Source organism: Triticum urartu, chromosome 6A (genome assembly GCF_056163025.1).
Source record: "Triticum urartu cultivar PI428250 chromosome 6A, HENAU_Tu73, whole genome shotgun sequence".
Taxonomy (NCBI): domain Eukaryota; kingdom Viridiplantae; phylum Streptophyta; class Magnoliopsida; order Poales; family Poaceae; genus Triticum; species Triticum urartu.
Genome location: NC_141878.1, coordinates 411,046,289 through 411,118,377, shown reverse-complemented (window position 1 = coordinate 411,118,377; position 72,089 = coordinate 411,046,289). Strand labels below are relative to the sequence as shown.

The following is a 72,089-nucleotide window of genomic DNA, read 5'->3' as shown; positions in this document are numbered from 1 at the left end:
CCGCATTTTATGATTATGAAATTTGGCAAATGGATGTCAAAACTGCATTCCTTAATGGATATCTTAAAGAAGAGTTGTATATGATGCAACCAGAAGGTTTTGTCGATCCAAAAGGTGCTAACAAAGTGTGCAAACTCCAGCGATGCATTTATGGACTGGTGCAAGCATCTCGGAGTTGGAATGCACACTTTGATAGTGTGATCAAAGCATATGGTTTGATACAGACTTTTGGAGAATCCTGTATTTACAAGAAAGTGAGTGGGAGCTCTATAGCATTTCTGACATTATATGTAGATGACATATTGTTGATTGGAAATGATACTGAATTTCTGAATAGCTTAAAAGGATACTCGAATAAGAATTTTTGACTGAAAGACCTCGGTGAAGCTGCTTATATATTGGGCATGAAGATCTATAGAGATAGATCAAGAAGCTTAATTGGACTTTCACAAAGCACATACCTTGATAAAGTTTTGAAGAAGTTCAAAATGGATCAAGCAAAGAAAGGGTTCTTGCCTATGTTACAAGGTGTGAAGTTGAGTCAGACTCAATGCCCGACCACTATAGAAGATAGAGAGAAAATGAAAGTCATTCCCCATGCTTCGGCCATAGGTTCTATCATGTATGCAATGTTGTGTACCAGACCTGATGTGTGCCTTGCTATTAGTTTAGCAGGGAGGTACCAAAGTAATCCAGGAGTGGATAACTAGACAGCGGTCAAGAACATCTGGAAATACCTGAAAAGGACTAAGGATATGTTTTCTTTTATGAAGGTTACGTCGATGCAAGTTTTGACACTGATCCGGATGACTCTAAGTCACAGATCGGATACGTATTTTTATTAAATGGAGGAGTTGAAAGTTGGTGCAGTTCCAAGCAGAGCGCCGTGCCGGGATCTACGTGCGAAGCGGAGTAGATAGCTGCTTCGGAAGCAGCAAATGAAGGAGTCTAGATGAATGCGATCATATCCGATCTAGGTGTCATACCTAGTGCATCGGGTCCAGTGAAAATCTTTTGTGACAATACTGGTGCAATTGCCTTGGCAAAGGAATCCAAATTTCACAAGAGAACCAAGCACATCAAGACACGCTTCAATTCCATCCGCGATCAAGTCAAGGAGGGAGACATAGAGATTTGCAAGATACATACGGATCTGAATGTTGCAGACCATTGACTAAGCCTCTCTCACGAGCAAAACATGATCAGCACCAAGACTCCATGGGTGTTAGAATCATTACAATATAATCTAGATTATTGACTCTAGTGCAAGTGGGAGACTGAAGGAAATATGCCCTAAAGGCAATAATAAAGTTGTTATTTATATTTCCTTATATCATGATAAATGTTTATTATTCATGCTAGAATTGTATTAACCGGAAACTTAGTACATGTGTGAATACATAGACAAATGGAGTGTCACTAGTATGCCTCTACTTGACTAGCTTGTTAATCAAAGATGGTTAAGTTTCCTAACCATAGACATGAGTTGTCATTTGATAAACGAGATCACATCATTGAAGAATGATGTGATTGAAATGACCCATCCGTTAGCATAGCACTTTGATCGTTTAGTTTATTGCTATTGCTTTCTTCATAACTTATACATGTTCATCTGACTATGAGATTATGTAACTCCCGAATACCGGAGGAACACTTTGTGTGCTATCAAACGTCACAACGTAACTGGGTGATTATAAAGATGCTCTACAGGTGTCTCCGATGGTGTTTGTTGAGTTGGCATAGATCGACATTGGGATTTGTCACTCCGATTGTCGGAGAGGTATCTCTAGGCCCTCTCGGTAATGCACTCTCTCTATTTGAGTTGAAGCCTTATGCTCCTTAGATTATGAGATTCCTCAGAACAAGGTCTTCACTCAACTACAAGGCTGATTTTCAGAATCACCTCTGCTACTTGCCCCCCGATTGAACTCCTCAACCAGACTTTTACTTCAACTGATGAAAAGGGAAAGACACCTCTTGTCATTGGTGAAGGCATTCGTCCATTGGATGGTCAGTTTTGGAAAGCTGCATCTTACTCCACGAATGATGACTCTGCCACTCATGATTCTGCTGCCAATGCACCCAAGTCTACTCCTCAAGCCACAGCTCCACGTGTGATGACTGACCATGAGCTGCTTCTTAGTCTTCACAAGAAGGTGGATCGAAATCATAAATGGGTTAAGATTCAGTTTGGTTCTATTCTTCACAACATGACTGCTACACATAATGAAGTGAAGAAAAACCATTACTACCTCCATGAAGTTTTCGGTCGCACCTGGTGTCGTGGTTCTAAGTCTGACAGTAATGTAGGGGGGTAAGTATGGAGAGGCGAGGTCTTAGCTATGGAGAGGTTGTAAGGACGCAAGGTTTACGAGTTCAGGCCCTTCTCGGAAGAAGTAAAAGCCCTACGTCTCGGAGCCCGGAGGTGGTCGACTGGATTATGTGTGTATGAGTTACAGAGGTGCGAACCCTTGTCTCGGAGGAGGGGGGTGGCTTATATAGAGTGCGCCAGGACCCCGGCCAGCCCACGTTACGAAGGGTTCAATGTACATTAAGGCAGGGCATTACTGATAACGCTAATAATAAAGTGCTATGATGACCATAAAAGCTACTTAATGACCGACCGTTAGCGTGCGGAGTGACTTTAGGTCTCCTGGCCGTCGAGTGGTTGGATCTTGGTCGAGTAATTGCTTCTTGGTCGAGTGTCTTTGAGTCTGTCGAGTGGAACACCTCCAAGTCGATTGAAAGGTGATTTATTCTAGAGGTGTCCTTGGGTAGGGCAGTTAGGACAGGTCTGTGACCCTACCCTAGGTACATAGCTTCATCATTAGCCCCCGAATGGATCGAGGTTCGAGTGGGGAAGGAGTTGAGGACTTCTCCGACTCGTTTTCTATTCCGTGAGCATATCTTGTTTCGGATCAACGGACCTGAGTGATGACAGCCACTTCCTTTTCAGTCGCCTTGATCCATTCTTAATTCTTCGTCGAATGAGTTTCTTTACTTGTAAGGCTCCGAGTGATGGTGCGGAGGAGATCTTTGGTCTGACAAGTCGTTTGCTGCCCGCGGATTTAGTGGGATCCGAATTTTGGGAAGCGCGCGGGACGGGGGAGGCCGCAGTAATCGGATGGGATAGAGCGGAGCCACCTCGATCCCCGCGCCACCTTTTTCGCCACGTATCGCTCGCGCGGTCGTTACGGGATTTGACAGAGCCATCTGGGCCTACCTGTCAGCCACTCAGAAGCGGCCTCATATAAGGCGTTGGACCGGAGTCCCCCGAACAGTGTGCCCCATTACCTCTTCTCCTCCTCATGCCTCTCTGCTGCACTTGCTCTCGCCCCAGCACCACTGCACCACATGCGTCTCGTCGGCGACAATGGTGAAGGAGAAGACAGCGGCTCTGGAGCGGGCGAAGAAGGCGACGGCGAGATCGAAGGGGAAGGCGACGAGCCGGGGCGGATCTTCCTTGCGGACTGGCCTGCCGAAGGGTTGGATCCAGGGCGACTGGATCCACTCGAGGATCTCCCAAGAAGACCTCAACGACCTGGCCGAGGGAGGGCTGATCCCCTACGACTCGGCGCGGCTTCCGGGGAAGGAATCCGAGCCGCAACCCCGGGAGGGTGAGCGCATTCTTCTCGCCACCCACGTCGACCGTGGGTTTTCCTTGCCTCCTCATCCTTTCTTCCGAGGGTTTTTGAATTTCTTTGGGGCTCAACTCCACCATTTTACCCCCAACTCAATCGTTTATCTTGCCGCGTTCATTTCCCTGTGTGAGAACTTCTTGGGTTGTCGACCTCACTGGGGTCTTTTCAAGCATATTTTCACTTGTCGCTCCCAGACAGTGAAAAAGGCTAATCCGAGTGACGAGAGGACCCAAGTGATCCAGATGTGTGGGGGTCTTGGCATCCAGACGAGGGGAAAAAGCTCCTTTCCGGCCATGATTCTTCCCGATTCAGTTCGCGGATGGCAGTCGACCTGGTTCTACTGCAAAGACCAGTCGACGCTAGGGCAATCGACTGGCCTCCCTCCCTTTACCATGGACCGAGTGGAAAAACCCTCCCCTTTGAAGGTGCTCCCGGAGGAGAAGGCGCACGTGAAGGTGTTGGTCAACCGAGTGGTCCAGCTCATTCGTGACGGGGTCACTGGTATGGATCTCTTGGAGGTCTTCCTTCAGCGGCGCATCCAGCCTCTCTAAGCCCGAGACCACCCGATGTGGATGTATTAGGGTCTAGAAGACTCCACTCGGATCCACCCGGAGGAGGTCGATGACAACACGCTGGAGAAGTGGCTGTCGAGCATTACCGGGAACAAGGACAATCCCAGAGGAGCCAGGAGAGTTCCCCCATTCGACCAGTCGCGTGCACCAGAGCAGGTCTGATTCTGAGTTTTTGCTTGTAATCTGAATTCACTCGCGCAGCTCTCTGTATTGCGTTGACTGACTTTGTTCTCCCTGCTTTCTTTCAGGCCATTATTGAAATGTATTCGATGCCTAACGGGGAGCAAGAGCAAGCTCTGGAAGGCAAGGCGAGTGGTGGCGAAAGTGGTGAGTGGACTTCCGATGGTGAAGGGGATGGTGGAAGTGACGACTCAAGTGATGGGGAAGAAGTCGAGTCGCCTCCTCGCATAGAGAGACGATCCAAGCTTGACCAAGAACGGTCGAGTGCCCGCGACAAGGCAACTGCTCAGGCTAGTCAGTCTTCGAAGCATCCTCGGGCCTCTTCACCAACCCCGACTGAGAAGGCGCCAAAGCACCCCAAAGTTGCAGAGCCGAAGACTCGGAAGGCGCTGCCGAAGATCAAGATCGATATCCCTGTCGCCTCCGCGTGAGTGTCTCTCCTTGTACTCACTCGACGCTTAGCGTTGTTTGTTTTTCTTGTTTTAACTGGACAAACTTTGGAATTGTTAGCGCTGCCACTTCCGGGATCTCAGCTTACAGGGATGATGATGAGGTGATGGAGGATGCAGTCACTTCTAATCCGGGTATGATTTCTGCCATACTATCTTTCTTTGGTCGATTCAACTGCATCGTGCATCACTGGGTGACGTGATTTTGGCAATTTGAACTTTGCGTAGCTCCCAACATTATTGACCTCCCTGATGATTATGAAGAGCCCGAGAGGTCTTTGACGAGGAAGAGTAGGCGAGCTCCTGTAAGCGAGGCGCTACAGTCGACGCCGAGGGCGGAACCAGTCGTTCAGGACACTGGTGACGTCAATCAGGGTTCTGTTACCTTCGCGGAGCCCCTGTCGAGTGCCTTGCCTTCTTCTTCGACTGCTCAGGCCCCTGTCGACCCGCCTTCAGTTTTTGCGACCCATCATGTCCCAGAGGACGAGGTGAATGCTGCTAGGGAAGCCATACGCCAGGCGGGCATTATGATGGAGAAGATGAAGATGGTGCGGGACGCCAGCCAAGCCGCCTATGATGCCAGCTCGGCTCTCCAGAGCAACGTTCAGGTTAGTCGGCTATCTGAAGATTCTTTCCGAAAACCTTTGCATCTGTACACCCACTGGGTGCGTCGATTGAAGTTTTGGACTAGTGGGGGCACGCTGAGTGCACCCACTGGGTGTAGTCCCCGAGACTACGGTGGACTGCTGGCAGTTGACTGTAGTCTTTGTATTTTGCCGAATGTATAAACCAAACTGGTAGTTTGTCTCTTCCACTCGACTTCGGCGGGCCGGTCGAGTGGGATCAGAACCGGTGGGGGCACGCTAAGTGCACCCACTGGGTGTAGTCCCCGAGACTACGGTGGACTGCTGGCAGTCGACTGTAGTCTGAGTTCTACTTACTTTCTCTCTTTTTTTTGCTGTAACGATAACTTCTCCCCTTTGATTTCAAAAATCTTGCGATCTTGGAGCTTGCTTTGCTGACTTGGAGAAGCAGCAGATTCAACTGAACCTTGATTTGGAGCTGTCCATGACAGAGCTGCAAAAGGTCAGAGACGGCGCCGCAGGTAAGACGATTTTGTCGACTGGTTAGTTTTAGGATTGAGTACCCTTCTGCTATTTCTGAATAAATCATCGTTTCTTTGCAGAAAAACTGAGAGAAGCTCTGGCGAAGAAGGATCAGGACTTGGCTGCTGCCCGTAGGGAGGCTGACGACAAGACCGCTCTGGTCGAACAGAAGCTGACTTCGGTCGGCCAGTTAGAAGAAGAGAATACCAGGCTGAAGACCGCTCTGAATGAAGCCAACAGGGAGTGTACACGCTGGAAGAAGGATAACCTCAACCTGAACGAAAAGATGGAAGGCATCGCTCGCAGGAGGGACGATCTGGATAGCTACTTGAGGAGCCTTGCCAAGAAGTTGTACATCAAGCTTGAAGGTGCACATTTAGTTCCGACTGGTGTTTTTTTCGTGTCGACCCAGTGTATGAAAATTGACTTATCCTTGGATCGTGAATGCAGAGTTTTGCCAGAACTTTGAAGAGGAGACCGGGCGGATCGAACCAAGTTTGGATCCAATCAACTCTCCCGTGAAAGATGAAACTGCCATGCATTTTCTCCGACTGGAATCTTGCATTGACGGTGCCATGGACTACTTGGCTCGACTGAAGGTCGCCATGTCACGGATCGACCCGGCACTTTGGCCAGAGGCTACGCTCCAAAACGATCTCGAGTGTCTGATGACTCGACTTAACGGAATCCCTGACCGAGTGCAGGAGTGGAAGAAGTCTTCTGCTTGGTGTGGCGCTGATGTGGCTCTGTCCTTGGTTCGTGTCCACTGCAAGGAGGTGCGACAAGACAAGCTGGCAGCAATCAAGGTCGCCAACACCCAGAAGCATGACTTCCGAACCTTTATGGAGACTTTCATCGCTGCTGCCACTTGGATAGCCGACGGTGTCGACCTGGATGAGTTCGTTGAGCCTGCCAGCCCTCCTCCCGCGGAGTGAACAAACTCTTATGTCCCACCTTAAATTTGCCTCGGAATGCTGAGTGGTTTTTGTAACCGTTAAACTTTTTCGGGATGCATGCCCGAGTACTTCGATCTGTGGTCTGGAACCTTTAGAATTTATCCGAACTTGGTTTACCGTTGAATATCTTTATGAATCTCCTGCTGAGTGGACCCATTCTTCATTCGAGACAACTTTTGCACTCGCAGCGCAGTTCCGAAGGAGAGAGAAGCAGTCGACCCATGTCTTATGTTTGTGGCGAAGCTCCCCAAGGGAAGGCGGCGATCGACCCACATCCTGTTACTGCAGAGTGGGACGGAGCGCACATTGTATTTGTGGCGAAGCTCTCCAGGAGAAGGTGGCAGTCGACCCACATCCTGTTACTACAGAGTGGGACGGAGCGCACATTGTATTTGTGGCGAAGCTCTCCAAGGGAAGGCGGCAGTCGACCCACATCCTGTTACTGCAGAGTGGGACGGAGCGCACATTGTATTTGTGGCGAAGCTCTCCAGGAGAAGGTGGCAGTCGACCCGTCCCTCGTCGTCCTTGAGGATTGAGATGTGTTTCGTACTTAGGTGAGTACTGGACTGCATCTAAGCCCCTGAGTGGGAGGATCGCTCTCCACTCGGTAGGATTTTTTCAAACTTAGGCGAGTGCCTGACTGCAGCCAAGTCTCTAAGTGGGAGAACTTAGGCGAGTACTGGACTGCAGCTAAGCCCCCGAGTGGGAGGATTGCTCTCCACTCGGTAGGATTTTTTCAAACTTAGGCGAGTGCCTGACTGCAGCTAAGTCTCCAAGTGAGAGAACTTAGGTGAGTACTAGACTGCAGCTAAGCCCCCGAGTGGGAGGATTGCTCTCCACTCGGTAGGATTTTTTTCAAACTTAGGCGAGTGCCTGACTGCAGCTAAGTCTCTAAGTGAGAGAACTTAGGCGAGTACTAGACTGCAGCTAAGCCCCCGAGTGGGAGGATTGCTCTCCACTTGGTAGGATTTTTTCAAACTTAGGCGAGTGCCTGGCTGCAGCTAAGTCTCCAAGTGAGAGAACTTAGGCGAGTACTGGACTGCAGCTAAGCCCCCGAGTGGGAGGATTGCTCTCCACTCGGTAGGATTTTTTCAAACTTAGGCGAGTGCCTGACTGCAGCTAAGTCTCCAAGTGAGAGAACTTAGGCGAGTACTGGACTGCAGCTAAGCCCCCGAGTGGGAGGATTGCTCTCCACTCGGTAGGATTTTTTCAAACTTAGGCGAGTGCGGACTGCAGCTAAGTCTCCAAGTGAGAGAACTTAGGCGAGTACTGGACTGCAGCTAAGCCCCTGAGTGGGAGGATTGCTCTCCACTCGGTAGGAATTTTTTTCAAACTTAGGCGAGTGCCTGACTGCAGCTAAGTCTTCTAGTGAGAGAACTTAGGCGAGTACTGGATTGCAGCTAAGCCCCCGAGTGGGAGGATTGCTCTCCACTCGGTAGGATTTTTTCAAACTTAGGCGAAACGGATTCGCAGCTAAGCCCCCGAGTGGGAGGCTGGCTCGCCACTCGGTAGGAAACTGTTTTTACAAACTTAGGCGAAGCGGATTCACGGCTAATCCACCCACTGGGGGATTTCTTACGCAAACAAAAACAATAATAATCACTGGGAAAATTATAACGCTCTTGTCTTTGATAAATAAACTACAGGAGTTTTTCTTATTACATCTCATCTGAGTGAGAATTCAAGTATAAAAGGGGCGGAGTAGCTCCGCATTCCAGGCTCGTGGCTCATCAATCTGGCGATCGACATTGTAGAGGTGGTATGCTCCATTGTGGAGGACTCTGGTGACTATGAAGGGGCCTTCCCAAGTAGGAGCGAGCTTATGTGGTTTCTGCTGATCCACTCGGAGGACTAAGTCTCCTTCTTGGAAGGCTCGGCTCTTCACGTTTCTGGCATGGAATCGACGCAAGTCTTGCTGATAGATGGTCGATCGAATCAAGGCCATTTCTCTTTCTTCTTCTAGGAGGTCCACTATGTCCTGCCGGGCTTGTTCTGCCTCATCTTCTGAGTAGAGCTCGACTCTGGGAGCGTTGTGAAGCAGGTCACTCGGCAAGACTACCTCGGCTCCGTAAACCAGAAAGAATGGGGTTCTTCCGGTCGATCGATTCGGGGTTGTCCTCAATCCCCAAAGGACGGATGGGAGCTCGTCGACCCATGCACCTGCTGCGTGCTTGAGATCGCGCATCAATCGGGGTTTCAGTCCTTTGAGAATTAGGCCATTTGCCCTTTCTGCTTGTCCATTCGACTGGGGGTGAGCGACCGAAGCATAGTCGACCTGAGTGCCCTGAGAGGCGCAAAAGGCCCTGAACTTGTCGGAATCGAAGTTTGACCCATTGTCCGTGATGATACTATGCGGAACTCCATATCTGAATATCAACTCTCTGATGAAACTGATAGCGGTGCAAGCATCGAGATTCTTGATAGGCTTGGCTTCAATCCATTTGGTGAACTTGTCGACTGCTACCAGCACATGAGTGAAGCCGCTCCTGCCTGTTCTCAGTGGCCCAACCATGTCCAGCCCCCAAACAGCAAAAGGCCAGACGAGTGGAATGGTTTTCAAGGCTGACGCAGGCTTGTGCGGCATATTGGAGTAATACTGACACCCTTCACATTTGTCGACTATCTCTTTAGCCATCTCATTGGCCCTTGGCCAGTAGAACCCCGCTCGGTATGCTTTGGCCACAATGGTCCGAGAGGACGCATGATGACCATAGGTCCCCGAGTGGATATCGTTAAGGATCATCTGACCTTCTTCTGGTGTGATACACTTCTGGCCGACCCCAGTTGCGCTTTCCCTATATAACTGTCCCTTTATGACTGTAAAGGCCTTGGATCGACGGGCGATCTGTCGAGCCTCTTCCTCGTCTTCTGGGAGTTCTTTCCTTAGGATGTACGCGATGTACGGTTCTGTCCAGATGGGAGTGATAACCAGCACTTCCATTATCAAATCGACCACAGCTGGAATTTCAACTTCAGTCAGATCCGTGGCACTTTTTGGCTGCGGGGCCTCTTCCGTGAAGGGATCCTCCTGGACTGATGGTGTGTGGATATGTTCCAGAAACACATTGCTGGGAATGGCTTCTCTTTTGGAACCTATTTTTGCCAGATCATCAGCTGCTTGATTTTTCAGTCAGGGTATGTGGTGAAGCTCTAACCCCTCGAATTTCTTCTCCAGCTTTCTCACTGCATTGCAATAACCAGTCATGGCTGGACTTCTGACGTCCCATTCCTTCATCACTTGATTGACCACCAAATCTGAGTCGCCATAGACCATGAGGCGACGGACGCCGAGTGAAATGGCCATGCGCAACCCATATAAAAGTGCTTCGTATTCTGCCTCATTGTTAGAGGAATCAAAGTGGATTTGAAGAACATATCTGCGTTTATCTCCTCTGGGGGAGATCAACACCACTCCGGCGTCGGAACCATTTAGCGTCTTGGAACCGTCAAAGAACATGGTCCAATGCTCCGAGTGAACCTGAGTCGGCAGTTGTTGTTCAATCCACTCGGCGACAAAATCCGTGATTGCCTGGGACTTGATAGCTTTCTTTGCCTCAAACTTGATATATAGGGGAAGGAGTTCAATCGCCCATTTTGCCACTCGACCGGTTGCACCCCTGTTATGCAGGATCTCTGACAATGGAGCGTCGCTGACGACTGTAATGGAATGATCAGAGAAGTAGTGAGCAACTTTCTTGGTGGTCATATAAATCCCATATACAAGCTTCTGATAGTGAGGATATCTTTGCTTTGATGGGGTCAAGACTTCAGAAATATAATATACTGGGCGCTGAACTTTGAAGGTTTTCCCTTCTTCTTCCCGCTCAACCGTAAGTACCGTACTGACGACTTGTCCTGTGGCTGCAATGTAAAGCAGCAAAGGCTCTTTGCTGATTGGGGCAGCAAGCACCGGCTGGGTGGAGAGCAGAGCTTTGAGCTCTGCAAACGCTGCATCAGCTTCAGGAGTCCACTCGAACTTGTTGGACTTCTTCATCAATCGGTAAAGAGGTAATGCCTTTTCACCGAGACGAGATATGAATCGACTTAGGGCGGCCAAACAACCAGTAAGCTTCTGGACGTCGTGCACTCGCACAGGGCTTTTCATTCGGAGTATAGTGCCGACTTTTTCTGGATTGGCGTCGATTCCCCGTTCGGAAATGAGAAAACCGAGTAACTTTCTGCCAGGGACTCCGAATGTACACTTTGACGGATTAAGCTTGATATCATACCTCCTGAGGTTGGCAAAGGTTTCAGCAAGGTCAGTCAGCAGGTCGGAACCCTTCCATGACTTGACCATAATATCATCCATGTATGCTTCCACGTTCCAACTGATTTGAGTGAGTAAACACTTCTAAATCATCCTCATGAATGTGGCTCTGGCATTCTTGAGGCCGAACGGCATGGTGACAAAACAGAAGCACCCGAATGGAGTGATGAAAGCTGTCTTGATCTCGTTAGGTCCATACAGACGGATCTGATGGTACCCGGAATAGGCGTCTAAGAAAGACAGTCGCTCACATCCCGCAGTCGAGTCAACTATCTGGTCGATGCGGGGGAGAGGAAAATGATCTTTCGGGCAGGCCCGATTGATATGTTTAAAGTCAATGCACATGCGAAGTGACTTGTCCTTCTTGGGGACCATGACAACGTTGGCGAGCCACTCGGAGTGGTAGATTTCTTGGATGAACTCCGCTGCTAAGAGCCGAGCCACCTCTTCGCCAATAACTTTTCTCTTTTGGACGGCGGACCGTCGAAGATGTTCCTTGACAGGTTTTACTTTTGAGTCGACTCTCAGGCGATGCTCAGCCAGCTCCCTGGGAACACCTGGCATGTCAGAAGGCTTCCATGCGAAGATGTCCCAGTTCTCACGGAGGAACTAGATGAGCCCTTCTTCCTATTTGGAGTCGAGTGTTGTCGAGATATGAGTCGGGGCGACGCTAGGGTCGGTCGGGTGGATGTGAGCTGTCTTCGTGTCGCCAGTCGACTGGAAAGCTGACTCTGTAGCGGGCTTCTTGGCTTGCAACAGATCACTCGGATCTGTAGTCTTCTGGTATTCCTGCAACTCCACCACCGCCATTTGTGCGTCGGCGATCTTCGAACCCTTGTGAAAACATTCTTCCGCTTTCTTCCGATTGCCTGTAATGGTGATCACACCTTTGGGGCCAGGCATCTTCAATTTGAGATACACGTAACAAGGTCGGGCCATGAAGCGCGCATAAGCCTGCCTGCCCAAAATAGCGTGATAGGCACTCTGGAAGTCTACAACTTCAAATGTCAACTTTTCTTTGCGGTAATTCTTGGAATCACCGAAAACCACATCAAGGGCGATCTGGCCGAGTGATTCAGCCTTCTTCCCAGGAATGACTCCATGGAAACTCATGTTGTTGGCACTGAGTCTGGACATCGGAATGCCCATCCCCTTCAACGTCTCAGTGTATAATATGTTCAAACCACTGCCACCGTCCATCAGGACTTTGGTCAGTCGAGTGCCTTCAACAACTGGGTCGACCACCAAAGCTTGCCTCCCAGGGGTGGAGATGTGCGTTGGGTGGTCGGACTGGTCGAATGTTATGGCAGTTTAAGACCATTTCAGGTAACTAGGTGTCGCCGGAGCGACCATATTCACCTCTAAGTTAATAACTTTCAGTCGACTTTTGCTCTCAACATCAGCAAAAATCATCAGTGTGGAATTGACTTGAGGGTATCCGTCATCACTGTCCTCTTTGTCCTCGACCTTGTATGACTCCTTTTCCTTACCCTTGGGCTGCTTGCCCTGGAACTGCTGGATCAAGAGTCGACACTGCCGAGTGGTATGTTTCGGGTAAATAAAATTACCATCTTCATCTTTCTTCATGTGGACGAGACACGGTAAGTCCAACACATCATTTCCCTCCTAGTCTTTAACCTTTTTGGGGTTCCAAGGCCCTTTAGGTTTCCCTTTAGACTTTCCTTGGGCCAAAGCTATGGCTTCCTCGGGAGCCGCTGGCTCGGCTTTCTGCTTCTGTTTCCGATTGGAATTGCCTCCGGTTTCTTGGGCGACTGACTTGAGCTTGCCACTCCTGAGTCAGTCCTCATCTTCACCATTAGCGTACTTGGTGGCAATCTCCATCATCCAATTCAGGGACATATCTCCGGTTCGACCGAATTTCAAATTCAGTTCTCTATACTTGACGCCTTCCTTAAAGGCACACACTGCTTGATGGTCAGGCACATTCTCCACCGAGTGATGTAACGTGATCCATCTCTGGATGTAATCCCTCAAAGTTTCATTCGGCTTTTGCACACAGGACCGCAGTTCCATCAGTCCTGCTGGTCGCTTGCATGTGCCTTCAAATGTGGTGACGAACACTCGGGAGAGATCTTCCCAAGTGTAAATGCTGCTAGGTGCTAACTGGTTTAGCCACGCTCTGGCCGAGCCCTCCAACATGAGAGGCAGGTGCTTCATGGCCACTTCGTCATTGCCACCGCCAATCTGGACGACCACTCGGTAGTCCTCAAGCCAAGTATCGGGCTTGGACTCGCCAATGAACTTACTGACTCCAGTTGCCAACCTGAAATTGGGAGGAATCACAGCAGCCCTGATGGCTCTACTAAAGCATTCTGGCCCTGAAACATGTACTCTACTGCTGGCAGGCGCATCTCTGTCGTGGCCTTCTCGGTGAGCCCTGTTCCTGTCGACCAGACCTTGGACGAGGATGGATCTCGCATCAAAGCCTGGCCCTCTGGGGTCGACTGGAATCCTTCGCCCACCACTATGAGGACGCCTGTCATCCTGCTGGCGAGGCACATACGACCCGCTCCTCGGGGGAGGCGTGGGCACTCGACATCGACCATCACGATCGACTCGGTGATCATACTGCTCATGGTTCCCATACTGGTCACGCCGGTCTCCACGTCCCTCATGCCTCAGGGGCGATCTCGGGCTGTGAGCCGACTGGACTGTGTCCGCGGCAACGGATCTGCTGTGAATTCTGTTCCGCGACTCAGAAACAGCGGAATTCTGATCTCCTGCTGCCTGGAGTAATGCTCTGATCTGCAGCAAGCCTCTGCCAGCCTCCGACTGGGAAGGCTGAATCGACTCCGCTATACGGGCCGCAGGTGCTAAATTCTGAATCAGAGTCCGATATACCTGCGGGGGCAGGAAGAGCTGACGTCGACAGGATTCGGGAACCCGTTGTCGCGCACGCTCGTCGAGTGCTCACTGGAGGTTCTCCAGTCGAGTGCGCTCGACCAAGTTTGCCAGGCGCGCGTCCTCCAAGGCGCGAGCCTCGGGGGTTTCTCCAATGATAGGAGTGTGCAGCGCATCCATGTTCCGGTGGCGAAGTTCTTCTCTTTGCAGTGACGTGAGAGGCTCGGGAAGATACTCCTCATGGGGACGCGACGGGTCGCCTCCTCCTGCGCCTCCGTCGGTGCGGGTAAAACCGGGGGGACTGGGCAGTCCGTCGACCATCAGAACCTCCACCGCCGGATCGCTGCTGTCGCACTCGGATGCAGTCTCTTCGGAGCCAGTCGAACAGGCCGTAGAGGGATTCATCGGGCTCGATCGCCGCGACTTGAGGGGTGGCCGACTGACGGGCCACCGCGTGTCTCACCCACCACTGAAGTCTCGACTGACCGGAGCGCTTGCGCCGGCGGGAAACGGGGAGGGAGGACAACACAGGAGCCGACTGGTAAGGGGTCGACGGTTGCCGTAGGATAACGCCGCGGACGCACGCGCTAAAGTGCGTTCCCCCGCGGACAGGGAGCGCGTCCACGTCAAGCGGAGCCTCCTGAAGCCAGGCGGAGTCGTCAGCGATGAACATGAGCGCGCCGAGACGGATCTCGCGGCCCTCCACCAAAACTTCGTCAAAAACCATGATGATTCGGGTCGGAAAAGATCGCAACTCCTCCAACAAAATGCTAAAACACCAGCCCCATGGTGGGCGCCAACTGTCGTGGTTCTAAGTCTGACAGTAATGTAGGGGGGTAAGTATGGAGAGGCGAGGTCTTAGCTATGGAGAGGTTGTAAGGACGCGAGGTTTACGAGTTCAGGCCCTTCTCGGAAGAAGTAAAAGCCCTACGTCTCGGAGCCCGGAGGTGGTCGACTGGATTATGTGTGTATGAGTTACAGAGGTGCGAACCCTTGTCTCGGAGGAGGGGGTGGGTTATATAGAGTGCGCTAGGACCCCGGCCAGCCCATGTTACGAAGGGTTTAATGTACATTAAGGCAGGGAGTTACTGATAATGCTAATAATAAAGTGCTATGATGACCATAAAAGCTACTTAATGACCGACCGTTAGCGTGCGGAGTGACTTTAGTTCTCCTGGCCGTCGAGTGGTTGGATCTTGGTCGAGTAATTGCTTCTTGGTCGAGTGTCTTCGAGTCTGTCGAGTGGAACACCTCCAAGTCGATTGAAAGGTGATTTATTCTAGAGGTGTCCTTGGGTAGGGCAGTTAGGACAGGTCCGTGACCCTACCCTAGGTACATAGCTTCATCACCTGGGCTGTCTTATCTCATCTGTATGGCGAAGAAGATCTCAAGAAAATGGTTCTCAAGGAAGATTTTGACTGGTCTGCACCTCCTTCGAAGAAATTCAAGAAGGTCAAAGTTCCTACCTTGGCGGCCAGTTCATATTCTTCATCTCGCGACACCGACGAGTATGAAGACTTGGACGACACTGCGGCAGGCCCTACAACGACAAATGACCCCAACAACGTTGGCGCTCCTCCATCAACTTGATATTCTTCAGGGGCGTTAGTCATCATTTTCAACCCTTTTGGTCATTCGATGACAAAGGGGGAGAAATTTGAGTTAGTCTTGAAGCGGGTCTACTTTTATGACCGTTTTTTCTAAGTTACAACTCTCGTTCTTTTGAAGACTTTGCTGGATCGAGTTGTAATCTTAAACTCTATGGTGGCCTGATACTTTTGTTGTGCTTTCCTGCACGCTTATTCCTTATTAATGTTAATGCACGCATGCTGGATTACATCAGTCACCATATTTCATCATACATTTCAAATTCTTCATATTATATGTCAATGGGTGTATGAATTACAAGATATAGGGGGAGATCTCCATGATTCTACTCTTCAAGTGTGCTTTGCTTCAAAAGCAAATTCCTCACTATGCACATCTTCAAGGGGAGTTCTTCTAGATCTTGCAATCAAATTCCTCAATTCCAGTATTTACACTTCATATGTTTATCCCCGTTGAAAACTTAACCTATATTGTCATCAATCACCAAAAAGGGGGAGATTGTAAGTGCATCTAGTGCCCCTTAGTGATTTTGGTGTATTGAAGACTTATAAGTTAAGGGACTAATGTGTTTATGAGTGTACACAGGTCTATAAGTGTATGAGGAGTTTGATATTTACAGAGAAAGTCGACTCCTAAAAATGAAGTTCTTTGACTGAAGACTTTGGCTTTCTGAAGACTTTGAAAGTGAAGGAACTGGTGCAATCTTGAAGACTTGGTATTCATTCGAGGAGCATGAAGCGTGAAGACTTTTGTTTTCGCAGTTTCATTTCCTCTTTCTTGAGTCATAGGAAACACGGTACTGTTAAAGGGGGTCGAGGAAATACTAAGGAAAAATTTCCGTGTGATGCTCAACTCAAATCCTACATACCAATCCTTTCGAGTGAAGCCATTGGAAATCTCATACAGTTCAGTCAAATTTCTTCAGTGACAGAGACGAAGTTCTTTTGGTCTCTGAGGAATTTGTTCTGACTGAGGAGTTAGGAATTCGCCAGTGCGGATTGCCTACACAGCGAGGAACATGATAGCCCTGAGGAATTTGTTAGTCAAATTTCCGACCGTTGCTGTGCTACGCGCGAGCTGTCCCAAAATATCCTTCCACCTAACGGTCATATCATTGAAGGGCATTTATGTCTTATCATGTCGAGCTGCTCCCTAGGCTATAAATAGCCGCCCCCTACAACCACTAGCTGGTTGGCTGCTCCAAGAGAAACTGACACTTGTCATTTGAGAGCATCCCATCCTCCGAGGACTTTGAGTGAAAATCATCAAGTGAGGAAAACCCAAACCCAAACACCTACAAACCCAAAGTGATTGAGCATCACTGAAGAGATTGATCCTGCGTGGATCCGACGCTTGTTACCTTTGAAGACTGTGCATCTTCCAGACGGTTAGGCGTCATGGTCTAGAGCATCCAAGAGGAAATTGTGGATCGCTGAGTGACCAAGTCTATGAAGGTTTGGAAGTCACCTGAAGACTTACCACGAGTGATTGGGCGAGGTCTATGTGACCTTAGCTCAAGGGGAATATGGTGAGGACTGAGTGTTTTGAACTGCCTGTTCAGAACTGGGTGTTCGGGACTGTGTGTCCTCAGGTTTAAATACCTAGCCGCCCTAACCAGACGTACAACTGTCACAGCAGTTGGAACCAGTCTACCAAATCATTGTCTTCACCAAGTTACCTGGTTCCATTTCCTCAACCCTTTCATTTCCTCTTTTATGTGTTGAGTGCTTGTTCATATCTGTTTGAAGACTTTGACTGAAGACTTCCTCTATTCCCTCAGTTCAATTTCTTCAGTCTGTTTGTCTTATCATGTGTTATCTTGTGTTTACGCTTTCTGTACTATGTACTTGTTTTCATTTCATCATGGAGACCATGCTCATGCACTGCTACGTTTACTTCTGAGTACTTATTCCGCTGCAAGTAGTTCTTCACTCAGGAATTTCCTCACCTGCAAATTCCTCAGTGAAGAATTCATAAAAATCGCATATTCAACCCTCCTCTAGTCGATATAACGCACTTTTAATTGGTATCAGAGCAAGGTACTCCCTTGTTATGTGTGATTTTGGTTTAACCGCCTGGAGTTTTAGTTATGTCGACCACAGGAATGAAGACTGTGACTTGCCCCATCTTTGACGGTCATGATTATCCCAAGTGGAAGGCCATGATGAAGAAGCGCCTCATGGCGATGAACAGCGAACTCTGGACCGTCACCGAGATCGGTCTTACTGACCTATGCAAGATGGCGGAGGCTGATGATATTCGCAAATACACACTTCTCAACCTCACGACGAAGGACATCATCTCCTCCAGCTTGTCACAAAATCAGTTCAGGAACGTTATGCATCTCAGCCATGTGAAACTCATCTGGGACCGACTCTCTGAGGTCTATGAAGGTCATCGATCTCACCATGAACCCTGGTTCGAAAAATTCATGGAATCGCGCAAGGCTATGACCTTCGATCCAGAATCATCATCCTCTGCACCATGTCTTATGGCAAAAGGTGCCAAGGTAACTGAATGCTACTTATCTGAGTCCAGTGATGATGAATATGGTGATGAATTTGGACCCAGTTATGTCAAACTTGCTTCCCTTTCCACTAAACAACAAAGAGCTTTGGAAAAAGTTCAATACATGCTGGATAAAAGCGATGATATGTTGGGTGAAGAAATGGATCAGTCGAAAGCTTTGGCTGGTAGTCTTCAGAGACTTCAGTCTAAATTTGACACCCTTCAAAGTCATCATAACACTCTCTTATCTGATCATGAGAAGCTTTCTTATGAATTCCTTCAAAGAAAGCAAGATCTTGAGAAGCTAAGAGTGAGTTATGAAGATCTTCAGAAGGAGCGTGATTCATTACTTGCTCAACAAATCAGCGCTACTCAAGATGAATTTGTTTCTCCATGTTTGAAGTGCATTGAACGTGAAACTGCTAATTCTTCACCTGAATGCTCAAATACTTCCATTGCTGCAAATTCTTCAACTGCCTCTGCTATCACTAATTCCTCATCTGAGGACATTGCTAGTATCACTGATGATGCAGGGCTGAAGGAATTGTATATGACAGGCATGTACGGAAGCCTCAAAGGGCATCAATCTCTTTGTGACGTGCTTAAAAAGCAGATCCTCAATAGGAACCCTAGGAAAGAGGGTATTGCCTTTGAGAGGAAAATCAATGCTGATGGGACCTACTGGAAACCTGAGCAGTATCCTAAAACCTCATGGGTTGCTGCAAAGGGACCTTAAGTGGATCCATCTACTTTATCTGGATTTACATGTGAATCTTCATATTCTTCTGATGAGTCCATTGACTCTAACTATAAACTGTTCAAAAATCAGAATGGTGAAGTATTTGCTAGATATGTTGGCACTAACTGCGGGAACGGTCCTGCTATGAAGAAAATCTGGGTTCCCAAAAGTTGCCTTGAAAATCTTCAGGTGAATGTCATCATGACACCACCTATGAAGAATAGGAACCCCAGATCAAATTCTTCATATCGATCCAAGTCCTCATACGGACCAAACTCCTCTCATGGATCAAATTCCTCAAAAGGATCAAAGTCCTCATATGAACATCATTGTGCTAACTCGTCTATTTCACATGGAAGATCTAAGGACAATGGATATGTGCATTATTCATCAAATCATTATGTCCATAAGTCCTCGAAGAATTTCTCTGCCTACTCTTATGCTTATCCTAACCCCTCTTACATGAAACGAAGTGGATTGGGGTCTATGCCACCTTTCTCTTATGGAGCTCGCAAAATGATGAACTCTTTGCCACCCCTTCAGATGTGGGTGGTGAAGAAAAATAACTAACCTCTTATGTCGGGTCAGGTCTCCAGACGAACTTAATCGTCTGAAGGATTTGCTGGAGACCCGAATGTGCTTGAAAGGACGCAAGCTAATCATGAAGAAATGAATTTTCATTTCTCACGTCCTCATACTGCTTTACCTATTTTATTGCTTGATGAACTTGATCTGATGAAATTCATACCATATTCTTCACTGATGAAGTATATGAGTTCATAAGCTGCACTAATTCATCTGCAGGATGATCAACCCAAAGCCACTGAGTGGGTCCTCAATAGTGGGTGTACAAATCACATGACTGGTGACATGAGCTTATTGATGGACTCTGCTTTATCTCCATCACATCTGAAGCAGATCACCTATGCTGACAAAGGCAAAAGAAGGTATTGGGTCTAGGTAAGGTTGCAATCTCAAAGGATTGACACATGGACAAAGTCATGCTTGTCGAGTCCTTAGGGTTCAACCTCATGTCTGTCTCAATGCTTTGTGATCTTGATATGGTGGTTGTCTTTGGCAAGTATCGTTGTGTTGTGATCATGGAAACTGACCATTCCAAAGTCTTCGGAGGCTTTAGGAGAGGAGATTTGTATATTTTTGATTTCTCTACAGGACCACAACCTGCTACATGTCTTCTTGCAAAAGTTTCAGAAGGCTGGCTATGGCATCGACGACTTGGTCATGCTGGCATGAGGAATCTACACATGCTCGCGAAGAAGAAGCATGTCATTGGCATTGAAAATGTCAAATTCCTCAAGGATCACTTATGCAGAGCCTGTGAAGCTGGAAAGATGACCGAGGACAAGCATCCAGCAAAGACTATCATGACTACTACTCGACCATTTGAATTGCTTCACATGGATCTCTTTGGCCCTACTCACTGTGCCACATTTACCAATGCTGCATCTTTATATGGCTTTGTCATTGTTGATGATTACTCTCGATATACATGGGTCCATATTATCACTTACAAAACTGAAGTGCAGGAAGTCTTCAAACGATTTTCTAGGGCTTCAACTAACTTTGGTGTGAAGATCAAGCACATCAGGAGTGATAATGGAACTGAGTTCAAGAACGCTGGCCTTGATGACTATCTTGATGAACTTGGTATTACTCATGAGTTATCTGTTCCTTATACTCCTCAGCAAAATGGCGTCGTGGAGTGCAAGAACATGACTCTTGTTGAGATGGCCCGCACTATGCTTGATGAATACAAGACGCCTCCTCGCTTCTGGCCTGAGGCAATTGATACTGCATGCCACATCATCAACAGGGTATATCTTCACAAATTCTTCAAGAAGACAGCATATGAACTTCTCACTGACAAGAAACCCAATGTGAGTTATTTAAAAGTCTTCGGTGCTAAATGTTGGATTAGAGATCCTCATCACAATTCTAAATTTGCACCAAAAGCACATGAAGGTTTTATGCTCGGTTATGGTAAGGACTCGCACACCTACAGAGTCTTCAACACCTGTCATGACAAGGTTGTTGAAACTGTAGATGTGCGGTTCGATGAGACTAATGGCTCGCAAAGAGAGCATCTACCTCCTATGACAGATGAAATACCTCCTGAGGAATCTATTAAGCTCAAGGCTACAGAGGATGTCATTCCTACTGAAGAATCAGCTGAAGAAATTATTCCAGAGCATGAAGAACGTCATGCTAATGCACCTGAGGAAAACGGTGCTGAAGAAAATGCTGATCAAATTCCTCAACGTCAACCCGCTCATCCCCGCGTCGCAAATGAAGTGCAAATTGAGAAAATCATCAGCGACATCAACATTCCAGGTGCTCTCACACGCTCAAGAGCTTCACATTTATCTAACTTTTGTGGGCACTTTGCTTTCGTCTCTATCACAGAGTCCACTAAGGTAGATGAAGCATTTCTGGAGCCTGAGTGGATTCAAGCTATGAAAGAGGAATTACATCAATTCGAGCTCAACAACGTCTGGGAATTGGTCAAACATCCAGATCCTCGCAAGCACAATATCATCGGCACAAAGTGGATCTACCGCAACAAGCAAGATGATAATGGCCTTGTGGTGAGGAATAAGGCACGGCTTGTAGCTCAAGGCTACACACAGGTTGAAGGAATTGATTTCGATGAAACTTTTGCACCTGTTGCTAGACTTGAAGCTATTCGCATATTACTTGCTTATGCTAACCATCATGATATCACTTTATATCAAATGGATGTGAAAAGTGCATTCCTCAATGGTAAGCTTGAGGAAGAAGTGTATGTTGCTCAACCCCCAGGTTTTGAAGATCCAAAGCATCCTGACAAAGTCTTCAAACTCAATAAGGCCCTCTATGGCCTCAAGCAGTCCCCACGGGCGTGGTATGATACTTTGAAGGAATTCCTCATGAAGAAAGGCTTCAAACCCGGTTCACTTGATCCAACTCTTTTCACTAAATCTTATGATGGTGAATTGTTTGTGTGCCAAATATATGTTGATGATATTATCTTTGGCTGTACTGACCAACGTTATACTGATGAATTTGCCTACATGATGAGTGAAGAATATCAAATGTCTATGATGGGAGAATTGAAATTCTTCTTAGGTCTTCAAGTTCGTCAACAATGCAATGGCATATTCATATCTTAGGAGAAATATCTCAAGGATGTACCGAGGAAATTCGGCATGCAAGATTGCAAAGGAGTCAAAATCCCTATGCCCACAAATGGCCATCTATGCACTGATGAAAATGGTATTGACTTTGATCAAAAGGTATACCGCTCCATGATTGGTTCTTTATTGTACCTATGTGCATCTAGGCCAGATATTATGCTTAGTGTTTGCATGTGTGCCTGATTTCAAGCTACACCGAAGGAATCACACCATAAGGCTGTGAAGCATATTCTTCGATATCTAGCTCACACACCAACACTTGAATTATGGTACCCCAAGGGCTCAGCTTTTGATCTCATTGGATTTTCGGACTCTGACTATGCTGGTGATTGTGTGGATCGCAAGTCAACATCTGGCACATGTCATTTCCTCGGATGATCTTTGGTCTGTTGGTCCTCGAAGAAACAAAACTGTGTATCACTGTCTACTGCTGAAGCTGAGTACATTGCTGCTGGTTCTTGCTGTACTCAACTGCTATGGATGAAGCAAACTCTCAAGGACTACGGCGTCAACGTGAAGAATGTGCCACTCTACTGTGACAATGAGAGTGCCATCAAGATTGCTCATAACCCAGTTCAGCACTCGAAGACAAAGCACATTCAGATTCGTCATCATTTTCTTCGTGATCGTGTGTTGAAGGGCGACATCTCTATTGAGCATGTGAAGACTGAAGAACAGCTAGTCGATATCTTCACTAAGCCCTTGGATGAGAAGAGATTTAGCAAGTTGCGGTGTGAGCTAAATATCCTAGAATCTTCGAATGTTCTTTGAAAAGGACACCCATCCTAATACTTATGCAAAATTGATGACTTAGATGTGCAACACATGAAGAAACATTTTTTCTTCAATCAATGAAGACTAACACTCTTAAGTGTGAAGAAATTAACGAAGAATTTGATTCTCAGAACCCTACAACAATTGTACGCGGTGTCTGAAATCATCATTCTTATATGGTGGGTCACGCCTCCACAAAATGTTGAAAATCTTCAATTGAGATTTTCCTCAGTTCTTTGAAATTCCTCAGTTGTTTTTTAATTTGCATTGTCTTCTCCATTTCCGTTGTTTTTCTTCATTGGCTATATATATATATGTATGTATGTATATATATATGTATGTATATATATATATGTGTGAGTTTATGTCCTCTACAGCATTCACTTATTGCTATTTCTTCAAGTTGCTTGTTCCGCTAAGTGAATGTGATCGGACCCTTCCCCCTCTATGCTAAACTCAACCCAGTCTATTCACAAATTCTTCATGTGCGTTCTATTTGAAACTCGTTCAAAATCTTCACTGTGTCCTTGTCAGCTGAAGAAATTGCGAACGGAACTTTAAAACCTATCTTATCTAAATTTTCGACTTTGCCGCTCAAACCGTTCCACATCCCACGACAACACTTATCCATTCACCCATGATCTCACACGATCTCCACTTCTCAGTACGTGGGTGACACATGTCAAGCGAATGAGAAGGGTCAGGGGCACGTTCGTCCAATTTCTTCGGGCGAACAGTTTTTTCATCGTGGCTATAAATACCCCTTCCCTTCCTCACTTCACTTTTACTCCGCTCGTTCTCACTCCAGCTTGAGCTTCTCAAACCCTAGCGCCACCGCTACTTCATCGTCGTCGGTGAGGAAGAGCTTCACTGCCTCAACCTCGCCGCCGTCGTACTCGCGTCGGCTGCGGATTTCTTCACTCCGCCGCCGCCGTAGCTGTCTTCCTCTGCCAAGTTAGGGTGTGGAAGATCAGAACTGACGAACTTCACATCTACACCTCTCAGTTCGTCGTGTTCTTCGTCCAGGGTAATGAAAAGTTACTTTTACTGCCCTCCTTTGATTCAAATGATAACTACAAAATCTTCAAAGGTGTTTATACTTCAAATTCATCACACACTGAACACCTCACATGTCATCTGTTCTTGATTCATTTCTCTAAAGCTATATTTTTCTTCAAGATTCCTCAAATGTGTGGATTTTCGATCTATACATCTCTGGAACCTAAGACAAAGAATGCTTAGTGAAATTCTTCAAGACTCATCTGGTCAAATTCCTCAAACTTGCTCCTTTTTGAAAAACCTCTGAGAACGCATATGACCTCTCCATATTCCTCACAACTATACTCTGTTCATAGGTACTCATGTCAGCTGCTGAATCACCAGGTTCTCATCAACTTAACTCATTTGCAGCGTTCCTCGAAGAAAAGTTGCATACATCTTCAGATAATTCCATTGTTCAAATTCCTCATCTGAAGAAAATGGCTGATGGAAAGAAGCCACAGAAGGGAGGAAAGAGGCCTGAGGTCAATACAACTTTTGAGATCCCCGATGACATATACAAGGACTATTGCACTCCTAATGAGGCCACTCATGGAAAGGAAACCATGAATGAGCGTAAAGTGCGCATTCAAAGAATAGAGAGGAGATGGGCAAGAGAGTGGAGGGAGTATAGGTATGTTACTCCCAAGTACATGAAGAAATTCACTCCCAATCCTCCATGCCCAAGACCTCCGTTGGCACCTGGCCAAGAAGCAGATCCCACCAGCCTCAAGCGCGGTGAGGATTATCCTAATGAATGGGCCAAGCGCCAGGCCAAGTTGGCCAGACAAGCAAGAGAAGCAGTGAGGAAATTCAATGAAGACTCTGCTGCTGCCACTGCTGAGGCCTCTGCAAGCAAGCCAAAGAAGGCCATGACAAAGAAGCCTGCTCACAAGCCAAGTGCTTCACCAGCAATGCCCTCACGGCCAAGTTCCTCAGCAATGCCCTCACGGCCAGATTCTTCAAAGCCCTCACGGCCAACTCCTCAAGCTGCTCCCACTTCAAAATCCTCAGCTCCTCCACCAAAGTCCTCAGTTGCTCCGACCAAATCCTCAGCACCTGCGCATCTCGCCACGTGCCAAAGGACGACGGACATCTCTATTGCCTCAGGAGCATCTGCTAGTTTCTCAGATCCACTGCATTCTTCAACTGGTCCCACTCTATTGAAGACCAAGGCAACTGCTGGACGATGCTCTCGACCAAGTCCTCAAAAGAAGCAGGTCGCTTTTCAAGTGCCGTCAGATGAAGACGAAGCTGATGATGATGAACTTGCAGAAATCATCAGAGACAGGCAGGTCAACGCCGCTAGAGCCAAGGACACAAGTGTGCCTCTGTGATGACCCGCAAGTATAGGGGATCTATCGTAGTCCTTTCGATAAGTAAGAGTGTCGAACCCAACGAGGAGCAGAAGGAAATGATAAGCGGTTTTCAGCAAGGTATTTTCTGCAAGCACTGAAATAATAGGTAACAGATAGTTTTGTGTTAGGATAATTTGTAATGAGCAACAAGTAACAAAAGTAAATAAAGTGCAGCAAGGTGGCCCAATCCTTTGTGTAGCAAAGGACAAGCCTGGACAAACTCTTATATAGAGAAAAGCGCTCCCGAGGACACATGGGAATTATCGTCAAGCTAGTTTTCATCACGTTCATATGATTCGCGTTCGGTACTTTGATAATTTGATATGTGGGTGGACCGGTGCTTGGGTGCTGTCCTTACTTGGACAAGCATCCCACTTATGATTAACCTCTATTGCAAGCAACCGCAACTACAACAAAAGTATTAAGGTAAACCTAACCATAACATGAAACATATGGATCCAAATCAGCCCCTTACGAAGCAACGCATAAACTAGGGTTTAAGCTTCTGTCACTCTAGCAACCCATCATCTACTTATTACTTCCCAATGCCTTCCTCTAGGCCCAAATAATGGTGAAGTGTTGATGTAGTCGACGTTCACATAACACCACTAGAGGAGAGACAACATACATCTCATCAAAATATCGAACGAATACCAAATTCACATGACTACTAATAGCAAGACTTCTCCCATGTCCTCAGGAACAAACATAACTACTCACAAAGCATATTCATGTTCATAATCAGAGGGGTATTAATATGCATATAGGATCCGAACATATGATCTTCCACCAAATAAACCTACTAGCATGAACTACAAGGAGTAATTAACACTACTAGCAACCCACAAGTACCAATCCCGGGCTTGGAGACAAGAATTGGTTACAAGAGATGAACTAGGGTTTTGAGAGGAGATGGTGCTGGTGAAGATGTTGATGGAGATTGCCCTCTCCCGATGAGAGGAGCGTTGGTGATGACGATGGCGATGATTTCCCCCTCCAGGAGGGAAGTTTCCCCGGCAGAACAGCTCCGCCAGAGCCCTAGATTGGTTCCGCCAAGGTTCCGCCTTGTGGCGGCGGAGTCTCGTCCGGGAAGATGGCTTATGATTTTTTTCTCATCGAAAGACTCCATATAGCAGAAGATGGCCATCGGAGGGCCACCAGGGGGCCCACGAGGTAGGGGGCGCGCCCAGGGGGGTAGGGCACACCCCCCACCCTCGTGGGCAGGGTGTGGCCCCCTGGTGAACTTCTTGTGCTCAATATTTATTATATATTTTGAAAATGACTTCCGTGAAGTTTTAAGACTTTTGGAGCTGTGCAGAATAGGTCTCTAATATTTGCTCCTTTTCCAGCCCAAAATCCCAGCTGCCGGCATTCTCCCTCTTCATGTAAACCTTGTAAAATAAGAGAGAATAGACATAAGTATTGTGACATAATGTGTAATAATAGTTCATAATGCAATAAATATCGATATAAAAGCATGATGCAAATGGACGTATCAACTCCCCCAAGCTTAGACCTCGCTTGTCCTCAAGCGAAAGCCGAAATCGAAAAATATGTCCACATGTTTCGAGATAGAGGTGTCGATAAAAATAAAATACGGACATGAGGGCATCATGATCATTCTTAGAACAACAACTTATATAATTTATCTCCTATGATCTCTTATGCTAGAGTAACAATTCAATCACAATTTCAAGTATGAATCATAAACTTCATTGAAAACTAACAAACTATAATCTCAGTCATTGGAGCAATTGCAATTTATCATAACATAGGAAAGAGTCAGTATAAGAGCTTTTCAGCAAGTCCACATACTCAATCATATAGTCTTTCACCATTGCTAACACTCATGCAATACTTATGGGTATGGAGTTTTAATCAGACACAGATAAAGATAGGGGCTTATAGTTTTGCCTCCCAATGTTTTACCTCAAGGGCAATGTCAACAATAATAGTTCATGAAAACTCACATCCAATTAGCCATATATGCCAGGATCTTTCCATCATGTTGTGCTTACCAAAAGATAAAATGTAAAAAGGAAGGGTGAAGATCACCATGACTCTTATGTAAGGTAGGAGATAAAGGTAAATGATATGCCGTTCGCAGAGGGAAGCAGAGGTTGTCATGCGCTTTTATGGTTGGATGCACAAAATCTTAATGCAAAAGAACGTCACTTTATATTTCCACTTGTGATATGGACCTTTATTATGCAGTCTGTCGCTTTTATTTCTTCCATATCACACGATCGTATAAAGCTTATTTCCTCCACACCAACAATCACACATATTTAGAGAGCAATTTTTATTGCTTGCACCTATGACAACTTACTTGAAGGATCTTACTCAATCCATAGGTAGATATGGTGGACTCTCATGGCAAAACTGGTTTAAGGGTGTTTGGAAGCACAAGTAGTATCTCTACTTGGTGCAAAGAATTTGGCTAGCATGAGGGGGAAAGGCAAGCTCAACCATGTTGGATGATCCATGACAATATAATTTATCTCAGATGTAAGAAAACATAACCCATTATGTTGTCTTCCTTGTCCAATGTCAGCTCTTTAGCATGTCATATTTTAATGAGTGCTCACAATCATAAAAGATGTCGAAGATAGTATATTTATATGTGAAGACCTCTCTTTCTTTATTACTTCCTATTAATTGCAATGATGACCAAAACTATGTTTGTCAACTCTCAACAGCTTTTATTCATCATACTTTTTCTATGTGAGCTCATTACTCTCCATAAGATCCATATGATCTCTTTTATTTCTTTTTATTTTTCTCCTTTTCTTTTATTCACCCAAGATCATGGCAAAATAATCAAGCCCTTGACTCAACACTAATCTTTATTATATAAAGCTCACGGACTCGATTACATAGAAGGATCATAAAGCAAAACTCACAACTAGATCATACTAAAAACTTTTATTCTACTAGATCAACATATTACCAAAAGGGTCGAACTAAGAAAAAAGGTAAAGATAGAAGTGATGGTGATACGATACCGAGGCACTCCCCCAAGCTTGGCAGTTGCCAAGGGGAGTGCCCATACCAGATACTCAGTTCTTCTTTGTTGGTGAAGAAGGTGATGGTCTTGTTGATGGCGTAGGCTTCTTCCTTAATTTGCGCTTGAGGACAGAATTCTGGTCCCTTAGGTCCTCGATCTCCTGCTCCAGGCTCAGTATCTTTTTGCATAGTTCCTGCTTGTTTTCCTGCAAGAGGCGAAAAGGGATAAACTCGATCTTAGGTTTCTTTACTCTATCAGGGAGGCTTGACTTTTTGAACTCCACATACATGTCCCCAGGTTGAGGTAGTGGGACTTCATCTTCATCTGAGCTCGTCTCCTCCTTTTCCTTAGATTCATAGTCCTCTTCTTCTTCCGTAGTCTAACCACAATGCTCCACATCCCCATAGACTTTAGGATCTGCAAGGTAATCAGCCACATAGCTCTCTCCTTCCGAATCCTGGGACGACATGTTGCTCAAATCTGCAGCAGGACAGCTCGAAACAAAGACAGGAGATATTTGCGTGATACGGGAGTCAAAACCTCCGGGAGATTATATAATGAATTTTTACCGACCAAAATACGTGTCGTGTAAGAAAACGGAGTCCGGAGAGCGCACAAGGTGCCCACGAGGTAGGGGGCGCGCCCAGGGGGTAGGGCGCGCCCTCCACCCTCGTGGAGCCCTCGTGTACTTCCCGGACTGCTTCTTATTTTTCTATTTTTTAAATATTCCAAAACGGAAGAAAATTGCCATTAGAACTGTTTTGGAGTCAGTTTACTTGCCGTACCACATACCTATTCCTTTTCGGAGTCTGAAACGTTCCAGAAAGTGTCCCTTATGTATTCCTCCGGGGTAATGGTTTCAATAGCATTGGTTTCAACATTTATAGGATTACCTGAGATATAATGTTCAATTCTTTGACCGTTCACCACCTTCGGATTTGTGCCTTCGGAGTTGTTGATTTTTATGGCACCGGAATGATAGACCTCCTCGATAACGTAAGGACCTTCCCATTTAGAGAGAAGTTTTCCTACAAAAAATCTTAAACGGGAGTTGTATAGCAATACATAATCACCTACATTAAACTCACGCTTTTGTATCCTTTTGTCATGCCATCTTTTAACCTTTTCTTTAAATAATTTGGCATTCTCATAGGCTTGGGTTCTCCATTCATCAAGTGAGCTAATGTCAAATAACCTCTTCTCACTGGCAAGTTTGAAATCATAGTTAAGCTCTTTAATTGCCCAAGAAGCCTTATGTTCTAGTTCAAGAGGTAAGTGACATGCTTTTCCATAGACCATTTTATACGGAGACATACCCATAGGATTTTTATATGCAGTTCTATAGGCCCATAATGCATCATCAATTTTCTTGGACCAATTCTTTCTAGATCTATTAACAGTCTTTTGCAAAATTAATTTGAGTTCTCTATTGCTCAATTCTACTTGACCACTAGACTGTGGGTGATAAGGAGATGCAATTCTATGATTAACATCATACTTAGCAAGCATTTTACGGAAAGCACCATGAATAAAATGTGAACCACCATCAGTCATTAAATATCTAGGGACTCCAAACCTTGGAAAAATAACTTCTTTAAGCATATTAATAGAGGTGTTATGATCAGCACTACTAGTTGGAATAGCTTCTACCCACTTAGTAACGTAATCAACAGCAACTAAAATATGTGTATATCCATTAGAGGCAGGAAAAGGTCCCATATAATCAAAGCCCCAAACATCAAATGGTTCAATGACAAGTGAATAATTCAATGGCATTTCTTGACGTCTACTAATATTACCAATTCTTTGACATTCATCACAAGATAAGACAAACTTACGGGCATCCTTGAAGAGAGTAGGCCAATAAAAACCGGATTGCAATACCTTATGTGCAGTTCTATCTCTAGCGTGGTGTCCTCCATAAGCCTCGGAGTGACACTTGCATAGGATCTGTTCCTGTTCATGCTCAGGTACAGAACGTCTAATAACACCATCTACCCCTTCTTTATAAAGATGTGGGTCATCCCAAAAGTAATGTCTCAAATCATAGAAGAACTTTTTCTTTTGCTGGTATGTGAAACTAGGTGGTATAAATTTAGCAAAAATGTAATTAGCATAATTAGCATACCATGGAGCAGTATGAGAAGCATTTATGACATTTAATTGTTCATCAGGAAAGCTATCATCAATAGGTAGTGGGCCATCAAGAACATTTTCTAACCTAGACAAGCTGTCTGCAACGGGGTTTTTCAGCTCCCTTTCTATCAATAATATGCAAATCAAATTCTTGTAGTAAGAGAACCCATCTAATAAGTCTAGGTTTAGCATCTTTCTTTTCCATAAGATATTTAATAGCAGCATGATCCATGTGAATAGTTACTTTAGAATCAACAATATAAGGTCTGAACTTATCACAAGCAAATACAACTGCTAAGAATTCTTTTTCAGTAGTAGCATAATTTCTCTGAGCATCGTCTAGAGTTTTACTAGCATATTGAATAACATTTAGTTTCTTATCAACTCTTTGCCCTAGAACAACACCTACAGCATAATCACTAGCATCACACATAATTTCAAAGGGTAAATTCCAATCAGGTGGCTGAACAATCGGTGCAGAGATCAATGTTTTCTTAAGTATTTCAAATGCTTCTACACAATCATCATCAAAAACAAATGGCATATCTTTTTGTAATAAATTAGTCAGAGGCCGAGAAATTTTTGAGAAGTCCTTAATGAACCTCCTATAAAAACTAGCATGACCAAGGAAACTTCTTATACCTTTGATGTCCTTGGGACATGGCATCTTTTCAATAGCATCAACCTTGGCTTTATCAACCTCAATGCCTCTTTCAGAAACTTTATGCCCCAAGACGATACCTTCATTAACCATAAAGTGGCACTTTTCTCAATTCAAGACAAGATTAATTTCTTCACATCTCTGCAAAACTCGGTCAAGGTTGCTTAAGCAATCATCAAAAGAGGATCCATAGACGAAAAAATTGTCCATGAAAACCTCACAAATCTTTTCACAAAAGTCGGAGAATATAGCCATCATGCATCTTTGAAAGGTAGCAGGTGCATTACATAAACCAAAAGGCATACGTCTATAAGCAAAAGTACCAAAAGGGCAAGTAAAAGTAGTCTTTGATTGATCATTGGCTGACACAGGTATTTGAGAGAAACTAGAATAACCATCTAGAAAGCAAAAATGTGTATATTTGGATAATCTTTCTAGCATTTGATCGATAAAAGGTAAGGGGTAATGATCTTTTTAGTAGCTTTATTTAATTTGCGGAAATCAATTACCATCCTATAACCTGTAATAATTCTTTGCGGGGTCAACTCATCTTTATCATTAGGAACGACAGTAATACCTTCCTTCTTAGGGACACAATGGACATAACTTACCCACTGACTATCAGCAACGGGATAAATTATACCTGCCTCAAGAAGCTTTAGTATTTCCTTTCTTACCACTTCCTTCATCTTAGGATTTAGCCGTCATTGATGATCACGAACTGGTTTGGCATCATCCTCCAGATTTATTTTGTGTTGACACAGAGCGGGACTAATGCCCTTAAGATCATCAAGAGTATATCCAATAGCAGCTTGGTGCTTTTTCAGAGTTTTCAATAATCTCTCTTCTTCATGCTCTGAAAAGTTAGCACTAATAATAATAGGATATATCTTTTTCTCATCAAGATAAGCATATCTAAGAGTGTCAGGTAACGGTTTGAGCTCAAACACGGGATCACCCTTGGGTGGAGGAGGATCCCCTAGGATTTCAATAGGCAAATTGTGTTTCAGGATGGGTTCCCGTTTAAAGAATACTTCATCTATTTCCCTTCTTTCATTCATAAACATATCATTTTCATGGTCTAGCAAATATTGTTCTAAAGGATCACTAGGAGGTACGGCAATAGAAGCAAGACCAATAATTTCATCTTTACTAGGAAATTCCTCTTCATGGTGTTGTCTACGAAATTTAGAGAAATTAAATTCATGAGACATATCACCTAAACCAATAGTAAAAACATCCTTTTTGCAATCTATCTTAGCATTAACAGTGTTCAAGAAGGGTCTACCAAATATAATGGGACAAAAGCTATCTTGTGGGGAACCAAGAACAAGAAAATTAGCAGGATATTTAGTTTTCCCATACAACACTTCAGCATCTCTAACAATTCCAATTGGTGAAATAGTATCTCTATTGGCAAGTTTAATTGTGACATCAATATCTTCTATCTCAGCAGGTGCAATATCATGCATAATTTCTTTGTATAAGTCATGAGGTATAGCACTAGCACTGGCACCCATATCACATAAGCCATGATAACAATGATCTCCTATTTTAACAGAAATAACAGGCATGCCTACCAAAGATCTAGGTTTATCTTTAGCACAAGGTTTAGCAATTCTAGCAGTCTCATTACGGAAATGAATAACATGCCCATCAATATTACCAGACAAGAGATCTTTAACAATAGCAATGTTAGGTTCAACTTTAATTTGCTCAGCAGGTGTATAAGTTCTAATATTGCTTTTACGAACCACGGTTGAAGCTTTAGCATGATCCTTTATCCTAACAGGAAAAGGTGGTTTCTAAACATAAGCAATAGGAATAATAGGATCATTATAAGTGACAGTCTTTTCTTCAACTTTAATAGGTGCAGCTACTTTTACTTCTATGGGAGGATGATATTTAAACCACTTCTCCCTAGGGAGATCAACATGAGTAGCAAAAGATTCACAGAGAGAAGCTACTATCTCAGAGTCAAGTCCATATTTAGTGCTAAATTTATGGAAAACATCGGTATCCATAAAAGATTTAACACAATCAAACTTAGGTGTCATACCTGACTCCTTACCTTTGTCGAGGTCCCAATCTTCAGAGTTGCGTTTAATTCTTTCCAATAAATCCCATTTGAATTCAATAGTCTTCGCCATAAAAGAGCCAGCACAAGAAGTATCGAGCATGGTGCGATTGTTATCAGAAAGCCGAGCATATAAATTTTGAATAATCATTTCTCTTGAGAGCTCATGATTGGGGCATGAATATAACATTGATTTAAGCCTCCCCCAAGCTTGAGCGATGCTTTCTCCTCCGCGAGGCCAAAAATTATATATATAATTGCGATCACGATGAACAAGATGCATAGGATAGAACTTCTGATGAAATTCCAATTTCAATCGTTTGTAGTTCCATGACCCCGTATCATCACATAGCCTATACCATGTCAATGCATCTTAATTCAAAGATGAAGGGAAGACCTTCTTCTTAATAACATCTCCGGGTACACCTGTAAGCTTAAATAATCCACAAATTTCATCCACGTATATTAGGTGCTCAACAGGATGAATTGTTCCGTCTCCTGCAAAAGGATTAGCTAGCAGTTTATCTATCATACCCGAAGGAATTTCAAAGAAGACATTTTCATTTTTAGTAGGTTCAGTAGGTTGAGGAGCAACTCTTTGCTCTACTAGTCGGGGTGAAGATACCCCGAACAAGCCCCTCAGAGGATTACTTTCCATAGTAACAAGTGACAGTAAATTTCAGCACACTATATAAATTTTTCCTTACCAAATTCCACCTATCAAAGGCGCTTCACTCTCCGACAACGGCGCCAGAAAAGAGTCTTGATGACCCACAAGTATAGGGGATCTATCGTAGTCCTTTCGATAAGTAAGAGTGTCGAACCCAACGAGGAGCAGAAGGAAATGATAAGCGGTTTTCAGCAAGGTATTCTCTGCAAGCACTGAAATAATAGGCAATAGATAATTTTGTGATAGGATAATTTGTAACGAGCAACAAGTAACAAAAGTAAATAAAGTGCAGTAAGGTGGCCCAATCCTTTTTGTAGCAAAGGACAAGCCTGGACAAACTCTTATATAGAGAAAAGCGCTCCCGAGGACACATGGGAATTATCGTCAAGCTAGTTTTCATCACATTCATATGATTCGTGTTCGGTACTTTGATAATTTGATATGTGGGTGGACCGGTGCTTGGGTGCTGTCCTTACTTGGACAAGCATCCCACTTATGATTAACCTCTATTGCAAGCAACCGCAACTACAACAAAAGTATTAAGGTAAACCTAACCATAACATGAAACATATGGATCCAAATCAGCCCCTTACGAAGCAACGCATAAACTAGGGTTTAAGCTTCTGTCACTCTAGCAACCCATCATCTACTTATTACTTACCAATGCCTTCCTCTAGGCCCAAATAATGGTGAAGTGTTGATGTAGTCGACGTTCACATAACACCACTAGAGGAGAGACAACATACATCTCATCAAAATATCGAACGAATACCAAATTCACATGACTACTAATAGCAAGACTTCTCCCATGTCCTCAGGAACAAACATAACTACTCACAAAGCATATTCATGTTCATAATCAGAGGGGTATTAATATGCATATAGGATCCGAACATATGATCTTCCACCAAATAAACCTACTAGCATGAACTACAAGGAGTAATTAACACTACTAGCAACCCACAAGTACCAATCCCGGGCTTGGAGACAAGAATTGGTTACAAGAGATGAACTAGGGTTTTGAGAGGAGATGGTGCTGGTGAAGATGTTGATGGAGATTGCCCTCTCCTGATGAGAGGAGCGTTGGTGATGACGATGGCGATGATTTCCCCCTCCAGGAGGGAAGTTTCCCCGGCAGAACAGCTCCGCCAGAGCCCTAGATTGGTTCCGCCAAGGTTCCGCCTCGTGGCGGCGGAGTCTCGTCCGGGAAGATGGCTTATGATTTTTTCTCATCGAAAGATCCATATAGCAGAGATGGCCATCGGAGGGCCACCAGGGGGGCCACGAGGTAGGGGCGCGTACCCATGGGGGTAGGGCGCGCCCCCCACCCTCCTGGGCAGGGTGTGGCCCCCTGGTGAACTTCTTGCGCTCAATATTAATTATATATTCTGAAAATGACTTCCATGAAGTTTCAGGACTTTTGGAGCTGTGCAGAATAGGTCTCTAATATTTGCTCCTTTTCCAACCCAGAATCCTAGCTGCTGGCATTCTCCCTCTTTATGTAAACCTTGTAAAATAAGAGAGAATAGGCATAAGTATTGTGACATAATGTGTAATAACAGCCCGTAATGCAATAAATATCGATATAAAAGCATGATGCAAAATGGACGTATCACTCTGCTTTTGGATCCAAAGTTGATCCTTGAGTACATTGACCTATGGCACAAGGACCCAAATACTCCTATGTCTGATTTCAAGCTGACTCCTGGCCAAAGTCATATGTTGACTCACTTCATACAAGAAGAAAAATGGAAGTTTGAGAAGGCCAACCAGATCAAGGAAGCGCAGTACAAAAAGGAGCGCTACCTGAAGAAAAACGTTGTCTCTATGACAACTGAAGAACTCGTCAATATACAGTCTGAGATCAAGAAACTCAGTGATGAATTTGACGCATACCATGCTGATTGGCTGGGAGTCAAGGTTCGTTTTGTGAGGCTCGCTGACAACTTCACTTCAAATGTTGCAGCCCCAATGCAACATGAAATTCCTCAGGCTGAAGCATCTGCTCAGCCTACCGAAGAAAATGCCAGCACCGCTGATGACAATCAGGCTGCTAAAGAAAATGCTAATTCCAGGGTTGATGACTGCATTCCAGCCACTAAAGAAACTACCAGGGCAACCACTACAGTTGTGCCTGAAGAAAGTGAAGACGTCAGGGCAACTGCATCAGTTGTGCTTGAACAAAGTGAAGACGTCAAGGTAACTGCATCAGTTGCGCATGAAGAAATTCAACCAAATTCCTCTGCTCCTCCTGCGCCTACACCAACTTCGATCCTTCCATCTGCATCAGATGTGAAGAAGACCAAGGCTGCAGAGCGTGCATCAGTGAAGAAAAGGAAGGCATCAACTTCATTAGATTCTTCAGCCCCGAAGAAGATGAAGCCATTGACCAGCTCATTTGCCAACCCAATTGATATTGTTCCTATCTCAACCATGCCATCAAAGGACCTTGTTCCTTTTGATGAAGAATATGTGATTCCAAGTGAATCCGATGAAGAGAATTCCTTTGCTGCTTCGTTAGAGCAGTTGGATGAAGAAATTGAAGTGGATGAAATCCCTTCAACCCCTATTATCTCATCGCTCATGCCTCAGTTCACTGCTGAAAAGGCCGGTGTTGAAGAAATGGATGAAGAAGTCGATGTGGACATTGGATGCACCACGCCAGTGCTGAATGATGACTTTTGGGAAAGTCAGCACCCCAACTCTCCTCTGTTCACACCTCTTCAACAAATTCCTCAGTCCCCAGTAACTACTGAAGTCCAAATGGGATCTGAAGAACCCCGTGCAACTACGTCCATCCATGAAGAAATTCCAGCCACTAGTGCTGATGAACATGTAAATGCAAAATTGAAGTCCCAGGCTGCCACTGAAGAAGTACCTGAAATTCCTCAGTCTGTGGAACCTGAGATTGAGATCCCTGAGGTTGTGATGCAATTGACTGACACTCCTCACCCCAAGTCAAAGGATCCCTTCTCAAAGAAACAAAAAATTCAAGGCTGATGACTTCTTTGGCGAGCATGTATTCTTCACTGACTACAATCCTTATGACTCTGCTCGTCTTAGGAGGAAGCGCTTCTGGACTACCAGCCAGGCCAATTTCTATTCTTTGCTGCTTTTCAACAAGGACAAAATCTTCTACCATGAGCATATTCCTCATGTGGACATGGAATGATTGACTTGTTTCACTCCTGTGCTTAGTGTGCTTCATGACGCAGGCCTCCTCAACTTTTGCTCTAACATTGTTGATTGGAATGAAGAGCTTATTCTTCAGTTCTATGCTACACTGCATATCACAGGTGATCCTGAAGACATCAACACCTGGGTCTTGGACTGGATGACCGATAATACTCATTATAAGGCACCGACCTCTGAATTGCTTCACGCCCCGCCCATCAGTCCACCCAGTGAAGGAGCTCGCTGCCTGTACCAAGAACCTGAACTCACTGCTCATTACATGCAAGTGTTAATGAAGCCTCTAAAGCCCGGTCAAGCCCCAAGGACCAAATTCCTCGTAAAGGACTTGCTCTATGTGCCCAGAATAGTCGATCGTATTCTGACGAGGACAATGAGTCCCATCAAAGGCCACGACTCATCTGATGAGAAAATAGTTGGCATCATGAAGAATCTACTATTAAACATCATTCATAGCATTCCAACCAATTATTATGATTTCTTCATGAGGACTCTGGCAAATGTTGCACTCTCTCCGTTTGAGTTGAAGCCTTATGCTCCTTGGATTATGAGATTCCTCAGAACAAGGTCTTCACTCAACTACAAGGCTGATTTTCAGAACCACCTCAGCTACTTGCCCCCAATTGAAGTCCTCAAGCAGACTTTTACTTCAACTGATGACAAGGGCAAGACACCTCTTGTCATTGATGAAGCCATTCGTCCATTGGATGGTCAGTTTCGCAAAGCTGCAGCTTACTCCACCAATGATGACTCTGCCACCATGATTTTGCTGCCAATGCACCCAAGTCTACTCCTCAAGCCACAACTCCACGTGTGATGACTGACCGTGAGCTGCTTCTTAGTCTTCACCAGAAGGTGGATTGAAATCATAAATGGGTTAAGCGTTAGTTTGGTTCTATTCTTCACAACATGACTGCTACACATAATGCAGTGAAGAAAAACCATTACTACCTCCATGAAGTTTCCGGTCGCACCTAGGCTGTCTTATCTCATCTGTATGGTGAAGAAGATCTGAAGAAAATGGGTCTCAAGGAAGATTTTGACTGGTCTGCACCTCCTCCGAAGAAATTCAAGAAGGTCAAAGTTCCTACCTTGGTGGCCAGTTCATATTCTTCATCTCGTGACACCGACGAGTATGAAGACTTGGACGACACTGCGGCAGGCCCTACAACGACAAACGACCCCAACAACGTTGGTGCTCCTCCATCAATTTGATATTCTTCAGGGGCGTTAGTCCTCATTTTCAACCCTTTTGGTCATTCGATGACAAAGGGGGAGAAATTTGAGTTAGTCTTCAAGCGGGTCTACTTTTATGGGCGTTTTTTTCTAAGCTACAACTCTCGTTCTTTTGAAGACTTTGCTGGATCGAGTTGTAATCTTAAACTCTATGGTGGCCTGATACTTTTGTTGTGCTTTCCTGCATGCTTATTCCTTATTAATGTTAATGCACGCACGCTGGATTACATCAGTCACCATATTTCATCATACATTTCAAATTCTTCATATTATATGTCAATGCGTGTATGAATTACAAGATATAGGGGGAGATCTCCATGATTCTACTCTTCAAGTGTGCTTTGCTTCAAAAGAACATTCCTCACTATGCACATATTCAGGGGGAGTTCTTCTATATCTTCCAATCAAATTCCCCAATTCTAGTATTTACACTTCATATGTTTATCCCCGTTGAAAACTTAACCTATATTGTCATCAATCACCAAAAAGGGGGAGATTGTAAGTGCATCTAGTGCCCCTTAGTGATTTTGGTGTATTGAAGACTTATAGGTTAAGGGACTAATGTGTTTATGAGTGTACACAGGTCTATAAGTCTATGAGGAGTTTGATATTTAGAGAGAAAGTCGACCCCTAAAATTGAAGTTCTTCGACTCAAGACTTTGGCTTTCTGAAGACTTTGAAAGTGAAGAAATTGGTGCAATCCTGAAGACTTGGTATTCATTCGAGGAGCATGAAGCATGAAGACTTTTGTTTTCGCTGTTTCATTTTCTCTTTCTTGAGTCATAGGAAACACCGTACTGTTAAAGGGGGTCAAGGAAATACTAAGGAAAAAATTTCCATGTGATGCTCAACTCAAATCCTACATACCAATCCTTTCGAGTGAAGCCATTGGAAATCTCATACAGTTCAGTCAAATTTCTTCAGTGACAGAGACGAAGTTCTTCTGGTCTCTGAGGAATTTGTTCTGACTGAGGAGTTAGGAATTCGCGAGTGCGGATTGCCTACACAGTGAGGAACATGATAGCCCTGAGGAATTTGTTAGTCAAATTTCCAACCGTTGCTGTGCTATGCGCCAGCTGTCCCAAAATATCCTTCCACCTAACGGTCATATCATTGAAGGTAATTTATGTCTTATCATGTCGGGCTGCTCCCTAGGCTATAAATAGCCGCCCCCTACAACCACTAGCTGGTTGGTTGCTCCGAGAGAAACTGACACTTGTCATCTGAGAGCATCCCATCCTCCGAGGACTTTGAGTGAAAATCATCAAGTGAGGAAAACCCAAACCCAAACACCTACAAACCCAAAGTGATTGAGCATCACTGAAGAGATTGATCCTGCGTGGATCCAACGCTTGTTACCTTTGAAGACTGTGCATCTTCCAGACGGTTAGGCGTCATGGTCTAGAGCATCCAAGAGGAAATTGTGGATCGTCGAGTGACCAAGTCTGTGAAGGTTTGGAAGTCACCTGAAGACTTACCACGAGTGATTGGGCGAGGTCTGTGTGACCTTAGCTGAAGGGGAATACGGTGAGGACTGAGTGTTCTGAACTGCCTGTTCAGAACTAGGTGTCCGGGACTGTGTGTCCTCAGGTTTAAATACCTAGCCGCCCTAACCAGACGTACAACTGTCACAGCAGTTGGAACTGGTCTACCAAATCATTGTCTTCACCAAGTTACCTGGTTCCATTTCCTCAACCCTTTCATTTCCTCTTTTATGTGTTGAGTGCTTGTTCATATCTGTTTGAAGACTTTGACTGAAGACTTCCTCTATCTCCTCAGTTCAATTTCTTCAGTCTGTTTGTCTTATCATGTGTTATCCTGTGTTTACGCTTTCTGTACTATGTACTTGTTTTCATTTCATCATGGAGACCATGCTCATGCACTGCTATGTTTACTTCTGAGTACTTATTCTGCTGCAAGTAGTTCTTCACTCAGGAATTTCCTCACCCGCAAATTCCTCAGTGAAGAATTCATAAAAATCGCCTATTCACCCCCCTCTAGTCGATATAACACACTTTCAGTTATTGACCGGAGATGAGTCCGGTCATGTCTACATAGTTCTCGAACCCGTAGGGTCCGCACGCTTAACGTTCGATGACGATATGTATTGTGAATTATGTGATTTGATGTACCGAAGGTTGTTCGGAGTCCCGGATGTGATCACAGACATGACGAGGAGTCTCGAAATGGTCGAGACATAAAGATTGATACATTGGAAGGTTATGTTTGGACACCGGAAAGGTTTCAGATAGGTTTGGGCATTTTCCGGAGTACCGGGGGTTACCGGAACCCCCCGGGGGGTTAATGGGCCTTCATGGGTTTTAGTGGAAGAGAGGAGGAGGCGACCAAGAGGAGGGGCGCGCCCCCCAAGCCCAATCCGAATTGGGGAGGGGGGCCAGCCCCCCTTTCCTTCTTCCCCTCTTCCCTTTCCTTCCCCTCCTAGTTGGACTAGGAAAGGGGGGAACCTACTCCTAGTAGGAGTAGGATTCCCCCCTTGGGGCGCGCCCTAGGAGGCCGATCGGCCCCCTCCTCCACTCCTTTATATACGGGGGGAGGGGGGCACCCCATAGACACACAAGTTGATCTCTTAGCTGTGTGCAGTGCCCCCTCCATAGATTTCCACCTCGGTCATATTGTCGTAGTGCTTAGGCGAAGCCCTGCATCGGTAACTTCATCATCACCGTCACCACGCCGTCGTGCTGATGAAACTCTCGCTCGGCCTCAGTTGGATCTAGAGTTCGAGGGATGTCACCGAGCTGAACATGTGCAGATCGCGAAGGTGCCGTGCGTTTGGTACTTGATCGGTTGGATCGTAAAGACGCTCGACTACATCAACCGCGTTACTTAATGCTTCCGCTTTCGGTCTACGGGGGTATGTGGACTCACTCTTCCCGCTCATTGCTATGTTTCTCCTAGATAGATCTTGCGTGATCGTAGGCAAAATTTTGAATTACTACGTTCCCCAACACGTAGCATGTTGCCCCATTGCCGCGACAAAGCAGATCGACCACGAGCTTGGGGCTCGATGGCGCGGCGTTGCCGATTTTCGTCTGCATAACGGCCTTCCCCCACATTGTTGGAGGACCCCCCCCCCCTCCCGTGGCCGTTTTTATCTCCTCCCGGCATCCAGTAGCCTCTGACGACCCATCGGCCGGATATCTCCTCCTCGCCCACAAGGTGTTCGACGAAATTTGTCCAAAGGGAAAAATTGTTTGTGTTTTTCTTATGCATTTGTAGAATTGTAGCTTTATAGATAGTTTCGTATTGTAGATGAGTTCACATGACTCCAGTTATTGTGACGAATCCTTATCGGATGAGGAATTTGACTTGATTGAGGAGGAAGATATTGCTATGCGTTTGATATTTTTATGTGTGCAATGTGTATGAATAAAGATGAAAGATATAAATGAGGTTCCCATGCGGCTGCCCTATTATAGGGTAGCTGTTGGTGACGGTGCTTGCTCGTGCCCCCAAAAAGTTGTTTTCATGCCCATTTTTTACAACACCCTGTTTTCGTGCTCCAAAAGTGGGTAGTTATTGGAAATGCTCTAATGCTGCTATATTGGTGTCATAAAAAGAAGTCCAAATATTGCAGTAGTCTCCTACTTTGTGGACGCAAAAGACGCGTGTACAGCTCGATCAGGATGCCACATATTCAATATCGTGGTCTTGGGAGGCAAATGGAGAGTTCTCGGCTTGGTTAGCATATGCGGCAAAGTTCTCGGGCAGAGAGGTAATCCCCACTATTGAATTTACGTGGAAATCTAAGCCCTGTTACAATGCAAATTCTTTGTCTAGCTCTACAAAACAGGTGTTGCAATTCAGACAGACTTGCAAGCCATGGACTGGAGCACCAGGAGGCTTGTCCATTTTGTGCGTAGGAGAAGGAGACCACTAATCACATCTTACTAGACGGGAGAGGTTTGGACTCTCGTTTCCTAGCTCTCAACAAACCGGACTGGGTGCCCCTGAGGGGGTCAAGATTGGAGGAATGGTGCATTAATAAGCTGGGGCGGACCTATACAAAAAAGACATGTGTGCAATCTTCGTTCTTATAGTGTGGGAGTTAAGAGAAGCACCACAATGTCATTGTGTTCGATGAAGCTTCACCATCCCTGCCACTACTAGCCCAAAGAATAGAAGTTGAAAATAGAACGAGGAAGCAAGAGGGAATCTTAAAAGGAGACATGGAAGACTTGTTCGAGGCTACTAGTAGAACCAACTGAAGAAGCGCGCACTGCCTATTAGTAATAGCTGCCCTGCTAGTAGTACTACTCTAGCGGTTGGTGTACTTTATTATGGGAGCTAGCCAGAAAATTCCGGATAGCAATTGAAGAATCGCGTGGTTGGTGTATTCTATCACAGGAGCTAGCCAGAAATTTCCGAATAACAACTAGAGAATCACGTCCAGCCAACAAACTTCGCTTGACAATGGCTAGCTGGCAGCACAGTGAGATCACCCAGAGCGAATCCCTACAATAGGGACCGTTTGATATATATACTAGGCCACGCAGTTCTCGGACATAAACCAACAAATATGAGCCATCTGATTAAAAAGATCCAACAATCTACATTACTTGATGCTGGTATACTGTATAGGACTATAGAGGTACAGATAACTCTCATGCGTATTCGAGATCAACCCCCCCACCAATGTCTCCGTTGAGCACATCACACAATTCTTCGCTTTGTGGATGATACTAAATGAGGTCTGTCTTGACGAGCCCACCGAGGATGGCATCCTTTAGAAACACACGACCTGTGGACAATACTTGACGACCTTCGCGTACAGGGCATAGTTCCTAGGGACGATCCTTTCTCCCTTGGACAAAATGGTTTGGAAGGTTTGGGCATCTCCAAAGTCAATTTTTTTTGCTTGCTTAGCCCTTCAAGACATAATTTGAACGACCGATAGATTGGCAAAATGTGGGTGGCCAAATTGCGATCGCTGCCCTCTTTGCATGACGATACAAGAGTGCGGGCCTCACCTCTTCCATAAATGCTGCTACACACGACGTCTTTGGTCTTTGGCCATTGAGAAATTCATCATGCACGGGCTTGACAGTTCTGCTTGGCCCTTGTTCGACTCGGTGGAGGAGTGGTGGGCAAGCACCTCTGCCGAGGGCACGCCGAACCGTCAAGCCAAGGCCTCCCTCATCATGCTTGTCTCATGGATAATTTGAAACGAGCGTAATGCAAGAGTGTTTAAGCATAAGAGTGCTCCACCGCCAATCTTGCTCTCCTCCATCTCTACCGAGGCTAACTTTTAGGTCGTCGCCGGTGAAAAGAAGCTAGGGTCTTTTATTTCACGTGAGTAATCCGCATGCCGTGTTTTTGGGTGTCTTGTAACAAACTTTTTTCTATCTTAATTAATGAATGAGACAAAACTTTTACCTTGGTTTTAAAAGAAAGAGAAGGAAAGAAAAGGAAGTCCAGCGTCGGACTCAAAGGAAGAGCTGTTGCGGAAATGGAAAGAGCCGGAAGGGTGAGCCGTGGTCGTTCTAGTCGAGTCGGGCCGCCCGCCGCCACGCCATCTTCTCCTTCCCGTTAATTAAAACCATCAAGCATAAAACCCTCGCTCGCCTAGCGCGGCCACCTGTCCCCCCTCTCCCCTTCCCCTCTTCTCCCCTCTGCCGCGCCTGCGCGCGAAGCGAAGCCTCTCGCTTCGATCCTTTGCTTCCCCGCGACTCTTGCCATGGCGGCCGATGGCTCCGAGCGCCACACGGCGCAGGTGGTGGGCGCTGAGGGGGAGATGGACGGCCCCGCGCTGGAGCGGTTCGCGGCGGCGGCGGGGCTCGTGCAGCGCGGCCTCTCCTACGCCGTCGTCTCCATCTTTGGGCCCCAGGGCAGCGGTGAGCCCACATCCTCTGCCGTGCGGAAATATTCAGCTCCTTGTGTTGGGATTTGTGAGGGGAGGATGCAACTGTCTCTTTGGGGTTCACGGCGATGAGAAAATGGAGAGCGATAAATTAAACAGGTTTCCGTTTACGCAGTTATTAATCCGTATGCTCGTTTCCGTAGTGCGCATCCTATCCTCTAGCGGTGCGGTCGGTTGAGTTCCCTCTAGCGTGATGTGAACTTGTCGTGCGGTGGCGATTTTGTTTAGGTGCTAGTTCATTTCGGAAGCCGTTCCTGATGCCTACTTTGTTCACCGGGCAGGGAAAAGCACCCTACTCAACCATCTCTTCGGGACAAGCTTCACCGAGATGGATGCCTTGAAAGGAAGGTAAACGCCATCCACGCCGAGTTTCCTTTTTCTTCAAAAATTGTTCGATTTGGTGATTGTGATGTTAAATGCTGCTTTTATGTCTTTTCATTGCTGCTGTTGCTGCCAGGAATCAGACCACCAAGGGGATTTGGGTTGCCGAAGCTGTTGGCATCGAGCCGTTCACTCTTGTGATGGATTTGGAGGGGACGGATGGGAGGGAAAGAGGGGAGGTGACTTGTTTTCTACTGTACTTGCAAGCCTGTTCGATGTTTAGATTGTTATGCATGCAATTGGGCTTTCATGCTATACTTTCATTTTATAGTTTGGATGGCTTGTATATTCCTCAACCTTTAGCATTCATCCAGTCCTCTGCCTCTTAACTGTTTGTTGACTAATGTCCACAAAAGTAGTACGCGTCACTTATTTCCTTTGTACCACCTGAGTGCTTAACATGCCGAGAAGAAAATTGCTGTGATTCACATGCTGCATTAGTCCCCTTATTAACTTTCTACAAGGATCTATAACATTTATGCTCTTGTTTCCAGTACGAAATGGAGGTTCTTAGCACTCAGTGGTGTGCTATAAATGCTATTTTGCCACTATAGTACGTCTAGTTGCCATTTTGCAGCCTAAATCCAGGCAACTGATTTGAGCACATACTTAGAAATGCAACCAACTAATACACTCTCGCAAGTTCTCTGTCCCTTCACCTATGACAGTTTGAGCTAGAATTTCAGGCATCCACTTTTTTTCTCCGTAAAAGAGGGAGCGGCTCCGGCCTCTGCATTGTGCAATGCAAGTCAGCCATCTTTTTTTTTTCTCGAGCACCCAGACGTCTTTATTAAAAGTGTTTATTACGAAGTATCAAGTTCGACAAAATGAAACCGTCAACTTAAAGGATACATATCGTCACTTCTGACCATACATTTGATATTTCTTTTGTTGAAATGAGGAGCTTCACCTTTTATTTCCGTTTTTTCACTGGTTGGTATTGTTAATTCTTAGTATTAAGTTACATTCCAGCGACGATTATTAACTGGTGCCTTGTGTTACTCGTGCAGGATGATACAGCCTTTGAGAAGCAGAGTGCCCTTTTCGCTCTTGCAGTTTCTGATATTGTAATGATAAATTTGTGAGTTGCTGATGTCATTGAGTAATCTTTAGTTGGTGAATTATAACTGAATTACTGCAATGAGTAGAGAGCAATTTTGCTCAACCTTTTCATGTGGATTGCTAATTGTAAATGTGCACTCTGCAGGTGGTGTCATGACATAGGCCGAGAACATGCGGCTAACAGGCCTCTTTTGAAAACTATATTTGAGGTAACTCGGTTGCAATCAGACATGAAGTACTTATTTTGACTACATATGTGTGTTAGTTTCTTATGAGTTATTTTTCTCTATTTGAGGTTTTGATGCGTTTATTCAGCCCTCGGAAAACGACGCTACTGCTTGTGATCCGTGATAAAACAAAGGTTAGTACAGTTCTAGAGACCGAGACACACAATTTTGTTCCTCTACTACCGAGTCAGAGATGCATAACTTCTAGTATTTTAGACAACGGAAGAAAATCTCTCTCCCGGCCTCTACATGCACATAGCCATGCTTATATAGAAATAAAACTCGACCAAGAGGAACTAGCACCTGTGGCATTTTTATTTAGGAAAACAACTGTGAGGCACCGCATGGAGGCCAAGTCTTGAACCCACGTGTGCGTAGCAAGCGCATAAGCTGCTAGCCAACTGAGTGGCACTCAATTCTCGTGCATAATTTGTATGATTTCATTATTATTATTTTCTTCTTATTTGCAGACTCCGGTAGAGTATCTTGCCCAGGCTCTAAAGGAGGATATCCACAAGGTTTTCTTATCTTACATTCTGCTCACCTTCCTTTTCTGCTTTGTCATATTGGAATATTCACAATTTTTTTTTCTGTTTGTAATAGATATGGGATTCTGTTCCCAAACCAGAAGTCTTCAAGAAAGCTGTGCTAAGCGAATTCTTCAATGTAAGTGCATGACTTTCACTGAAAATGGGACTTGCATATATCAACTGACATATATTTTGTTCAATATAAAGGTGGAGGTCACCGCTTTGTCAAGTTATGAAGAGAACGAAGAACTATTTAAGGAGCAGGTATGTTAGAAGCTAACATGCTTATTCTGTCACATGCTGGTTGCAACTATATTTTAGTTTAGACGTCTTGTGTAGAATCAATAACTCAAGCTAGTCTCTCTCTCTTTTTTTTATGGGGAAGACCTTGTACTCTACCGTTTCCTACCTTTTTTACTTACTTGCAGGTTGGGAAACTCAGGCACAAGTTTATTCATTCAATCGATCCCGGTGGTTTAGCAGCTGATAGAAGAGGTGTCATACCTGCTTCAGGTTTCTGTATTAGCGCAATGCATATCTGGAAAGTAATACGAGAAAATAAGGACCTTAACCTTCCCGCTCACAAGGTTAGGTCATTGTATTTTTATTGACAGTGGTCTGAGAAAACTAACACTTCATTGGGTACCTAAGCATGCTTCTAAATCCCTTTTATATCATATGTAAATTATATATTTCACTGTTTTTTCTTCCTGTATTTTCTAGATCATGGTTGCTACTGTTCGTTGTGAAGACATTGCGGATGAAAAGCTTAGATGTTTTATGTTGGATGAGGTTACCTTTGCTCTTATGTTATAGTTCTTAATCTTCTCTTTAGCTAGCACCATGGGAATTAATTATTTCGCTCTGCAGGGTTGGTTGGAGCTGGAGGCAGCTGTAACATCCGGTCCAGTACGAAGCTTTGGCATGAAGCTTAGCGACATTATTGATTTTTATCTATTAGAGTGAGTGATTGACTAGTTTTCCCGGCAAGGGTCTTCCTAGAAAGTTATGATAATCACATTGATTACCATGATTCATTATGTTTGTCTTCTCAATTAGCATACCCCTGAACCTGTTAGTTTAATTACGTGCTGTTCATTTGCTTCAGCGGTGTAATGCACATTTTCCTTGCACGCATGTTCGATCTTTGTTTGTTTGTCCCCATAAGTCTGAGGTTCTATATTGTTTTGATGCACATCATGTACTGCCTATATGGATATTAAACTGTTACCCAACATATTGATCAATTAATGCACGCGGTTCCTTATAATGCCAGTTGCGTCGTGTTACCATGCTGCTATGTCTTATGGTAATCAAGCTTTTTGAACCAGTTTTTGCCTTTTCCCCACAACTTTTTTCTGCTTTGGTGACTATTTTTCCACAGCAAATTATAAAATAACCCGAGCACAACACAGTTTAGGAGTAGGAAAACTCGGAAGATATATAATTCATAATGTTTACATCACTTCTTAAAACCGCCATTCATTTGTACTGTACCATGGCATCACTTGATAGAAATCTCAAAAGAAAGGAAACCTTTTCTTACTTTTTACGCTGATGGTTTATTTTTTCGGTTTTTGTTTTATTTTGTCATGTGAGTTAGCTGAATTTATTTGGTTGTTCTGGTACTGCATAGTCGTACAAATGTCTTGGTCTCTGGGGTTGTTTCAATTAGTGTTTATGTGGAAATTGATTAGTTCTTGAAAGCACATAAAGAAAATGATCTTGGCATTTGTTTCATACAGTTCGATCTCTGATCTGACTGCTTTTTCTTGCAGCTATGACATGGAAACCATGTACTTCGACGAAGGTGTGAGAACTGTCAAACGTCAACAGTTACAATCTGAAATTGTAAATGTGAGTAACTCATTTAAACATACTCTGTCACTCTTCACTTACATAAAGTGGTGTAAAGCGCCGGGGGGGGGGGGTCCCCACCTGAATATATAACTGAAGGCTGTAACCATCGTACAGACGGTCACAGAAGGAATTACAAGAACACGAGGGTTCGTGCGGATAGGTATGTAAGGCGGCGGTCTTTTCAGCCGGCATCTTTTGCCGGTGAGACCATAGGGTCAGGTCGTCAATGATAAGCCGTAGGGTGGTCGAGCCATGATAGTCGATCTTGTTGAAGATCATGGTGTTTCGAGAGGCCCAAATCTTCCACAGGTTGATGAGCAGGACGGTCGACCAGATGGAGTGGTCCAGTCTAGGGGCATTCTGCATGCCCACAAGATTGGTGCGGCGAGGTGGAGTGATGCCGACTCTTTGCCAGATTCAGTGGCGTGCGGGCATTGGATGAAGATGTGAAGGGCATCCTTGGAGGCGTGGCTGCACTTTGGGCATACTGGAGATATGCTTGTGGAGGAGGTTGGCCTTGGAGTTTAGTCTGGTCATGGAACAGCATCCATCCTAAGTTACGCGATTGGTAACCTTGGAGGATTATATTGCCCTAGCATGAGTGTCCACATTGTCTTCAGCCATTATAAGCCGAGCGGGTGGAGAATGGAAAGAGTAAGGACATTATAGGTCCTTAAACTATTTCAGGGGTCTCATGTAGTTCCCGGAACTTTGAAATCATCATCAAGATCCTGGAAGTGTGATTAGTGAATCATCCAGGTCCGAAGCGGCCACGTCATCCTTCCACCGTGCTCGCTCACGCTGCTTGTTTGCAGCTTTGGCCCTAGATGATTCACTAATTGCACTTCCAGGACCGTGATGGTGATTTTTAAAGTTCCAGAACCTATGTGAGACCCCCCGAATTAGTTTAGGAACCTCTAATATGCTTTACTCTATATTCAATGTAGGTGAATATATTCTTAAGAATCAGTGCATGGCCAATGACAGTTTACATCATTGGCTGCCAACGCGTGCAGTATCAAGTGTTGTCTTCCAAACATCTGAAACACTCGGTTTTATAATCTTTCTTGGGTCCTATTAAGTTAACTGAAGCGGTTTCCGCATATGTAGGGCAGCTATAATGTTAAATACTGGATCTTGCCAATTCTTAGAAAATGAAGCTGGATTTTTCAATTGTATCTCATGTTGATCACTTGGTCTCATGCATTGCAGCACACGCACCCTGCTTTTGAGACAGTGATAGAACACCTGCATTGCACGGTCCTCAGTAAATTCAAAAACGATCTAGAACAATTATTGAGGAGTGGTGAGAGATTTGCAGCATCAGCTCGTCATTGTGCCCAGTCTTCATCAGTAGAGTTTGAGGCAGGATGGAGAGGTAAACAAACAACTTCCAGCCTCAAGATTTCTTGGGATGCAACTATCTAGCGCTATTTGACCATTGTTTCCGTGTCATGTGCTTTATTCTTCAGTTAGTCGTTTTTTTTACATGATTAGTGATGTTCCTTTTGATGAATTTGGGTGACCTTGTAACCATATGCAGTAATGCAGTATTGTGAATTTTTTGACAGGAACAGTATTGTGAAAATTGATTTCTCACGTTTTGGTACTGCCTTCATGCTTTTGGTTTCATAATACTGAATGAGCTTTCACCACCCTATTGCACTTCGACTGCAATGAGCTTTTGCATGTTGATCTTGTTGTAAGCACTTTTTTCACGCTTGCTCCCAGTGGCAGTGCCAGCATCCAGACGTTGTGATGTCACGAGGACCTGTGTAGTCAATTTTCCTAATTTGTTTGATCAGCAGTGGTGTATACATGAGGTTCTCCTGTTTGCCAAATTCATGTGTAGTCACTAGACTACACAGCTACAACTTGGCTTTGCCACTGCTTGCTCCTGGGATTGTTATCATCTTCATTTGGGAGGCATGTCTTTATCATCTTGTGTGTGTTTTTAAACGGTAGTGGCTTGTCATAAGCTCTAGTTCTCATGCTTGTTATTATGGCTCATTCAGCTGATATTGAAAACACTAGGCTGCATCGTCTCCTTTAATTGAGATATTGGTCCTATTTTGGAGTGCTCGTGCAAGTAGGGTTCACTTCGGACTTGCGCTTCTATTATCGTGGTCATTGCTTGGATGTTGCAAGCTCCTTTGATGTATGGTCTGTGCTTTCATGCATGTTTGTGGTCCCTGCTTGTACTTGCTTAGGTTCTAGTGTTCTGTCTTGGTCGCTGGTTGCCGGCGGGCGTGCCAGGGTTCCTTAGGTCGTTTATTGTTTGTTTTGGTTGCCATGGGCCATGCGATCTTTGGCGCTGTACTTCTATTTCTATCTAATGAATACATGCAGCTCTCCTGCATGGTTTGAATCTCAATATTTTTGACTAGATAAACTATGTATTTTGGTTTTTACTTTGTTGTTCCCATGCAGATGCAGTAGTTAAACATGCAGACTGGGATGCTACAAATAGCAGGAACAAACTGCAGCAGAGTATGGAAGTTCATACAGCATGTTTGAGGATTGCAAAATTGGATGAACTAAAAGCTACTTATAAGGTTATTTTCCTACTCAGTACAGACTCTGAAATCTTGAGACGCCCCCCCCCCCCCCCCCCCTCTGAAATATACAGAAAGTTTTTCTTACCATGATGTCAGTTTTTAAAACGTTACATCTTCATGCTTTGCCCTTCATTATTGAACATTGCAGAAGAAGCTCTTGGATGCACTTTCTGGACCTGTACAATCAATCCTGGAAACTGGCGAGCGAGACTCTTGGGCATCTATTAGGAGATTATATAGGCGTGAGACCGAACATATTATATTGACATTTTCAGATTCCCTTTCTGAGTATGAACTAGATCAGACAACTTCTGTTGAAATGGTCTTAGAATTAAGGGAACATGCAAAATGTACAGTAGTAAAGAAAGCTCGAGAAGAAGCTGGAAACATCCTTATTCGTATGAAAGGAAGGTAGGACATGATTCCTTTCTTTGCTGAAGGAGAAACTAGGAAAACGTGGCCTTTATGTTTTAGGATAGCACTGCCATCTTTATATCGTTAACATGTTTGCTACCTGTTTTATTTGATTATCTATAGGTTTTCAACTGTGTTGAGCCATGATAAAGATTTGATGCCAAGGACATGGACGGCAAATGAAGATATACATGCAATCACCCGAGAAGCACGCTTAGCGGTATTTATAGTTTCATACTTGTCATGTTCCAGAATTACCAACACACCATTCTTGGGTGGGTGAAGCAATCATCTGTGATTTGTGTGTACAAAAAGTATCATATGTTTACCATCTTCAATTTTCAGGCGTTAAGGCTTATGTCGGTAATGGCAGCTGTAAGGTTGGATGATAAACCAGATAAAATAGACCGGGCTCTGATGGTTTCTCTTCTAGATGGAGGACCACTTTGCTGGAAGAGGAGCATCGAGTTCACTTCTGATCCACTAGCTTCAACCACATGGCAAGAGGTGCTGCGTCTTATACTTTGCTCTCTATGGTTTACAAGGCATGGAGTGAGAATAAGTTGGAACATTTTATGTTTGTACAGGTGTCACCACAGGATACACTAATCACACCAGTGCAGTGTAAATCCATCTGGAGGCAATTCAAAGCTGAGACGGAGTATCCTGTTGCACAAGCAATTTTGATGCAGGTCTATTTTCCTGGGTTATTTTTCCCGCACAAAATAAATAATATTTTCCTGGGTTATTTGCTGCCCAAGTGTTCATCCAATCGATCAGTTCTTTCATAACTGTGATCTATGTTTTCTTGAATGGTGAACATGAGCCCATGAGCATCCCTATAAACAGTAAAATTTAAATAGCAAAAAGAATCAAACTATTCTAAAACTTTATATTAATAAACCTGGTCGGCTGTTCTACTCAAAGTTGAAGGTTCCCGAAGAAATGACATCTGTGGTATTCTTAGCAAAGCAAACAAAATTGGACATCCAAATTGCTTCAAACGATGCTTTTTTAGCACCGACTTTCTTTTTTCTTTGGCCAGAATACCACGATGTCATTTCCTTTTTGGACACGGCCATGGTTACCAAAAATAATAATCAGATTTACCATTTTTTTACTGTTCAAAGGGTGAACATGGGCCCATGCTCCAATAAGCCCATGTTCCAATAATCCGTGTTGGAAGTTGGAACCTCTGGGTACTAATCTTGGTAGTCCCATCCTCATTGTTTCCTTTTCACCTTATATGTGGAATTATGTTTATGGTATATCTACCTAAGTATATGTGCTGTATGTGGTGTCCTGATCGAATTCTTCCTATCCAACCCTTTCTGCAGGAAGCACACAGACGTAGTAATAATTCATTACCACCTGCGTGGACCATTCTTGTTCTTGCAATACTTGGATTCAACGAATTTATGTTTCTTCTTAGGTACTTATCTGACTGAAGTAATTCTTTATGTGGTGGAATATCTGAATTATCTTTTAAACATTTAATTCAAGTTGTTTCTAGTTAACATGATATTCTGAGATTTCAGTGTTCAGGGTTGTAACAGGGCCATTTTCTCATGTTGGTGGGCTGACTAACCAGGGCTGTTCTTTTGTTCATGAGCAGGAACCCTGTATATATTCTGGGGCTCTTTCTCGCTTTTGTTCTATCCTATGCTGTATGGTTGCAATACGACATTAGGGCTTATTTCCGTCACGGCACTGTAAGAATCTACACATCTCTTTCCATAGATATTAGATCCATGGATTCCTTTTAATTGCCACAATGGAAGATGCTTCTACTAGGCATTTCTCATCTTTTCTCATTATGCCAGTTAGAATTCCTTCCTTGTATTTCTTCCTGATATTTTCACTTCAACCGAAGATTGCCAAACATAATTTCCAATTGTTATCCTGCCATCTGCAGGTGTCTGGACTTATCACTGTTTCGTCAAGTCTCCTCCCCACTATCATGGATATCGTAACGGCGATCATCAACATGAGCCACAGGAAGAAGCACTCCTTGCACCGGTCTCGCCGAGCCCCGCCATACCATGCTCAAAGCTTGAGCAACCAGTCGCAGCAACACGCTGAAGTGCACTATCATGCTTCTCCAGACTCGCCGTCCTCGGTGGACTCAAGCAGTGGCGGTGACTCTTGAAACCGTCAGCACAAACGTCTCATGGAAGGAGCACTTAAATCTCGACGTGATGTGCAGATGAGTAGTACGTATATATGGTAAGATGCGGCGAGCACAAACGACTCAAGGAGCACTTCAATCTGGATGTGATGTGCAGATGAGTAGTACTCCCTCCATTCCAAAATATAGTGCGCCCGCGCTTTCCGAGGTCCAACTTTGACCATAAATTTAACTAACAAGACCAACTGCGGCGGGAGAAAAAATTATATAATTGAAAACTTCTTTTAAATATGAATTCACTGATATAATTTTTGCTCGCGCCGCAATCGGTCTTGGTAGTTAAATTTACGGTCAAAGTTGAAGCATGTGGATAGAGGAAGCACTACATTGTGGAATGAAGGGAGTAGTACATATCGTAGTAGTATATATTAGATCCATGTATTCTTTTAATTGCCACAATGGAAGTTGCTTAAATATATACTGAAATATGTGAATATGGGGAAAGATCTAGTACCTTTGTGTAACACCCCCCCCCCCCCCCCCTCTCTCTCGCTCTCTCTTTCTCATACACACACGCAACAAAATAGCACAAAAATATGACATAGCAAGAGATTTTTTTTCCTATTCAAAGTTTAACAAGTTTTGTCCCCCAAATCGTTTACACAATTGATCCACTTTTACCATTAGCTTCCTCGTGAGGAGTTCTTTAAAACTAGATCTCTTGTTGGTATGTCTGATAAATATTTTTGTGTACTTGCAGATCACTGTCACTTGTCGTATTTAGCCACTTAGTTAACAGATTCAGTTAACTTAGTTGTGAGGTTTCTGAACGTCAATATACAGTATTAAAAGACTTGTTTCATGGTACTTGTGTGGGTTAATACATTTTCTTGCTTATTGTTAACACTTTAATACTCATTCTGTAGCTCTTCACAACATTCTAGGTTTAAAAATATACAAAATTATTGTATGGTACTTCCTCCGTTTCTATTTAATCTACATATAGGGTTTGTCTGAAGTCAAACTCTGACCAACTTTATAGAAAAAAAATCAACATTCTCAATATGAAATTAACATCATTAGATGCATCATGAAATTAATTTTTATACTATGTAGCTTTAGTATGATATTTTAAATATAATTTTGGTCAAACTTCATATAGTTTGACTTCAAACAAACCTTATATGCGGAGTAAAAAATGAAGGGGGTCACTATACACAATGTTTGTGGCAATTGTTCTGGTTAATATGACAACTATCGTGACATAATCTAACAATTGATGGCGTCAAAAAAATTAAACATATAAATATGGGATCTTGTTTCGAATAGCTCGCCGAGACAACTCTCTGGCTAGGACAGGTCACTAATAAGATTAATGGCTTGAAGACGAATCATTTTGAATTTAGCAATTAGTGCCATGATGTCACCATGAGGTGGAAGATTGCACGCATGCATTTCCTCCCTAAGGGAAAAACACCATTGGGATGCACTTTTGCACACACATGCAATGTAGATTTTCCTTTCTTCTCAATTTATTGACCACTATATGGACACTTAAATTGGAAGTGGAAGATAGTCAAATGCCCAAATGGCTCCCCTCTCCCTCAACCTGGCCTACCCACCCACACTCTCGCATCCAGCGCCTCTTCACTCGTCGACGTGCCGGACAAGCCGCACTATGTTTGGTCCTGTCAAATTGTGCTATGATGTCGCCTAGGCGTCCGGAACGCCATGGTCTCGACTTCGAGGACCAGATCAATTATGGCCGGCAAACACCAGTTTCTATGCACCTCTTGTGGCTAGTGCACCCTTCTCTACACAACCTTATCCACCACCAAGCTCAATCTAGACTCCACGTGGGTTGCCACTCTACTACCGACTACTTGCAGTGGCCGCACATCTAAGTACTTCGTCGCCCAACTTGACGAACTCAATTTCGGTGCCATAGCCTAGATCCTACTCCAACAAGACTACCTCACATAGAAATTTACTTTTGACTTCTAGCCGAACATATATGTTTTCCTCCGGTATCGTCGGCACCACGCACACTTGCAAAACCCTAGTTGACCTAATCCACACACATGGTGACCTACTGGTTAACTTCAAAGTCACAACATGGCAAAAATTTCAAGTTTAACAATGATCAATAGCCTTTTCATCTTCATTACCATGAAATCCATTAGCTTCAAGGATAGTAATAATTTCAAGTTCAATAAATACACTGATAGAGGCGAAGGTGTCCTGATATTTCGATGAGAGGTAGCTACCATTTCCGATGGAACTCGACTTTGACGATTCGACTATGACCGTGCGAAGAAGTCGCACCTTAGCAATCGCTAAACCAACTTCAAGAGGTTACTAACCACGTCGGAACACGATCAACCTGGCCAAGAGAGTCTATTTTCTGCACACAAATGAAGAACAAGCAAGAAACTGAGATTACAATCTGGATATTGCGAACATAAAAGGAAAACTTTATTGATCAAGTGGGGTTCTATGACGTCTTGATCTGATCATTGAACACAAACGAAGGACGCAAGTTGCAGTTATGGTGAACTTCAATCTAAAAAACCCAAGTCTAAAATGACGCCCTAAGGGTTGTATTTATAGGGAGACAGAGGGGAATTTTGTCCATCCTTGGCAAGATGGGACTAAAATTCATTTTCCTATTAATACGGATTCTAAAAACAACATATTAAGTGTATTTTAAAATTACATGGGTTTGGTACAAAAATAAGGTGGCGCGACACCTATATTACGTTATGGACGAAATTTATGAAAGGTCATCTTATATATTTCGTCCATGTCCTTTGTATGTCATCATGATGGCTCTAAAGTGCTGAAAACTTCATTAGAAAACTCCGTTCTTGTTCCCTTTCCGCTCGCCATCATCTTCATGCTTGATCATGCTCCGATGTTCGTCCTTCTTGTCCGTGTTGGCTCCTTCATTTGTAAGCAAAACAAATATAACCAATTTAGGCAGCATCATATCCTCATGAACATTAGAATCATTACCAACAAATGAAAGTACCTGGTAATTTAGTCGGCGTGCGCAAGCTCTAATAATTGGTTCAGTATGTGTAGCAGCAGGGGTTGTGGGTGTAACTGTATTAGTGATGTCCTCATCAGACATCATAAGAGTAACATTTAAAATAAATATGAGAAGCACAAATGTCATCATCAGGGAGAAACATGTCTCCTGAAGCTTTCTTCTAAATAGGCTAATTAAAGCATAAGGGTCTTTTGGTGTTACGTACCATACAAGCTCTAGAAAAATTCTCGTCATATCAATTCAGTTGGTGTTCTTAAAGTAACCAGTTTATGTTATGACTATGAAGTCGACCGACAGTAGAACAAAAAGTAAAAATCAGAGAAGCATCTAGTGGAACAAAGGTAAATCTAAGTAGCAGTGCTCACAAAATTAAACATGCCATACGCACCAGAATAACAAAGTACTCAAAATCGTCTTCGAAGCAATCACAGAGAAAGAAGATGGGGAGAAGTTCTTCGGACACATGTAAGTTATAGAACTAAATGTGATCGAAGAAGTAGAACCTGTAGGCTTGACGAAGACAGAGATTTGTTCGACAAGTTCGAGTTGTTGGAACAACTCTATGCTTGGTTGGAGGGGCTGAGATTTAACTCGGAATACCAGGTCTTCACCCTATTATCCTTGAGCTGAAGTCACTTATACTTATCACTCGTGGTAGATCTTTGAGGTACATGTCCGAGACATTCACTGACTTGTGTTGGGTTGTTCACAATAACTCTCAGATGCTCTGAGTAGACACCTAACCGTCTAGTGGATGCACAGTCCACAAGAGTAACATGTTAACTTGAGTTTCAGTTAGTTCTTTAGTGATGTTCAATCACTTAACAGTTGTAGGCTCTGGGATTTTACTCTCTTAGGATTCTCAAAATCTCTTCGGGGGGATGGGTTGCTCTAACAAGCTCTTGTCAATTCACTCACAGAGCAACCAACCGTTTAAGGTTGAAGTGGGGTGGCTATTTATAACCGGGATCAGTCTCGAGGTGCGAAATGACCAATAAGGAAACCAGTCACCTATTGTACACATGACACGTGGCGTAATGCTAGGATTTCAAACGCAACCAACATCTTACTTGCGGAATGAGTCAAGCCAACTCAACTTGATATTCGGGCACACGGTAAACATCAGTACTCCAATGCATTTCGCTGTCTAATTCGAAAAAATATGCTATTATAACCTTTCTTCAAATATGTAAAGTGGACGTTCTAGCTTCTAAAGTTTTGAGCATCAGTACTTCTTGGACTTGCCCTTCTTCTTGAAACTGGTGGTCGTGTTGACCATCAACACTGTTTTATTCTTCTGCATTCCAGCTTCGACAGTTTCGAGCATAGCAAACAAATCGTTTGCACTATTATCCATCCCATTCATGTTGTAATTCATGATAAAGCCCTCGTAAGATAGTGGGAGTGAAGCAAGCACAATATCTGTACCGAGTGTTGGCAGAATTCCAAATTCTAGAGAAGCCAGTCTATTAACATAGCCAGCAAGCTTCACTATATGCTCACTCATTGAGGAACTCTCTTTCATCTTGCATTCAATCAAGGCCTTGGTTAATTCAAAATGTTTAGTCCTTGACTGCTTCTTGTACATAATTTCTAGTGACCCAATTATGAATTGAGTTGTGGCTCGTTCAAAACGCTTATGTAGTTCAGGATCCATGCAAGTTAACAAAAGGAAATGGACTGAATCATATAATCACTACGAACAACATAAGAAGCAACTTCTTCTGGTGTTGCATCCTTTCCGGGAGCATCACCTAGGGGTTGATCCAGCACATACTCCTTCTTAGCACTCCTGAGAACAAATCTCATGTTTCGGATCCAATCCGCATAGTTTCCACCATTAGTAGCCAACTTTTGTTTCTCTAACATATGGGATAAGTTGAACATATTGCGAGCCATTGATCTACAATGATAGACACAAAATATTTAGACATTATCATAATTAAACCTTGCACTAAGTTGTTATAATTTTAACAATATGAAGTGCACTCCCACTCAAGTTAATATCTCTCATAATTAATATTAAGTGATTCAAGATCCAAATCTAATTCTCAGTCATTCATGTGGACATCACTGATGACGACAATTTTGACCGATGGGCAATCTATTGCCGATCATATCACCATATGACTCTTGTTCATCTTTCCATGCTTTGTGTCCCGAGTTCAGAATGATTCTGCTAGAACTTCAAGACAATCGAGTGCTATCTGCTCATATGGTCTAACCATCTCTGTCTTACATCTCTTATCTCGTTTGATCTCATGTGGACATGACAAATGTTGGGGAACGTAGCATGCAATTTCAAAAAAATTCCTACGACCACGCAAGATTTATCTAGGAGATGCATAGCAACGAGACGGGGAGAGTGTGTCCACGTACCCTAGTAGACCAAAAGCGGAAGCATTATCTTAACGCGGTTGATGTAGTCAAACGTCTTCGCGATCCAACCGATCAAGTACCAAACGTACGACACCTCTGTGTTCAACACATGTTCAACTCGATGACGTCCCTCAAATTCTTGATCCAGCGGAGGGTCGAGGGAGAGTTCCGTCAACACGACGGCGTGGTGACGGTGATGGTGATGTGATCCGCGCAGGGCTTCGCCTAAGCACTACGACGCTATGACCGGAGGAGTAAACTATGGAGGGGGGCACCGCACATGGCTAAGAGAACAATTGATGTGCTTTGGGGTGCCCCTGCCCTTGTATATATAGGAGGAGGGGAGGAGGCCGGCCATAAGGGGTGCGCTAAGGAGAGGGGAGTCCTACTAGGACTCCAGTCCTAGTAGGATTCAGCCCCCCTTTTTTCCTTCTGCCGGAGGGGAAAAAAGGGAGGGAGAGGGAGTAGGAGAAGGAAGGGGGGGTGATACGTCTCCAACGTATCTATAATTTTTATATTGTTCCATGCTGTTATATTATCAATCTTGGATGTTTTATAGTCATTTTATATCATTTTTTGGTACTAACCTATTGACATAGTGCCAAGTGCCAGTTCCTGTTTTTTCCGTGTTTTTTACATCGCAAAAAATCAATATCAGACGGAGTCCAAATGCCACGATACTTTATGGAGATTTTTTATGGACCAGAAGGAACATGTTGGGCCCTGGTTGCACCTGGGGGGGGGAGTCCCGAGGAGGGGACAACCCACCAGGGCATGCCAGGAGGCCTAGGTGCACCCTGGTGGGTTGTGCCCACCTTGGGTGCCCCCCGGACCGCCTCTTTGCTCTATAAATACTCCAAAAATACTAGAACCCTAGGGGGGTTGATGAAATGTTCATCCAGCCGCCGCAGAGTCTAGAATCGCCAAATCCAATCTAGACACCATCTCAGATGGGGTTCACCACCTCCATTGGTGCCTCTCCGATGATGCATGAGTAGTTCTTTGTAGACCTTCAGGTCCGTAGTTAGTAGCTAGATGGTTCTCTCTCTCGCTGAATTCTCAATACAATGGTCTCTTGGAGATCCATATGGTGTGACTCTTTTTACGGTGTGTTTGTTGGGGTCTGATGAACTTTGAGTTTATGATCAGTCATATCTTTTTATACCCATGAAAGTTATTTGAGTTTCTTTGATCTCTTATGTGCATGATCTCTTATAGCCTCGTATTTCTTCTCCGATATTTGGGTTTTGTTTGGTCAACTTGATCTATTTATCTTGCAATGGGAAGAGGTGCCCGGTAGTGGGTTTGATCTTACGGTGCTTGATCCCAGTGACGGAAAGGGAACTGACACGTATGTATCGTTCCTACCAAGGATAAAAAGATGGGATCTATATCTACGCAATAGATAAACGGATCTTGTCTACATCATGTCATCGTTCTTATTGCATTACTCCATTTTTCCATGAACTTAATACACTAGATGCATGCTGGATAGCGGTCGATGTGTGAAGTAATAGTAGATGCAGGCAGGAGTCGGACTACTAATCTTGGACGTGATGCCTATGTAATGATCATTTGCCTGGATATCATCATAATTATTTGAGGTTCTATCAATTTCCCAACAGTAATTTGTTTATCCACCGTTTGCTATCTTTCTCGAGAGAAGCCACTAGTGAAACCTACGGCCCCCGGGTCTTCTTTCTCATATATTTGCTTGCGATCTACTTTTCCTTTGCATTTTTATTCACATCTATTAAACCAAAAATACAAAAATACTTTGATGCGCTTTATTTTATTTGTGATCTATTATTTCAATCTATTACAATCTCTGGCATCGTTACCCGAAAGGGATGACAACCCCTTTAACACGTCGGGTTGCGAGGTGTTGTTATCTGTGTGCAGGTGTTGTTTACGTTGTGTTGCTTGGTTCTCTTACTGGTTCAACATAACCAAGTTCCTAATCACAAATCTCATCTCCTTGAAATTTACATTATTTACCATTTGCCTCTCGTTTTCCTCTCCCCCACTTCACAAAAATTTGCCGTTTTATTCGTCCTCTTTTTCGTTCGCCTTTTTCTGGTTGGATCTTTTGTTTGCTTGTGTTGCCATGTGTCTTCTATTTGCTTGCATCTTCGCTTGCTAAAAATTTATTGATATGGATCCTCATCCACTTGCTAATCTTTTTAAGAGATCCAATTATGATGAACCAATTGCTAGTGAGTTGAGTGCACTAGATTATCTTTATGAAGTTTTGCTTGAGATTCGTGAATCTGAAAATTGTGATGAAGAACTTTATGAAGTGATTCATGATAGCTCCTTGAATGAAAAGCATTATTGCAATGATTTTACTATAAATTCTATTAATGTCAATTGTGCTAATAATATGCAAAACCCCAAGCTTGGGGATGCTAATTTTGCTATGAACACTATTTGTTGCAATGATCATGATTGGGGTGATTCTTCTTATGATCTTGAAAATTTATTTAAGACTCATGATGACTATGTTATTTGCAATAATTTTGAAAGTGGGTTTGGAAGAGTGTCAACTTTAGGTAAAAATAATCCCACTTATTTGGAGAGTGTTCAATCTTATGAATTTTTTGATGAAAGTGGGTTTGGAGAGGTCATGACTATAGTTGATGTTAACCCCACTATCTTGGAAGATCATAAAACTTTTATGCATGTGGATCGTGAAGAGAAAATGTTATGTGTTAGCTATATTGTTGAATTTGAATATGATTCCACATATAATAATTATGAGAGAGGGAAATATGGTTGTCAAAGTTTTCATGTTACTAAATTACCTCTCGTTATGTTGAGATTGGTATTGTTTATTTCTTCTTCCTTGCATATGGTAGTTTTGCTTGCCTCGATAAATTGTTTTCCTATAAAATTCCTATGCATAGGAAGTATGCTAGACTTAAATATGTTTTTCACATGTTTTATGATGCTCTCTTTGTGTTACAATTATTATCTTTCATCTGAGCATTAATAAAATTTTATGCCTAGCTAGGGGCATGAAACTATAGCGCTTGTTGGGAGGCAACCCGATGAATAAAATTTATTTTTGCTTTTTGCTTCCTGTTTTTGTGTGTTAGCACAATTATGCTACTGTTATGATTGTGTTTTTTATGTTTTAACTAGTGTTTGTGCCAAGTAAAGCCTTTAGGATCTTCTTGGGTGATAGTTGTTTGATTTTGCTGGAAAAAATAGAAACTTTTACGCTCACGAAATTAATTTTCAATTTTTACCAGGGAGCGATAAAATACCCATTCCACTTGAAGTAGATCAATATACAAATTTCTCAGGTCTTCCTAATTTCTTAGAATTTTTGGAGTTACAGAAGTATTCGAAATAGTCAGATTTCTACAGACTGTTCTGCTTTGACAAATTCTGTTTTCTTTGTGTTATGTGCTTATTTTGATGGCTCTATGGTTTTCTTTGATGAGTTTTTGCCATAGAAAAGTTTGAATACAATAGATATAATACAGAAACAAAATATGAATTAGTTTGATACAACACTTATAGTAGTGGTTTATTATTCTTATACTAACGGATCTCACAAAGGTTTTGTTGAGTTTTGTGTGATTGAAGTTTTCAAGTTTTGGGTTATCTTACGATGGATGAAGGAAGGATGGAAGAGCCTAAGCTTGGGGATGCCCTGGCATCCCAAGCTATTATCCAAGAATGAGCAACCAACTAAGCTTGGGGATGCCCCCGAGTGGCATCCCTGCTTTCTTCCAACAACTATCGGTATTTTACTCGAGACTATATTTTTATTCGTCACATGATATGTGTTTTGCTTGGAGCGTCTTGTATGATATGAGTCTTTGCTTGTTTTATTATGTATTTTAAGTCATCAATCCTTGCTGGACACACCTATTTGAGAGAGACAAAATTATTTCATGACTTGTTAGAATTGCTCTCTATGCTTCACTTAAATCTTTTATGAGCTAGGACTTGCTCTAGTACTTCACTTATATCTTTTTTAGCACGGTGTGCTTAGTATTTTTGAAGAAATTCTCTCTTGCTTCACTTAGATTTATTTGAGAGTTAATAAATTTTTGAAGAAATTCTCTCTTGCTTCACTTAAATTATTTTGAGAGAAAGAAAATTTGTTATGCTAATGATCTTCATCTATATTTGTTTGAGCTTATGAAAAGCAACATGTGAAAATTAGTCCCAAAGTGATAGATATCCAAGAAGGATAAAGAAAAATAAAAAAATATCATGAAGATCATTGGACAAAATAAACTTGATTCTTAGTAATAGTTTTGAGATATGATGATGTGATATGTGAGTTATGTTGATGAGTAATTATGCTCTAGTAGGAATATTGGTGTTAAGATTTGTGATTCCCGAAGCATGCACGTATAGTCTCTCGTTATGCTATGATGTTGGAGCATGATTTATTTTTGATTGTCTTTGTAGCGACCCGACCTCAAACGGTCAAGTCTCTGTGCTTCAGTGTCATCCCTGAATCGGTAATGCTGACACACACAGTACTCGAGGATTTATAACAGAGTAGCAATCACACACTTATTACATCGAATGCCTCCAAAGAGAACTTATTACAACAAATATGGCTTAAGGCCATCTAATAATATAACAGCGGAAGGCTTGGAAGGCAAAGTGAGTCCATCAACTCCAACGACATAGCTGAGCTGCACGACAACGACCTAACGAACCTTACTCCTCGTCTGAAAAGTCTGCAACATAATACGTTGCAGCCCGAAAACGGGTCAGCACATGGAATATGCTGGCAAAGTAACACAGTAGAGCAAGAACAGACTAATGTTATCACTACATGCATATTTGGTTGGTGGAAAGCTCTATGGTTATAGTTTTTGCGAAAAGCCAATTTTTTCCTACAACAAAGGAATAGATTTTAATTGAACTATCATGGTAGTTGAAACATCATTGAGAAGGTTCCTCCAACTCAATCCCAATTAAAGTAATTAACAACCCAACAATATTAGTTTAGAGTGATGAGATACTTAAGATACTCCAAGTACTAGATACTCAAGATGTCCATAACCGGGGACACGGCTAACCATGATTAGTTTGTACACTCTGCAGAGGTTTGCGCACTTTTCCCCACAAGACTCGATCTCCTCCGTTGGTTTTCTCGCACTACAGAGTGTTTGAGAAACGAATGACCGAGACACAGTCTTTCAGAAACATTAACTCTCTACTCCGGGCAGACCATACCAAACCTACAACCCACTACCTGCTGATCCACCTCTTCAAGAGCTTCACGTAACTTACTCAACTATGCTAGAGCCCATAATAGCTTGTGGCTGCACACGGAAGTTTCTAGCATGAAACATCTCAGTTCCCTTTGAGCCTGGGTGGCGGTCCATAGGAAGATCACACGGGTACTCCGGGATTTCCAAAAATACAGGCAACACTGGGTACTCTAGGTGCCTCAATCCACCCAGATGTGTATTTAAGTTGCCACCTTAAGTTGAACCATTAATTAACAATCTCACATCTGTCATGGATTTCACTCACCCAAACCACGTCTACGAGCATAGCATAGCAATATAAGCAACGCGTAGAAGTAACTCCCAGGGGTTTGAATGTAACAGGGCAATAGGTTCTACCTCATCAACTACTTCCCAACCCACATGTTAATGACATCCTAACCATGCAATGTTTCAGGATTGGAACTAATGCATAAAAACTGGGTGATAAAGGGGTATGATCAAAGTGTTACTTGCCTTGCTGACGATCCGCGTAACCTAGGGACTCCAAATAACACGCTTCGCACTCCGGGAATTCTATCGCAAACAAACAATAGAATACATAAGAAATCAAGCAAACAAGCACGGGTAAATCTCAAATAAGAAGATCTAACCAGAAAGTTCAACTTAAGAACTCCGGTTTGCAAAAAGAATCCAATCGAACGGAGCAACGAAACTCAAATGGCGAAGAAAACAAGATCAGTTTACTAATCTGGACCTAGGTCAAATTTTACATTAGCAAAAGCTTGTTCAAGTTGGTTAAGCAGAAAGGGGGTCTCGAGACGAATATCTAGGCGCTTGAATCACCTGATTCCGACAAATGAGTGAAAAGATAAACTAGAACGAAAATCAGATCAGAAATCGCGATCAGAAGTAACCGCGGAAAAATCCGATAAAAGAAAACTGACGAACAGGCTAACGAACGAGCATTCATTGTCTGTAACTAACGAGCAAAAATCGTTCATTAAAACGAATGTACGGACGAACGTCCGCTAAAAAGAAAAACCGGGAAAAACCGGCGAACCAAAAAAACGAACTAGGGTTTTCTTAAAAAAACCCGAATCGGTTTTCTTTTTAAAAAACCGGCGGCTACCTCGTCGGTCCGGTGAGACGCGGCGGCGATGGCGGGGCGAGGCGCGGCAGCAGTGAGGTGGCGTGGCAGCAGGCGGCGGTGGCTGCGGCTGCGGGCGGCGGGGCGAGGCGGCGGTGGCGGGTGGTGGTGGTGGTGGGGGAGGCGGTGTATATAAAGGGGAGGGGGTGCCTTGGGGAGGGGGCAAGAGGCGGCGGGAAGGAGTCCTGGCCGGACTCCCGGTCCGAGTCAGGGCGGCGGCGGCGCGGCCGGTCTCCAAGAGGGAGACGACGCGCGGGAGAGGCGGCCCGGCGGCTGGGCTTCGGCCCAGTTAGCCCCTGCGCAACTCCTTTTTTAAATAATTCCGCCGAAACTAAAAAAAATCCTAGAAAATAAAATAAAATTCTAAAAATGCCAAAACAAAATTTCACCATCTAAATAAAATATTTAGAACGAGATGAACATTTTCTTGGCCCTAAAATGCAATTTTGAAAACGTGCAATTTTTCTAATGCAAACAAAATTGTAGTAAAATCCAAATAAAACAAATACTTGATTTTTAATATTTTTCCTCCAATATTTCAATTATCTTGGAGAAGTCATATTATCTCCTCTCATATATTTTAATATGAAATATTTTCGGAGAGAAAAATAATTAAAACCAAAATCCTCGTTTCAAAATTTGATAAAATCAAATTTGAAAACCGGGGAAATCCCCAACTCTCTCCGAGGGTCCTTGAGTTGCTTAGGATTTCGAGGATCGCGAGGTGAAATGCAATAAAATATGATATGCAAGAATGATCTATGTATAACATCCCAAATTGAAAATTCGAGATGTTACAGTCTTCCTTATGAGTGGCAGTCGGGGACGAGCGATGGTCTTTTCCTACCAATCTATCCCTCTAGGGACATGCGTAGTAGTACTTTGCTTCGAGGGCTAATAAATTTTTGCAATAAGTATATGAGTTCTTTATGACTAATGTGAGTCCATGGATTATACGCACTCTTACCTTTTCGCAATTTGCTAGCCTCTACGGTACCGTGCACTACCCTTTCTCACATCGAGACATGGTGCAAACTTTGCAGGTGCATCCAAACCTCGTGATATGATACGCTCTATCACACATAAGCCTTATTATATCTTCCTCAAAACAGCCACCATACCTACCTATTATGGCTTTTCCATGGCCATTCCGAGATATATTGCCATGCAACTTCCACCACTTCCGTTTGATGACTTGAGCATTCATTGTCATATTGCTTTGCATGATCATATAGCTGACATAGTAGTTGTGGCCCAGTCACCGTTCATCATTTTTCATACATGTTACGCTAGATCATTGCACATCTTGGTACATGCCAGAGGCATTCATATAGAGTCATACTTTGTCATAGGTATCGAGTTGTAATCTTTATTTCTTTTGAGTTATAAGTAAATAGAAGTGTGATGATCATCATTAATCATTTTTAGAGCAGTGCCCCAGTGAGGAAAGGATGATGGAGACTATGATTGCCCCACAAGTCGGGATGAGACTCCGGACAATGAGAGAAAAAATATAAAAGAAAAGAAAAAAAGAAAAAAAGAAAAAGAGAGAAGGGGCAATGTTAGTATCCTTTACCACACTTGTGCTTCAAAGTAGCACCATGTTTTTGATATGGAGAGTCTCCTATGTTGTCACTTCCATATACTAGTGGGAATTTTTCATTATAGGATTAGATGCACACCCACTTAGTTTTCATATTGAGCTTTCATACACTTATAGCTCTTAGTGCATTCCTTGCATGGCAATCCCTACTCCTCACGTTGATATCGATTGATGGGCATCTCCATAGTCCGTTGGTTAGCAGCATCGATGCGAGACTTTCTTACTTTTTTTGTCTTCTCTATATTTACCCCTATCATCATACTCTATTCCACCTATAGTGCTATATCCATGGCTTGCGCTCATGTATTGCGTAAGAGTTGAAAAAGCTGAAGCGCGTTAAAAAGTATGAACCAATTTCTCGGCTTGTCATCGGGGTTGTGCATGATAAATACTTTGTGTTAAGAAGACAGAGCATGATAAGACTATATGATTTTGTAGGGATAACTTACTTTAGCATTGATATTTTGAAAGACATGGATGCTTGTTGATATGCTTGAGTATCTAAATTATTATGTCAAAACTACACTATTTTTTTGAATCACATAAAAAGTCCAAATGTCCATGCTATAAAGAAAAGAATATGATATGACATGTTAAACATCACTCCACATCAAAAATTCTGTTTTTATCACTTACCTACTCGAGGACGAGTAGGAGTTAAGCTTGAGGATGCTGATACGTCTCCAACGTATCTATAATTTTTGATTGTTCCATAATGTTATATTATCAATCTTGGATGTTTTATAATCATTTTATATCATTTTTTGCTATTAACCTATTGACATAGTGCCAAGTGCCAGTTCCTGTTTTTTCCGTGTTTTTTACATCACAGAAAATCAATATCAGACGGAGTCCAAATGCCACGAAACTTTACGTAGATTTTTTATGGACCAGAAGGAACATGTTGGGCCCTGATTGTGTTGGGGAACATAGTAATTTCAAAAAATTTCCTACGCACACGCAAGATCATGGTGATGCACAGCAACGAGAGGGGATAGTGTTGTCCACGTACCCTCATAGACCGAAAGCAGAAGCGTTAGCACAACGCGGTTGATGTAGTCGTACGTCTTCACGATCCGACCGATCAAGTACCGAACGTATGACACCTCCGAGTTCAGCACACGTTCAGCCCGATGACGTCCCTCGAACTCCGATCCAGCCAAGTGTTGAGGGAGAGTTTCGTCAGCACGACGGCGTGGTGATGATGTTGATGTTCTACCGACACAGGGCTTCGCCTAAGCACCGCTACAACAATATCGAGGTGGACTATGGTGGAGGGGGGCACCGCACATGGCTAAAAGATCAAACGATTAATTGTTGTGTCTATGGGGTGCCCCCTGCCCCCGTATATAAAGGAGCAAGGGGGAGTGTGGCCGGCTAGGGAGGAGGCGCGCCAGGAGGAGTCCTACTCTTCCTAGTTGGATTAGGACTTGGGAGGGGGGAAGAGTGGAGGAGAAGAAGGAAGGGGGGGCGCCGCCCCCCTCTCCTTGTCCTATTCGGACTGGGGGGGGGGGGAGGGGCGTGCGGCCCAGCCCTAGCCGCCTCTCCTCTCTTCCACCTAGGCCCACTAAGGCCCATTTAGTCCCCGGGGGTTCCGGTAACCTCCTGGTACTCCGGTAAAATCCCGATTTCACCCGGAACACTGCCGGTATCCAAACATAGGCTTCCAATATATCAATCTTCATGTCTCGACCATTTCGAGACTCCTCGTCATGTCCGTGATCACATCCGGGACTCTGAACATCCTTCGGTACATCAAAACATATAAACTCATAATATAACTGTCCTCGAAACGTTAAGCGTGCGGACCCTACGGGTTCGAGAACTATGTAGACATGACCGAGACATGTCTCCGGTCAATAACCAATAGCGGAACCTAGATGCTCATATTGGTTCCTACATGTTCTACGAAGATCTTTTATCGGTCAGACCGCATAACAACATACGTTGTTCCCTTTGTCATCGCTATGTTACTTGCCCGAGATTCGATCGTCGGTATCTCAATACCTAGTTTAATCTCGTTACCGGAGGGTCTCTTTACTCGTTCTGTAATACATTATCCCGCAACTAACTCATTAGTTGCAATGCTTGCAACGCTTAAGTGATGTGCATTACCGAGAGGGCCCAGAGATACCTCTCCGACAATCGGAGTGACAAATCCTAATCTCGAAATACGCCAACCCAACAAGTACCTTCGGAGACACCTATAGAGCACCTTTATAATCACCCAGTTATGTTGTGATGTTTGGTAGCACACAAAGTGTTCCTCCGGTAAACAGGAGTGGCATAATCTCATAGTCATAGGAACATGTATAAGTTATGAAGAAGGCAATAGCAACATACTAAACGATCGGGTGCTAAGCTAACGGAATGGGTCATTTCAATCACATCATTCTCCTAATGATGTGACCCCGTTAATCAAATGACAACTCATGTCTATGGTTAGGAAACATAACCATCTTTGATCAACGAGCTAGTCAAGTAGAGGCATACTAGTGACAATTTGTTTGTCTATGTATTCACACATGTATTATGTTTCCGGTTAATACAATGCTAGCATGAATAATAAACATTTATCATGATATAAGGAAATAAATAATAACTTTATTGTTGCCTCCAGGGCATATTTCCTTCAGTCTCCCACTTGCACTAGAGTCAATAATCTAGATTACACAATAATGATTCTAACACCCATGGAGCCTTGGTGCTAATCATGTTTTTCTTGTGGAAGAGGCTTAGTCAACGGGTCTGCAGCATTTAGATCCGTATGTATCTTGCAAATTTCTATGTCTCCCACCTGGACTAGATCCCGGATGGAATTGAAGCGTCTCTTGATAAGCTTGGTTCTTTTGTGAAATCTGGATTCCTTCGCCAAGGCAATTGCTCCAGTATTGTCACAAAAGATTTTCATTGGACCCGATGCACTAGGTATGACACCTAGATCGGATATGAACTCCTTCATCCAGACTCCTTCATTTGCTGCTTCCGAAGCAGATATGTATTCCGCTTCACACGTAGATCCCGCCACAACACTTTGTTTGGAACTGCACCAACTGACAGCTCCCCCGTTCAATGTAAACACGTATCCGGTTTGCGATTTAAAATCGTCCTGGTCAGTGTCAAAGCTTGCATCAACGTAACCGTTTACGATGAGCTCTTTGTCACCTCCATAAACGAGAAACATATCCTTAGTCCTTTTCAGGTACTTCTGGATGTTCTTGACCGCTGTCCAGTGATCCACTCCTGGATTACTTTGGTACCTCCCTGCTAGACTTATAGCAAGGCACACATCAGGTCTGGTACACAGCATTGCATACATGATAGAGCCTATGGCTGAAGCATAGGGAACATCTTTCATTTTCTCTCTATCTTCTGCAGTGGTCGGGCATTGAGTCTTACTCAACTTCACACCTTGTAACATAGGCAAGAACCCTTTCTTTGCTTGATCCATTTTGAACTTCTTCAAAACTTTGGCAAGGTATGTGCTTTGTGAAAGTCTACTTAAGCGTCTTGATCTATCTCTATAGATCTTGATGCCCAATATGTAAGCAGCTTCACCGAGGTCTTTTATTGAAAAACTCTTATTCAAGTATCCCTTTATGCTATCCAAAAATTCTATATCATTTCCAATCAGTAATATGTCATCCACATATAATATCAGAAATGCTACAGAGCTCCCACTCACCTTTTTGTAAATATAGGCTTCTCCAAAAGTCTGTACAAAACCAAATGCTTTGATCACACTATCAAAGCGTTTATTCCAACTCCGAGAGGCTTGCACTAGTCCATAAATGGATCACTGGAGCTTGCACACTTTGTTAGCTCCCTTTGGATCAACAAAACCTTCCGGTTGCATCATATACAACTCTTCTTCCAGAAATCCATTCAGGAATGCAGTTTTGACATCCATTTGCCAAATTTCATAATCATAAAATGCGGCAATTGCTAACATGATTCGGACAGACTTAAGCATCGCTATGGGTGAGAAAGTCTCATCGTAGTCAATCCCTTGAACTTGTCGAAAACCTTTCGCAACAAGTCGAGCTTTGTAGACAGTAACATTACCGTCAGCGTCAGTCTTCTTCTTGAAGATCCATTTATTCTCAATTGCTTGCCGATCATCGGGCAAGTCAACCAAAGTCCACACTTTGTTCTCATACATGGATCCCATCTCAGATTGCATGGCCTCAAGCCATTTTGCGGAATCTGGGCTCACCATCGCTTCTTCATAGTTCGTAGGTTCATCATGATCTAGTAGCATGACTTCCAGAACAGGATTACAGTACCACTCTCGTGTGGATCTTACTCTGGTTGACTACGAGGTTCAGTAGTAACTTGATCTGAAGTTCCATGATCATCATCATTAACTTCCTCACTAATTGGTGTAGGCGTCACAGAAACCAATTTCTGTGATGAACTACTTTCCAATAGAGGAGTTGGTACAGTTACCTCATCAAGTTCCACTTTCCTCCCACTCACTTCTTTCGAGAGAAACTCCTTCTCTAGAAAGGATCCATTCTTAGCAATGAATGTCTTGCCTTTGGATCTGTGATAGAAGGTGTACCCAACAGTCTCCTTTGGGTATCCTATGAAGACACATTTCTCCGATTTGGGTTCGAGCTTATCAGGTTGAAGCTTTTTCACATAAGCATCGCAGCCCCAAACTTTCAGAAACGACAACTTTGGTTTCTTGCCAAACCACAGTTCATAAGGCATCGTCTCAACGGATTTCGATGGTGCCCTATTTAACGTGAATGCGGCTGTCTCTAAAGCATAACCCCAAAATGATAGCGGTAAATCTGTAAGAGACATCATAGACCGCACCATATCTAGTAAAGTACGATTACGACGTTCGGACACACCATTACGCTGTGGTGTTCCGGGTGGCGTGAGTTGCGAAACTATTCCGCATTGTTTCAAATGTAGACCAAACTCGTAACTCAAATATTCTCCTCCACGATCAGATCGTAGAAACTTTATTTTCTTGTTACGATGATTTTCAACTTCACTCTGAAATTCTTTGAACTTTTCAAATGTTTCAGACTTATGCTTCATCAAGTAGATATACCCATATCTGCTTAAATCATCTGCGAAGGTGAGAAAATAACGATATCCGCCACGAGCCTCAACATTCATCGGATCACATACATCTGTATGTATGATTTCCAACAAATTTGTTGCTCTCTCCATAGTTCCGGAGAACGGCGTTTTAGACATCTTGCCCATGAGGCACGGTTCGCAAGTACCAAGTGATTCATAATCAAGTGGTTCCAAAAGTCCATCAGTATGGAGTTTCTTCATGCGCTTTACACCGATATGACCTAAACGGCAGTGCCACAAATAAGTTGCACTATCATTATCAACTCTGCATATTTTGGCTTCAACATTATGAATATGTGTATCACTACTATCAAGATTCATCAAAAATA

The 72,089-nt window shown here is 43.7% G+C and overlaps 1 protein-coding gene and 1 pseudogene across 1 annotated transcript; both read left to right on the top strand.

The window, feature by feature from the left end:
- Positions 1–17,745: 17,745 nt before the first annotated feature.
- On the top strand, positions 17,746–19,458 carry LOC147965464 (uncharacterized; annotated as a pseudogene).
- A 24,300-nt stretch (positions 19,459–43,758) lies between these two features.
- Positions 43,759–53,707, top strand: LOC125513577 (protein ROOT HAIR DEFECTIVE 3 homolog 2). Its single transcript, XM_048678711.2, has 22 exons — positions 43,759–44,083; positions 44,391–44,457; positions 44,567–44,669; positions 45,501–45,571; positions 45,698–45,761; positions 45,848–45,913; positions 46,250–46,297; positions 46,383–46,445; positions 46,517–46,573; positions 46,738–46,896; positions 47,033–47,101; positions 47,180–47,271; positions 48,088–48,166; positions 49,382–49,547; positions 50,600–50,724; positions 50,876–51,138; positions 51,265–51,361; positions 51,487–51,648; positions 51,729–51,833; positions 52,479–52,573; positions 52,757–52,853; positions 53,057–53,707. The coding sequence occupies exons 1-22, from the start codon at positions 43,927–43,929 to the stop codon at positions 53,288–53,290; spliced, it is 2,439 nt and encodes an 812-aa protein (XP_048534668.1). The 5' UTR covers positions 43,759–43,926; the 3' UTR covers positions 53,291–53,707.
- Positions 53,708–72,089: the final 18,382 nt, after the last annotated feature.

Coding starts and splice junctions, on each gene's coding strand:
- LOC125513577 (XM_048678711.2), top strand. CDS start 43,927: ATGGCGGCCGATGGCTCCGAGCGCCACACGGCGCAGGTGGTGGGCGCT. Junction 44,670..45,500: donor ATGGGAGGGAAAGAGGGGAG/GTGACTTGTTTT, acceptor TTACTCGTGCAG/GATGATACAGCCTTTGAGAA. Junction 45,572..45,697: donor GATATTGTAATGATAAATTT/GTGAGTTGCTGA, acceptor TGCACTCTGCAG/GTGGTGTCATGACATAGGCC.